This window comes from Gracilinanus agilis, chromosome 5 (genome assembly GCF_016433145.1).
Source record: "Gracilinanus agilis isolate LMUSP501 chromosome 5, AgileGrace, whole genome shotgun sequence".
Classification (NCBI taxonomy): domain Eukaryota; kingdom Metazoa; phylum Chordata; class Mammalia; order Didelphimorphia; family Didelphidae; genus Gracilinanus; species Gracilinanus agilis.
The window spans coordinates 180560086-180632174 of record NC_058134.1 but is presented as its reverse complement, the minus strand read 5'-3'; the positions used below and the strand labels follow the sequence as shown (position 1 = coordinate 180632174).

General features: G+C 39.3%; 1 protein-coding gene across 1 annotated transcript; it reads right to left on the bottom strand.

Annotated features, from left to right (window-relative positions):
• Window positions 1-34259: 34259 nt before the first annotated feature.
• On the bottom strand, window positions 34260-35287 carry LOC123249100 (aldo-keto reductase family 1 member B1-like). Its single transcript, XM_044678082.1, has 2 exons — window positions 34721-35287; window positions 34260-34539 (listed from the first exon to the last, which is right to left on the bottom strand). The coding sequence occupies exons 1-2, from the start codon at window positions 35261-35263 to the stop codon at window positions 34309-34311; spliced, it is 774 nt and encodes a 257-aa protein (XP_044534017.1). The 5' UTR covers window positions 35264-35287; the 3' UTR covers window positions 34260-34308.
• Window positions 35288-72089: the final 36802 nt, after the last annotated feature.

The following is a 72089-nucleotide window of genomic DNA, read 5'->3' as shown; positions in this document are numbered from 1 at the left end:
TGTTGTTTTTCGGTTGTTTCTGACTCTTCCTGACCCCATTTGGGGTCTTCTTGGCAAAGATACTGGAGTGATTTGACATTTTCTTCTCAGCTCATTTCACAGATGAGGAAACTGAGGTAAATAGGGTTAAATGATTTACACAAAATCACACAGCTAGTAAATGTCTGAGGCCAAATTTGAATTACCACCTAGCTGCCCTATGTAGTTAGAAATCCATGGGTTTGCATGTTAAAACAATCCTTTTTAGACTATTGACTTTTGCTCAATTAAATCATTACATTTTAGAATTGGAAGAGATTTCCCAGAGGTGGGAAGGAGAATGGCATAGTGGAGAGGGCACTGAATCTTGAGCCAAAGGACCATGGTTCAAATTCCACCTCTAATGCTTACTACCTGTGCTACCTTGAAAAAATTATTTAATTTCTCTGGGTTTTTGTGGTCTCATCTGTAAAATGAGGCATCTCCCTCATTTAGATCTATCATCCTGTGGTCTAAGATTTCAGTAATTAACTATAACAACTCATGCCTACACTGAAATTCCTATTCTCTGTTGAGTCAGTCTGTACTCATAAATCTCTAGTTACAGAAAGCTCACCACTTAAAAGCCTACACTTACATGTTACACATAAATTTCAATATTTGACCTGAGGTTTATGGTTCCTTCTTGGTTAGGCTGAGGGATAATTTTACCAAAAAGGAAAAAAAAAGTCTTTAACTCATTTTCTCTTTTCTATAGTCCTGAAAACCCAAATTAAGAGGCAATGTGAGATGAATTTTGAGCTCTGAATTTTGATTGAACCTGGCTCTATTACTTATTACCTACATGATTTTGGATTCGTGATATAACTTCTCTGGGTCTCAGTTTTTTAATTTGTAAAATAAGGAGGATGAACTGGGTGATCTCCAAGTTTTTTTTCCAGCTCTCAATCCTATAATCTTAGTAATTGATGGGATAACAGGAGAAGTAGATAACTTACCGTTTAGATTTCTATGCCCTCCTGAGAAAAGAGGGGGTTTGGGGTCAGAAAATAATATAAAATCATGGTCAAGTTTTCTGGACATTTGATTGTTATCTTTTTTGGTAAGTAATGCATTTTCTTTTTTAAAAAAATATATTTTTCTCAATTACATATGTGTAAATAGAAATTTTATACCCCTGAATGACATTACCCAGCATCCTTTTCAGTTTTGTCCCCAAGTTGTGTGCTTACTTTGTAAAGATAAATGTGTGTGCAGTCCTGCCCTCGATCTTTCTTCTCCTAAGTGTGCTGTCTAGGAAGCTTCTCTTTACTAAGGCTATCACTTCCTCTATTTCAAGTTATTATTAAGTTTTATAAAGGATAATACTTGGAGTATTGGATATTAATTTTTAATCTTACACATATAAATTCATTAAAATTTTTTTTGAGTTCTAAATTCTCTCTCTCCCTACCTTTTTTCATTCCTCCTGAGAAGGCAAACAAATTGATGTAGATTATTCATATACAGTCATGCAAAATGTACTTCAATATTAGCGATGTTGAAAAGAAAATAGATGAAAAAACTCAAGAGAAATAAAGTAAGTAAAAAAAAGTATACTTTGATCTGCATTCAGGCTTCATTGATTCTTTCTCTGAAGGTAGATAGCATTTTTCATTATAAGTCCTTTGGAATTATCTTGGATCATTATATGGTTGAGAATAGCTAAGCCATTCATGGTTGATCATACAATTATGCTGTTACACTGTGTACAGTGTTCTCCTGGTTCTTCTCATTTTACTTTGCATCGGTTCATGGAACACCTCCCAAGTTTTTCTGAAAGCATCCTACTCATCATTTCTTAGAGTACAATAGTATTCGATTACAGTCATAAACCACAATTTGTTTAGCCATTCCCCAGTTGATAGGCATCTTCTCAATTTCCAATTCTCTGCCATCACAAAAAGAGCTGCTATTAATATTTTTGAACATATAGATCCTTTTCCTTTTAAAAAAAAATCTCCTTGGGATACAGACCTAGTAGTGGTTTTTTTGAAAGAGTAAGCACAGTTTTTATAGTCTTTTGGACCTAGTTCAAAATTGTTCTCTAGAATGGTTGGACAAGTTCACAACTCCACCAACTGTGTACCAATATCTCCACACCTCCTTCAACATTTATCATTTTCCTTTTCTGTTATATTAACAAATCTGATAGGTGTGAGGTGATACCCCAGAGTTGTTTTGATTTGCATTTCTCTAATCAATAGTGATTTAGAGCTTTTTTTCATATAAATACAGATAGCTTTGATTTCTTCTTCTGAAAACTGCCTTTTCATATCCTTTAGCTACTCATCAATATCACATTCATTCTTTACATGTTTGGTTATTGATGGGAAAAGAGTAACTTTGACAATACTAGCCATTCTCTGGTATCTTCTCTAACAACCTGTTTGATAATTTTTGCTTGACAGAATATTCACTTCCTCTTTGTCTATCTTTATTAGTTTATACCTCTCTTTGACTCATTATTTTTGAATGACCATTTGTTTACTAGACATGTGTAGGTCTCTCACTTCTCTTTTCTCTGAAATATACTTTATGTATAATTACTTCCTCTAGACATTCTTCTTCTTCTTAGGAGTTTTGTAAAAGGGAGCAACTTGTCCATTGCCCATCATGAGGAATAACTGGGAAGAAATTCCAGGGATTCCATTACTTGATAGTTTAATTAATATGTCTTTATAGTTTAATTAATTTTATGTTTTATTAATTTTTAATTAAAATTGTTTTAAGTTTAATTAATATGTCCTGTAGGTGATAGGATTATAATTCTCTTTATTTTTGTAAAGAAGAATGACACGTTAATCAAATATATTGTATTTTCTATTCTATTACTACCTCTATTCTTCTTAGAGGTACAAGTTTGTTACTCCTTTTGGGAACAGAAGTACCAAAAATAGTACAACATCAGTGCCCATTTTCTCTTTCTGGATTATGGAACAGATGCTATTGCAATTGCCTAAGATTCTAAATCATCAATTTCATGGTATCTTAGAGTTGAAAGGGGTCTGATAGCTCATCAAGTTCATGCCTTTCACTTTATAGATAAGAAAATTGAGGTTTCGAGAGTCAAAGGGATTTACCCACAGTCACACAGCTTAGTAGTGTTAGATCTGGGACTAAAACCCAGATTTTCTAACTCCCAGTTCATTGTTTTCTCCACCATAATGTACTTGATGCAATGGACCATATGTAATATTATTACATAGATTTTTAGGAGCTTTCCCAGAACTTGAGACATATCTGGAAAGGTTGAAGATTCTCATTCTTTCTTTTCCTTCATGATCATTTTTTGTTCTCCTTCTTGGTTTTCTTGTGATTCCCTTTTTGAGCAACATCATTCAGTACTTGATGTCTAAAAATTATAAATCTTAATGATCTATGTCCCTTTTCCTACCAGTGTACCACAGTCTTGAGTCAGAAGGTGATTGAAGAGGATTGATAGACTATCTATCCATCCATCCATCCATCTATCTATCTATCTATCTATCTATCTATCTATCTATCTATCTATCTATCTATCTATCTATCTATCTATCTATCATTATTGGAAAAGACTATGATGTTGAGAAAGATTGAAAGTAAAAAGAGAAGGGAACAGCAGAGGATGAGAGAGTTTTGATGGTATCATGGAAGAAATGAACATGAGCTTGGTCAGACTTCAGGAGATGGTGGAGAGCTTGGTGTGCTGTTTGTCTAAAGGTCACAAAGAATCGGACATGACTGAATAACTGAATGACAACAAAATCTATCTACATCTTTTTTTGTTTCATCCATTGTCACAGTCAAAGAATGTCAATCACCTGTTGAACACCTCTACCTGGATATCTGATGGGCTCATTGAACTCAAGATGCCCCAAACAGAACTATTTACATTCTTCCCAAATTCATTCCCCTATTTCTGTTGAGGGAAGCACCTTCCTTCTAATCCTTTAGGTTCACAACCTTAGAGTTCTACTCTCGTCTTCAAATCCCATATACAAGTAGATAACACATTTTGGTGATTCTGTCTTTACAACATCTACCATAATCTACCCACTGTTTACACACACATAACCTTTATTCAGTCAAGCCCCCAAAACCTTTTGCTTAGGCTATTTTCAATAACTATCTCCATCATCTCCCGGCTTCCAGTTTCTTCTCTTACCAATCCATCCTCTGCCCTGCTACCAAAATGATGTTATTAAAACACATATTTGACCATGTTACTAAGTCAGAAACTTTCAGTGTTTCCCAATAGCCTCAAGGAAAAGGGAGCAAGCATTTATTGAGTGCCTACTATGTTCCAGGCACTGTGCTAAATTTCAAATTATGTGATCCTCACAACAATCCTGGGAGGTAGATGATATTATTATCCCCATTTTATATGTGTGGAAACTGAGACAGAGAGAGGTTAAGAGACTTTGCTTAGAGTTTCACAGCTAGTAACTACCTGAGGCAGGATTTGAACTCATCTTGATTCAGACCCAGCACTCTTCCGACTGTCCTGTCTAATGGTTGGTATAATTCCTTGCCTTCCGTGGATTCTTAATAAGCATTTGTTGTATTTAATTGTTCAATTGCACTGTCAAGTACTGAAGTTCAGAGAGAGGCAAACCCCACTGCAGGTATTTTGAACGACATACTGCAGGTGCTGATATGATTGGCTCGAAATACAGACTTCTTTGTTTAGCACTGAGTTGAGAAAAAATGGCCCTGTGAATTGACTTCATTTAATTAAAAAACTTTTAGCAAGCATAATTTGTACTTATAAAATCACCAGCTAATTAAATAGTTTCCAGAGACTCCAGTGATCTCCAATTTTCAAATTTGGGATTTTGCAACCACAACTCATGGTTCTGAGAGGCAGCCCAGGATAGCAGAACTACTTGCTATTGTCGGCAGAGGTGGAGGACCTGTATTGGCATCCTGCCGGTGCTACTTATGGGTAAATTGCTTCAGTTCTTGGGCACTTTCTTGGTTTCCTCATCTGTAAACCTAGGGACATCGTCACAAAATAAGAAATGCTCTGTCCTCTTGCTCTAGTTAGAAATGATCCTTTCAAGCAGGTGAAGCTTAGCTTTCAAGCCTCCATCTGCAGGAGGAGCATCAGGAAAACCTCCAGACCAGTTCAGATCAGTGGGTCTACCCTGTTCCTAAAGACCTGCAGGCAGAGTCTTTGCATAAATGGTACCACTCCATTGCTATCCAGTGCCCATCCTCAGTGATTCTTCCTTACAACTGACCTTATTCCCTCAAACTGCAATAACAGCTCCCTTTTCTGCTTTTAGTGGGAAGCTGACTTTATTGCCGCCCTCTCCCAGGAAGGTAATGTGTCATGATTCACCAACGGTAAAACTGTTATTTTTTTTTCCCAGGGAGGGAGAGGTTTTAGGTGAATCTGACCATGCAGCCACATTTTCTTGCCTAGCACAGAGATGAGCAGCGCCCTTACAAAACAGCTGTAAGCAACCGAGCAAGGTTAATTGGCCCACATGGCAATTGAACTAACAACATGCATCTGAAAAACAGTGGTTAGGAACTGAGCAAAGCTAATTGGCCCACTTGGCAATTGCAACCTTTGATTTTATCCTGCTCGAATGGAACTGTGAGCTAGTCTGTCAGAAGGTTTGGGTTCCAGTCCTGCTTCTGCTGCTAACCTTAGGGACAATTAGGGAAGCCAGTTAAACTCTCCAGGGATAGCTGGTAGGCTGTATTAGACCCCCGGACTTGCATTTTGTTCAAGCCTCATAGAAAGAGATTATTTGAGGCAGCTACATGGCTTTTTTTCCTTAAGGGCAATATTGGGTAAGTTCATTTATAATTTTATTTTAAATTTCCCATGGTTACACGATTCATGTTCTCTCCATCCCCTCTTTCCTCCCCCCTCCCAGAGCTGACAAACAATTCCACTGGGTTATACATGTGTTATCACTTGAAATCCATTTCCATATTGTTCATTTTTGTAATAGAGTAATCTTAAAGGAATTTTAAAAACATATTGAGAAACTCACCAAGGCAAGCTCAAACAATGCCAACTTCCCAAAGTTTAGAACCAGAGTTGTGAGGTTCATGTTTGTGTGGCATTGGCTGTCCTGTGGCTACGTCCTTGGTAATGCTTCAGAATGCAGATAGCCCTTTATCTCCATGCCACGGAAGGTGGCAGACTATAGAGCTCAGAGTCAAGATGGGGAAAGAGAACCGGACCAATGGACTTGGAGTCCCAAGTTCAAATATGACCTCAGACACTTCTAGCTGTGTGACCCTGGGCAAGACATTAAACCTATGTCTTCCTCAATCTCTTCACCTGTAAAAAGGGATAATAATAGCACATATTAACCAGGATTGTTGTATAGATAATATTTATAAAATGCTTAGCACAGTGTCTGGCACATAGCAGACACATAAATCTATTTTCCTTCCTTTTTTCATTCCTTCCTTAGTTCCTTTGTTCCTTCATTCCTTCCTTCATTACTTTATTCCTTCCTTTATTCCTTCTTTCCTTCCTCCCTCCTTCCTTTGTTCCTTCATTCCTTCCTGCCTTCCTTCCTGCCCTCCTTCCTTCCTACTTTCCTTCATCCCTTCATTACTGCTTTCTCTTTGAAATGAAGCAAAACCCTTCATCTTTGTTGGTCTTAGTTGCTTTACAAGGCAATTAATAAATCTATTTTCCTTCATTCCTTCATTCCTTCCTTAGTTCCTTTGTTCCTTCATTCCTTCATTCTTTCCTCTCTCCTTCCCTCTCTCCCTTACTCCTTCTTTCCTTCTTTCTCCCCCTCTGTTCCTCCCTCCTTCCCTCCCTCCTCCCCTTCTTCCTTCCTTCCTTAGTTCCTTTGTTCCTTTATTCCTTCCTTCCTTAGTTCCTTCGTTCCTTCATTCCTTCTTTCTTTTCTCCTTCCCTCCCTCACTCCTTCCTTCCTTCCTTCCTTCCTTCCTTCCTTCCTTCCTTCTTTCCTTCCTTCCTTCCTTCCTTCCTTCCTTCCTTTCTGCCCTCCTTCTTTCCCTCTCTCCCTCCTTGTAAAATGGGGATAATGATCATGGTGCCTGTATGACCTCACTCACAGAGTTGTGGTAGACTGCTACATGACAATATGAATCATCAATTCCCCCTCACCATGCAGGAGGTCATACTGGCTGTTTTCTAAGGAAGTTTCAGTAGCTTATACTTAGAGGATAGGTTTACAAAATGTTTTACATATATCTCCTCATTTGGGACATGTAAAAACTATGTGAGGTAGGGGCTATTATTACTCCCTCCTTTTGCAGATGGGAAAATCAAGGCTGGGGATGGGTGTTAGATGCCTTGCTTAGTGTCAGTCAGTTAGTGTCTGGGGCATGATTGGAACTCGGGTATTTCTGACTCCACATCCAGCTCTCTAGCCAACAAGCTACCTAAATTCTAGCTTTAACATGTGGTAGAAAGACCATGGGATGGACAACTATTACTATCAAGAGTGTTCTAGGGCAGCTGGGTAGCTCAGTGGAGTGAGAGTCAGGCCTAGAGACAGGAGGTCCTAGGTTCAAATCTGGCCTCAGCCACTTCCCAGCTGTGTGACCCTGGGCAAGTCACTTGATCCCCATTGCCCACCCTTACCAATCTTCCACCTATGAGACAATACATCGAAGTACAAGGGTTAAAAAAAAAAAAAAAAAAAGAGTGTTCTGGTCTGCCTCTTAGACAATTCATTGAACCTGATAAGGCTTGGCCTGATGTAGTAATGTTCTGTAATTATTCATTAGTGTGGGATAGAGAAGGACTTAGAAGAACTGCCTTGGGTAGTATGGTGAAGCTTAAAAACCCATTCTTGGAATAATATTTTTCAATGCATGAAATAAAATAGATTATAAAGAACACCAGATTAACGCATAGCTGTATAAATATCAAAATATCCATATAAAATATTTAAATATCATTTTAAAAGAAAATCCTCAAGTACATAGCCCCTAGGTTAAAAAGCTCTGGCTTAAAAGAAAGTAATGAGTGGATTGGCCAGGGGCCAGTTGCAAATGGTGGATTTTTTTTCCTGAATATGTAATCAACATTTCCATTTACTGTTGGTTGTCATGCCCTAAAGGGAGCTTTATGATTCATGGAAAGAAACCTCGGTGCTTTGCCTAAGCTTTTCCACAAAGGACAGGGATGGATGGGGGAGATTTGATCTGATCTTCTCTCTTCTTCACACCGCCCCCTTTTTTTTCTTGAAAAGACCCAGGGCACATATCTGGATGTTTGTGGGATTTCAGGGGTCTTAAAACATCTTTGACTCTGAGCCAGACCACACTCTTGATTCAAAATTATCTCATTCTCACCTCCCCAATCCCTTTTCCACATACTACAAAGTGGGAACAGATAATATGGAAATTAATGTAGGTGAGAAAAGTGAATGAGAAAAGTTTCTATAGACTTCCATAAATTCTGGAGCATCCCTTAATGCTGTGAACTAGCCATGGACCTAACTGCTTAAGGCAGGGATGGAGAACCTTTTAGAGATAGAGTGCTGGCCCTCCTCACCCACTCCCCCCAGACCACATGCTATGCCCCCTCCCCTTACCCTACATAGGGGAGGGAAGAAAGGAAGAAGCTCTCCTTTTGGGCTGGTGGGTAGAGGGGTGGGTCATGTGAGAAATGTCCTTAGTGCAGATGAAGAGGGGAGGGGAGTGGTCTGAGTGCTCTGCTCCCCTCCAGCTCTACCACCTATGAGCCCACCTTACCCGCTGTGTGCTCCCATTGGGCTGCTGGGCAGAGAGGCTGGGGATGTGAAAAAATGTCTTCAGGCATGGGGGAGAGGGGAAAGGGCACAGCTCTGCCCAAGTCCCTCTGCCTTTCTAGTAACAAACTCGGGGGGGGGGGGGGGAGATGTGCGTGCCCACTTTGCTCTGTGTGCCATCTTTGGCACCCGTGCCATAGGTTCACCATCACTGGCTCAAGAGCTCAAGGGTGGAAGAGGCACAAGGAGTTTGTGAGCTGGATCTTCTCCCCTGCATAAAGCACTTAGCACAGTGCCTGGCACATAGTAGGTCTTAATTAATGTTTATAGATTGATTGATAAAAAAAGATTCTGTGTGCTAGACTCAGCCTCAGTACTGACATCCTGAGGGCCAAACTGAGTTCTGCTAGCAATTCTATTCAATTTGATTGGTATTTGTGGAATATGTAATTTTAAAAAATTGTCTCTGATTTCTTTGTTATAGGGAACTCCAGGCGAGGACATTCTTTCCATACTGCAGATTGGCATGTGCTCTGTGATTTAAAGTCTTAGGGAGTGCTAAGAGATTAAGTTACTTGCTTAGGGTCCCACATTCAACATGTATCGAACGCAGGTTGTCCTGAGTCTGAGGCATCTCGTTAGACATTGCTTCTCAGTGAATATTCAGCACTCTCCTAGGCTTCTAAAGGGGATCTAAAAATATAAAACACAGTCTTTGACATTATTGGGAAGGCATAGGTTGCTGTGGACAGTGCACCAGGGTGAGAGTCAGGATGTCTGTGTTCTAGTCCCATTGTGTTCTCCTTTACTGTGCAAACTTAAGGAAATTATTCCCTTTTCAGGCTCCCCCTTTCTCACACCTTAAAGAAGGAGGTGCTGGCCATTGAGAGGCCCCATTAATTGGAGAATAGTTAAAGAAGTCATGGTATATGATTGTGGTGGAATACTACAGTGCCATAAAGAACGACAAGCAGGTTAATTAAAAAACAAAATGGAAAGACCTACGTGAAATTGTGAAGAGTGGAGCAAACAGAACCAAGAGAACATTATATACAACGGAAATATTGCTTGAATATTGGCTTTTGTATATCCACCTCCAGAGAAAGAACTGATAAATAGAAACAAGCAAGACATAGTTCTATAGGCACATATAACTTTTGGAGGAAGGGAGGGAATGTATGTTTATTACAGATACAATTTTTTTGGTCTGTGGTTCCTTTCAGTATAATGTTTTTCCTTATTTTATCCCTTTTAAATTTTTGCATGTTTGTTTTTGATTCATGAGATAGCATGCTTACAACTCCTGCTTTTGGGGGATTTGCTTGATGCATAGGAAAGTTTTTTTCCATCTTTTCAGTTTTTTGGGGGCATGTCACTGCTTTTTTAAATGTGTTTTTTTCCCTTCAGTCTTGTAAGGAACAGATTGTAAGATTTTGTTTTCTTTCCATTCTGTCAATCTTTTAAATTTTTTTGATTGTTTAATCTATTTACATTTACAATTATGAGTTAGGTTTACATTTTTCTCCATTCCTCTCTATTATGGGATTCCCTGCCTGCTTCTGCTGTAAACACAATATCTCTTTAACTACCTTAACCTAATCTTTTTTTAAGGCAGTCCTGTTCTCACTGGCTCTCTTCCCTTCCACCCCAATTCTGCCCTTCCACTTGTTATTTCTTTCCTTTTAGAGTTTTTCTTATGAATTCCTTTTGATTTATTGCTTTTATGTAGTATCTAATTCTTCTTCTCTTTCCCCTCTTCTCAGTCAAGTAGATTCCCCCTTCTCCTTCTTACCTTTAATTAGTTCTATTAATTAGGCTTCTTAATTTTATTTTTTCATATCATTATGCCAAGAGGATTTCTCTTATTCCCTTCATTATCTACCCTTTCTTTCTGTTTGCTCCAGATCTTTAGTCTCTGGTTCATGACCCCTATTATTAATTATCTAGTCCCTTTCTTTTCTCTGAATTCCTTATGAAGTCAAAATCTTCAATTATCCATCTAGTCAGTCACTGTCTTGTAAAGCTTGTCCTGTGGATTCCCCTTTTCTATTGTACTTCACTCCAAGAATAATGTCAATTCCTGCAGGTGACAGAGAGGACACTACCCTGCAGTAGGACCCTTTCCCCCCAACCATATTCCTGAGTATGTAGGCCACTCTATATTTTCCCCTTGGTTACTTTTTCTGCCCCATTTCTCTCAAAATCTCATCTTTGAATCCACGCTCTCCCACTTCCCTAAGGAGGAGTGGTCTTTTTAAGCACCAGTCTCCCCAGAAAACACTGAGCCCAAGATCCCCATCTCCCTTCCCAGAACATCTCTCTTTATCAATAGGAAAATTCCCCAGTGGAACCCCTTTCCATCACCAAAGCAAAGCCTTTCTTTTTCTCTCCCTTTTCAATCCTTCCTTTCTCTTCCTCATCCACTCCATTACATGGGCTCTTCTTTTTCTGACAGACCACAGGGGTCCCATTCTCCTCTTTGATAGACTTCAATATGACCTGGGGACACCACACACTCCTCTTTATCTTCTTTCTCTCCTCCTTGCTTTCATTCATCCTTCCATTTTGTAATGTAGTTTCATGAACAAACAAAAAAACATTGATTCACCTGTAGGCAAAGTGTCATCAGGTTCTTTCCATAATGACACATGCCTGACTCTAATATGGTTACTTCTACCTATTTTCTGTCTGTATCTCTGGCTCTTAACTTGCCTCCTTGCTGTCATTCTGTTGCTGTTATCCTTGGGTGCTGAATTTGTTCTGGGGCATTTGAGAAGCAAGCAATTGCTTCGAGTTTCATTTTCTTTCTATGAATGTTTCAAATGCCTATTTAATATTGAATATCCATTTTTTCCATTTATGGTTAAACTCAGCTTTGCAGAGTAGGTCACCCTGGGCTGTAATTGAGCTCCACTGATCTTTGTAACACATTACTCCATTCTCTTCTGTGTTTTCTGATGAATGAAGAATAATTTTGCATTATTCAAAATTCCCTTTCTTTGTATTTCAAGGTCTTTCTCCTGATCACTTGTAAAATTTGTTGTTTCTGGGTTCAATCTTTATATTAAATTACTATAAATCTTTGACTTTGTAGTCTTGGTTTTTTTTTTTTTTTGAGTGATCTGTGAATTCTTTCAATTGGTATTTTATTTCCCATGTTTGAAAGTTCTGGGAAGTATTCTTGTATTTCTTTCATCATAGTATTAAGGGTTTTTTTTTTTTTTGGCCACATTCTTCTAGAAGACCTGTAGGTTGTCTCTATGTATCTTGTCTTTGAAATTAGTATGTTTTGCTTGGACAGAGGTTTTTAAGAAAAAAACCCTTTTCTTCTACAATATTCTTCAACATTGATGTATTTGCATTCCTACTCACTTGTTTTCTCTCTCATTTATTTAGTGAGATGTGATATCACAGATTCCAGATTTTCTATTCTGCTCATTATTTTTGATATCCAGGTCACAAATGCTGCTTTCATAATTCTCATTTCTCTTTTCAGCCATTTGGGAAGTGTCTAGTGGTTCCATGTTTTCCTCAAATTTCATGGGGTCTTTTATCTCATCAAGTATGGGTCATTTTCTTTTGTTGTATTTATTGAAAGATGCATGACTTTGTTCACTAGATCTAGAAGGCACATCCTCTTCTTTTAATGTTTTCCCTGTTGGATTAATCTGATTATATTCAAGGTCTTTTGAGTTTTGTTCTTCCTTAGATTTTTTTTTAAACCCTTACCTTCCATCTTAGAGTCAATACTGTGTATTGGCTCCAAGGCAAAAGAGTGGTAAGGCTAGGCAATGGGGATTAAGTGACTTTCTCAGGGTCACACAGCTAGGAAGTGTCTGAGGCCAGATTTGAACCTAGGACCTCCCATCTCTAGGCCTGGCACTCAATCTACAAAGCTACCCAGCTACCCCCCTTCCTTAGATCTTTATAATTTAATGGGCATAGAGGAGGAGGTTACACATCCAGATAGAGATGTGTTTTGGGGTTTGACTGACAAGTCATAGATGAACTTAAAGACACCAAAAAAGGAATAAGGGGCATGCACAGATTTGGGGGAGGGGTTCCCCTAGACTGCGGAGTCTTTAGTGCACATGTCATATGTTCTTTCCATTGTCCCACTTTCCATCATTTGTCAGCATAGGCGAGATCTCACAACCCTTCTGGAATGCCCTTGTCTAGGTGGGATATGTAGGAGGGTATAGAGCAGCCCAAGACCACTCTAAATGATTAATAATGTCCAACAGTACAGAACTTAATATAAGTACAGAACAATACAAGACCAGCATAGGTAATGAATAATGTACAACAGTGCAAAACTATGGCAAATACAGAACAGTACAAGACCATTCTGAGTGATTAATAATGTATAAGAGTTAGGTGATTAATAATACAGATTTTGCAATTTGAGCTTAACAAGTACTAATGATACAGGTTTTGCAATCTGTGCTTACCTAGTGCTAACTGGTGAAAAGTCCAAGATTTCAGAACATGAGGGTCCTGCTTCTATTACTGCCCGCTTTCTATCACTGCCTACCTCCATCAGCACTATGTAGTGGTTCTAAGGCAGAAAAGCAGTAAGGGATAGGCAGTGGGGGTTAAGTGACTTACCCAAGATCACACAGCTAGGAAGTGTCTGAGGCCAGATTAGAACCTAAGACCTCCTGCTTCCAGGCTTGGCTTTCAATCTACTGAGCCAATTACCTCTGCCCCTATTGCTCCTTTATTTTTCCTCCTTCCTCTCTGATGATAGTTTCCCTTGGGGCTAGAAATCCAAGTTTCTCAACCTTTTCCCAAGCTGGGCAATTTATGTTACAACAGCCCAGGTCTTTGACCCAAGTTATTTTTGGGATGTAGAACTGTCCCCAGCTGGATGCTGGGTTCTTTCTCTTAGATTTAGTGGAACATGATATAGCCCTATATTCCTCAGATCCCCCTGGGATGCTCCGTCATTTCCTCTGCTCTTTAATTTCTTGGTCCAACAGTTGAGAGTATTGACACTCTAGTGCTATTGAAAAGGAGTTGATTTCTGTCATTTTGAGTTGAGTCTCTGAGGCTCTGGGAGGAGGGTTAGGGGTTTGAGGTATGGTGCTGAGCTCTGTTTCAAGTCCAGAGACATGCCTTGTCCCTGTTCCATTTGGTCCTTTTTTTCTCCTGTAGAGAGAAATATTTTGCAGTGCAGAATCCTCCTATGATGACCATGAAGACCTCTACAGACTACCCAATACTGGAACTTGGATCTCCAAGACACTAGAAAGAGGAAAGAAGGACAGTTTGGAGTTGGATTTTCATTGCAGGCATATGAAATAGGGTCAGGGGGTCAGCCTGTGCATCCTTACCCATGGTAGTATGGTGGTCACTGGGGGAGCTGAAAAAGGTCAAGGAAGGTATCAATTGTTGAGGCTTTCTTTTTAAACCTTCTTTGGTGTGCTAGATGTCCTAGGCCATAGAGGCAGTTGAAGTTGCTTTATCATTGAGGCATAATTTCTATTTTGGAGAGGTTTGAAAGATTATGGGAATAGAGGAAATGTCCAGTCTTCCATCTTATCGGTCATGTGACCCAGATGCTCTTCCTTGTATTTAAGGGAAGGTTTTATCGATGGCCTTTTTTGCATATCATTACCCCTAATCCAATTTCCCTTCAAATAGAAGTCCTCCTTTGTAACAAAAATGCATAGTCAATTGAAATAAATCAACACAGTGGTAATACCTGAAAATGCATATCTCATTCTGTATCTCTCTTTCATTAATCAGAAGCCACGCTTTATCACTAATCTTCTGAAGTCCCAATTGGTCATTTACTGTTTGGGCAACTTCCAGATGAAAGGGACTATCTAAATTTTACTTTGGATAGAGGATACCCTCTCCCCTCTTCAATTCAATAAAACTTTACTAAATAACTGCTATGTTCCAGGCACTGTGCTAAGTTCTGGGGAGTATAAATAACAAAAGGGGAGTCCTTACCTTCAGTTAGCTTGCACTCTAAAGGGGGAAGACAACACACAAAAGAAAGCTGGAAAGGGGTGGAGAGAGGAAGACATCCAGGGATACCTGGTGCAGAGGTATCTTATCTCATAGAGTTAAAACTAATCAGAGTTGCAGCTGGAGAGCAGAGTGAGCTGGAAGTCCAATTTCTGCCCTCTATAAAAGAAGGCTTTGGAAGTTTAGTGCTTTACCTTCCAGCCCTCCAAGCAGAGGCCAGAGGAGGCTGAGGGAGGTAGGAAGGTAAAAGGGTCTGTGAGCCAGTGTCCGGTGTTGGTAACTGTATTTCCATGTAATTGGTTTCCTTTGTAATCCCATGTATTTTATTGGATACATTTAAATACATTATTCTGAGGATTCCAGAGGTTTCACTGGGCTACCTAAGGGGTCCAGGACACAAAAAGATGAAGAACTCAAGACATTTAGGTGCTGCCTCCACTTTTTCTCCTATCTTTGAAGCAAGTTAGGTCCTTTTATAGCCTCCAAGAAGGCTTTGGAGTCACTAGGGTATTATTTAGTGATTTATCCAAACAAATTTATCCCAATGGCCTGAAAGAGTTAACGAAGCAGCTTAATTTATTCCCAAGGATCAACAATTTATGCACAGGCTCAACTAGTGAATCCCGGCTGACCTTCCATTCTCATTAGGCGTTTGAACTTGGCTGTGTTCAAACAAATTTGTTTTCAGTGCTGGCAGAGTTCACTCTTTTCAGAGAGTAACAGAAAAACCTCCAGACAATGGTTTCCATGCGTTAGTAGGATGACTTCTAAACTATTCCTGTCTGAAGGGGTTACGGAGTCATCTACCCTTATGTTCGGCCAGTGATACGCCAGTTTTCTGGAAACATCTCAGAGAGAAAGGTTCCTGATCCTGCACTGATGGAAACAGAACCGTATTGTTAGAGCTTCTTGCTTAGAGAACCTGAAGAGTGTGCTGTTTAGATACCACGTAGCATCGAATGCTTCAGATCCTTTCCAATGCCGAAAGCCAGAAATCTATCTTGGATTTCTAGTGCCACAACTGAACTCTTCTCTTTCATTTGCTTTGAGAGCTAAGGAATTGGGTAAATGCCTCCAGAAGGAATAGCCCTTATTTCTGGGTCTTAGGGTCTTGTTTTTGTTTTTCCACTAACCCATGGAGGCAGAATAGTTGAATCGTGAGAGGAGAAAGATAGAAGCCATTACCACCCCCCAAAAAAAAGCCTTTGTAAAGGCATCAACCAGCCTCTCTCCCACTTAGAGTCTGCTTATAGTTAGCAGAAAAAGAAGTAGAGGCTAAGCTTTGGGGCTGGTGTTTATCAACTAGCACTTAACACCATGATTTAGGAAGAACAAGAAATCTAGGTAAGACTTCCTGGCAGGGCATCATGTGAGCTTTGGTGGGAGTGATGTGGGTGTCTCATTGAATGGATGATTTTCTCTGTGTGTGTCTATGTCTGTGATAGATCCCCTGGGAAAGGTCTTCTGCATTGGTCTGTGCCACAAACTGCCTGATGTGTTGGGCACGGAGTGTACTAATGGGCAATGGAGTGATGACTGTGTCCCAAGGTCAGATACAGCTGTGCCCTTCTCCTTGACAGCATCATCTGAGAAGGACCCTTTTCTCTTGAGTGTACTTGTGGGAGAGGGCTCAGGATCCCAATCCTAGTCAAACTGGAAGTGGATTTTTGTTCTTTTCATTGCTCTCAAGTACTATGTAATGTCATTTAGGGCAGTTAGGTGCTGCAGTAGATAGTGTGCCAATCCTAGAATCAGAAAGACTTGAATTCAAATCCAGCCTCAGACACTTGCTAGTTGTTTGACCCTGGGCAAACTACTTCATTCCCTTGGCCTCAGTTTCTTCATCTGTCAAATGAGCTGTAGAAGGAAATGGTTAGCCCCTCCAGTATCTTTGCCAAGAAAACTTCAAATCAGGTCCCAAAGAAATGGACACACTTGAAACAACAAAATATCAGTTGAAAACACAAAACAACAAAATATCAGTTATTGCTTTTAGTGTCTTGTGAATGTTTAGACACATGATCTGATGAATATTTGTAGCATTTTGGAGATAAGGAAAGGAAATCTTTCTGTTTTACACAGAAAAAGTAGTTATTAACTACTATGATAATAATAATAGCTAGCATTAGTTCTCTCAGAGAAATAAAAGACTTTGCTTTGGTTTTCTCATGAGAAGAAGCAAGGAACAGTAAAGAGGAAGGATGGTACATGTAAAATGAGTGGTTTTCTAAACTTTGGGCAAAAGACGTGGCCAGATTTGACTTCTAGTTTCACTACCCAAGAGCTCTAGGATGTTCTGCAAATCACCAGCTAGTTGTTGCAGTGGACAGAGAGAGCCCTGGGTCTGATTTCAAATTGGATCTCAGAAAACTGTGCAACCTTGGGCACAGCACTTAAACTGCACTTACCTCAGTTTCCTCATCTGCAAGATGGGAAAATAATAGTACCTACCTCCCAAGGTTGTTTTGCGGATCAAATGAGATAATTCCAAAGTATTCAGCATTGTATCTGGCATGTAGTAGGCACTATAAAAATCATGATTATTTTTTATTGTTATTCAGTCTTTTTAATCATGTCTGCCTCTTTGTGATCCCATTTGAGGTTTTCTTGGCAAAGATACTACAGTTCTTTGCCATTTCCTTTTCCAACTCATTTGACAGATGAAAAAATTTTAACAAATGGGTTAAGTGACTTGCCCTGGACCATACAGCTAGTGAGTATCTGAGGCCAGCTTTGAATTCAGGAAGATAAGTCTTCCTGACTTTAGGCCTGACACTCTATCCACTGTGCCACTTAGCTACCCCTCTTCTTCTTCTTCTATAATCTCTCTTAATCCATATGCCCATCTGTAAAATGGGGATAATGATATTTGTACTAGCTGACTCATGGAGTTATTGTGAAGAACAAATTTAATTTTGTGTATATATATATATATATATATGTGTGTGTGTGTGTGTGTGTGTGTGTGTGTGTATGTATAATTTTGCACAATGATAAAACCCTGTGGAAACATATAGCTTGCTTTTATATAATGCTCTAAGCTTTGCAAAACACTACAAATACATAATTTAAATGTAAATTATCAAGCTATTAATATTCATTACTATTTTCTAAGATTTATTAATTAAACATTATCCCTTTTAAATGTATGCCATGGTTAAGTCGGAGCTTTTAATTCTGAGTTCTGTCTCTATTTTCACAGTTGAATTACTGGAAGAGTGGAGCCCTTACTCTTTTAATGCCTTCCAAATGGGGATCTGGCCAAATTTATTTCACTCTACTATGCAGAATACTGTCACTTGGCATTTGGCTTCCTACGGGCACTGAAAAATGTGGAGGCTGGTGGCATTCTCAAAGAAAACTAGGCTGGAACCAGCTTTATTTTGGCTAAATTATTCCATTCTCTTTATTTTCCCTTTTTCTTTCCCAGAGAACCTTTACTCACTCCAACTGCCCATCATGATTTACTGTAGAGATGTCTATTCAAGGTTTATTTTCTTGTTCCTTAGCAATACTGTTCTCTTTGAATGGGGCCTTTCATCACGGTTGTGGTCTCTGATCAGAGTCTTTCAGAGGATTTCAAAAAGATCCCCACGTCTTGTAAAATTTCCAATATCTCATTCACACTCCTATGCCACCCTGTGTCAGCAAACTCAAAGGATTCAAGTCAAATGCATACAGTGCAGTAATCAAGAAAAATCCCCATGAAAACACCAGAGTGGCAACATTTAAATTTTGAAAAATATTGCATCAATATGTTTTGTTATACATTCATCTTTATTTCTGAATATTGCCCACTTCCTGTGATTCACATGGGTACAAATGATACCATGGGAAGGAAGTTATGGTACAATTCTTGGGATTATGAAATCCTGAGCAAGAAGCTGAAGACTTAAAGGACACTGGTAGAATTTCCATCATGGATGCCAGCTGAAGATTGGCATGCCTGAAGGAAAGTTCAGTTTGGAAAGGCGCTTTGGTTAACTAAGATGGTATCTAAGAATAGGGGCAGTGAGGTGGTACAGTGGATAGAGTGCCAGGCTTGGAGTCAGGAAGACTCATCTTCCTGAGTTCAAATCTGGCTTTAGAACACTTACTAGGTGTGTGACTGTGGGCAAGTCACTTAATCTCGTTTGTCTCAGTTTTCTCAACTGTAAAAATGAATTGGAGAAGGAAATGGCAAACCACCTTAGTGTCTTGGCCAAGAAAACCTCAAATGGGATCACAAAGAATCAGACATCAGACTTGACTGGAACAACAATGACAATCTAAGAACAGGATTTGGGTTTCTGACTCATAGATTAAGACAGGAATAATGGAAAGAGTTGCATGGAAGAAGCCATCCAGTGAAAAGCTACCACAAAGGATGCAAGCCTTGAGAAGTTATATGGGAGTGGGATTTGCGTTGGGGGCCTTCTATGTTCTAAGTGACTGAGATTATGATGGTCTCTGAGAACACTTTGCTCAGTCGTGGCTACTGCCATTTTCTATAGTCTCTGATATGAATTTTAGTCCTTTCCTTTAACCTGAAAAATAAACCTGTTAATGCTTTGAACTTGTGAACTTGGTGTCTTCCTGCATGTGGGTTGTTGCAATGACCCAGAGGATTGGGTAATCCCATCCTTTCCAGCCAAAATTTATCCAGATTCTTCCCGTCAGCAAGGGATCTCTGACTGTTACACAAGCATGAAGGCAAATTACACAGAGAATTGCATTCAGTTAGATTTATGGATTAAGAGATGTGAGTCTGTGTTATGTGAGGACCAGTTAAAGGAATTGGAGATGAATAGTCTGGAGAAGAGAAGACTTGAGGATACTCTTTGGATATTTCAAAAGCTTCTTGGGTAACAGAGGAACTAGATTTACTCTGCTTGGTTCCAGAGGGCAGGAATAGGACAAAAGAGTACAAGAATCAGGGAGACAGATTTTGCTCTGGTGGAAAGAACTTCCTAAAATAATAGAGCTGTCCAAAAATCAAAATGAGCTGCTTTGGGAAGTAGTGAGTTTTATGCCACTGGGGGCATTTATTTATTTGTTTGTTTGTTCATTCATTTATTTATTTGTTTATTTGTTTATTCATTCATTCATTCATTCATTCGTTCGTTCATTTATTTATTTATTCCCATTTATTTGAACCAAAATCACTCTCAATAGAACTTCAATTAGAAGTCGACATTTGAAGGACAAGCAGACAAATGTCAAGATTTAGAAAGATTAACATAAGAGTCAGGATGAGCTGCAAATATCACAGGCTGATTTTTTTTTTCAGATTGAAGCTCTTTATTTTTCTTGCCCCCTCCTCCCTTTTAAAAAGTTTAATTAATTGATTAATTAATTGTGAATGTTTTTCCACGGTTACATGAATCATGTTCTTTCCCTCCCCTCTTCACACACCCCTCCCGTAGCCAATGAGCAATTCCACTGGGCTTTACATATGTCATTGATCACGACCCATTTCCATATTATTGATATTTGCACTAGGGTGATCGCTTAGAATCTACATCCCCAATCATATCCCCATTGAACCATGTGATCAAGCAGTTGTTTTTCTTCTGTGTTTCTACTCCCACAGTTCTTCCTCTGGATGTGGATAGCATCTTTCTCATAAATCCCTCAGAACTGTCCTGGGGCATTGCATTGCTGCTAGTACAGAAGTCCATTACATTCAATTTTACCACAGTATGTCAGTCTCTGTGTACAACGTTCTTCTGGCTCTGCTCCTTTCACTCTGCATCAATTCCTGGAGGTCTTTCCAGTTCACACAGAATTCCTCACTGGGGGTTTTTTAAATAGGATCTGGATAATCATTTGTAGGGCATGGTATAGAAGGGATTAATGCCTGAGGTAGGAGGCTAGACCATGTCACCTCAAAGGTCCCTGGAAACTGAGATTCTATACTTATATAAGAGGTTACAGAAAGAGATGAAAGAATTATGTTGAATATTGTTATTCAGTCATTTTCAGTCAAATATGGCTCTTTCATGACTCCATTTGGAATTTTCTTAGCAAAGCTACTGGAGTGATTTGCCATTTCCTCCTCCAGCTTGTTTTACCACTGAGGAAACTGAGGCAAATGGGGTTATGTGACTGTGCCCAGGGTCATAGAGCTAAGTGTCTGAGGCCAGATTTGAACTCCGAAAGATGAGTCTTCTTGACACCAGGCCTGGCACTCTATCTTCTATACTGCCTCTCTGTCCTAAGTTGAATACAGATGGAGGAAATGGTAGGGTAGAGTGGGAAAACCATTGGTCTGGGAATCAAAAGATCTAGGTTCATGTCTTGCCTCCACCACTAATTGGCTATCTCACCTCGGGATAATTAGCGTAGCATCTCTGGGTCCCAGTCTCATGGCGGGAATAGGTTTGTAGAGAATTTGAGAGGTACTACAAGATCACATACTTATATTGCCAATTTAGAACTAACTCTACATGCTGTCTCTCCTGACTGACTGTGAGCCCTTTGAAGGTGGGGACCATTACATTTTTGCCTTTATTTCCCTGGGGTTTAACCCAGTCCCTGGCACATAGAAAGAGTTTAAAAATGTTTGTTGATTGGTGAAGAACAAATGTTCTGTTCTTTTTTTTTTAAAAGGTGTGTGTATGGGGGAAGAAAATGGTATATATAAATTATTGAGGCAGCTAGGAGGCTCACTGGATAGAGTGCTGGGCCTGGAGGCAAGAAAACCTGAGTTCAAGTCAAGCCTTAAATACTTACTAGCTGTGTAACCCTGGGAAGTCATTTAATCTGTATTTGCCTCCGTTTCCTCATCTGTGAAATGTGGATAATGATAGCACCTACCACCCTAGGTCACGAAAATCAAATGAAATAATAGTTGTAAAATGCTTAGCATAGTTTCTGGCACAGAGTAAGTGCTCTATAAATGTTAACTACTCTAATAATGGTAATGACAATAATAATTATTATGCTACATACAATATTATATATTATTACATACTTACTATTTGTATTTTAGACTGTTACTATTATTATTACATGACAGGCCAACTTTAATATATTTATGTAATAATTATGATAGTTATTATTATTGACACATGTCAGTTAGCTCAACTTTTATTCCTGGCATTATTAAAACATATTAATATGAGTAAATTTCAATTTAATTTTAAACTTTGTTTTGATATATTTTGCTTTTCTATCACTTTCATTTGCCCTTAGTAGTGATCTATTCCTTGTAACAAAGATTAAAAAAAAAGACAAAGGCACCAAAGCATTTAAATAAAACCTTCTAACATATTGTTCATGTCTAATGGTGTATGCAAACATCCTACACCCATAGTCCCCCACCTCTTCAGAGAAGAAGGGAAACTGAATTTTAAAAACTCTTCTATAGGACCAAGCTGGGTTGTCAGAATTACACAACAACAAGAATACATCCTTAAAAGGATGGTTAATGAAAATCTGGGGGAAAAGTCATCATAAAGGGCTGGCATGGCTTCATCAAGAGCTTGTCCTGGAACAGCGAGGTGGCACAGTGGATTGAGAACAAGATAGGAAATTCTGGGTTCAAATCTGGCCTCAGACACTTCCTAGCTATGGGACCCTGGGCAAGTCACTTAACTCTCATTGCTTAGCCCTTATTGCTCTTCTGCCTTGGAACTAGTACTTAGTAGTGATTCTAAGACAGCAGGTAAGGGTTAAAAAAAAAAAGAACTTGAAATGTCGGATTATTCTGATTTCCTTTTTTTTTTTTTTTTTTTGGACAGAGTTATAATCAATCAGTGAATATTTATTAAGTGCCTACTATGTTCCAGGCACAGTGCTATGCACTAAGGATACAATGATAGCATACTATGTAAGCATCCCCAAGATTGAATCAAAATGAATAAAAAGTTATTTTGCGGGGGAAGTCCTTCCCAAGACTCTCAGGCTCAACTAAATTAAGTGAAACTTAATAGGGATAAATATAAAGTTCTGTTCATGATCCAGCCCTACTTCTGTGATCCTATGATTTAGCCCAGTGTCTTGCACATAGTAGGACACAATGAATACCATCACTCACTAATTTGCCAAAAGTGAAGTAATTCTCATTAGCCCTGAGAGGCAAGTGAATATGAGTTTTCTTCAAATAAGAGTCAAAGGGAGCTTAAACAACTTGAGCAAGGTTAGAGCTAGGTGCACAAATGGTGAAATAGGCATTTGGAATTACAGCCTGGATTACTTTCTAGGACACTTGAATAAAACATGACCCTGCCAAATAGAGCTGGCAATTCTGGACTGCCTCCCAGGATAGTTATCTATGCCTAAATATCAGCATATGCATTGTGTTATTTTGGAATTTTCCACCATTTTTGGCTCCTTGCAGCAAGAGTCTATAAACACAATGGATTATTGTATTTTTCTTATGAGCTCTGCCTGGGAAGAATCAGTTGTTTTCTCTTAGGAAAACCACATGAATCCCATTCTGAAATCACCCATGGTAATACAGACTTCCCTTTGATTTGTATGTGACTAGAACTTCCTTTGTCTATCTTGGAGCAAGTCAGTTATTGAAAAAAAATTATATTTTTTTACCTGGCATATTTTTTTTATTGAAGCAAGTCATGGTTTTTGGATGATGGTATTGAAAACTAAGGAGGGCTGTAGGAGGAGGCAGATGGATATCAGCGGGATTAGAGGAGAATGGGTTAAGATTAGCTAGATGGTACAGTGGACCAAATTACTGAGCCTCATTGTTTCTTCTGTAAAATGGGGATAATAATGGTGCCTATCTCCCAGGGTTTTTATGAGGTCACGAATAATTGTAAAGTGTCCCACATCCTACGTTCAAATCTGGCCTCAGACACTTCCCAGCTGTGTGACCCTGGGCAAGTCACTTGACCCCCATTGCCTACCCTTACCACTCTTCTGCCTTGGAGCCAATACACAGTATTAACTCCAAGATAGAAGGTAAGGTTTTAAACAAACAAACAAACAAATAAATAAATAAAGTGTCCCACGCTTTGTAAACACTATATTCAATAAACATTTAGTAAGTGCCTACTATCTGCCAGGCTCTATCATAAATGTTAGCGTTCTTATTATTAAGCCCGAAGCTACAAAAATAATGCCAGGGAGGTGTCGTTTTTTGGAGGTTATCAACAATTTTGCTCACTGCTGAGTCCTTTAGTCTTGCTTCTGACCCCCCACCTCCCGAAGAAGCGGGTCTTCAAGCCAGGAGAATGGCAAAATACGAAAATGAAAACAACTCGCATAACCGTCTCCCTTTTCCCACTTAAAAACCCCAAACTGAACAACCGAACGGCCAGGTTTGGTCTCCAGGGTGATTGGCTCAGGTGGGATCCAGATTCTTCCCTTGCCATCAGCTCAGCCTCAGAGAAATCGGGAGATGCCCAGAGCGCTCTGGCTATTGGTTGTTATCACCAGCTATCAGTGGGTGGGAGGGGAAGAAGAACTTTCTTTTTCTCATACCCTGGACCTTTTAAAATTAGCCACAGCAGTTTCCAATTTAGTGGTTCAAAAGCCTCCCATTAAGCAGAGGGAAAGGAGGGGGCAGATGACTTAATAGGCAGGCTCGGGGTTATTGGCAGGCTTCTCTTTCCTCCGGGGCTCCAAGTTTTCATGCTCTGTTTGAAATTAAATTGATGCCTTCTCTCCAAAAAAAAGAAAAAGAAAAAGAAAAAAAAAGCCACCCAAAGTCTGAAAAGTAGTTGCTATGGTCCTTTTTGCAGGCGACTTCCTGTCATTGGCAAGGGGTGAGGCAGTTCACTGTGTCCTGAGTTCACCCCTGACAGGGCTAACCCATATGCAAATAGCGGGGCACTTCCGCGACTGCCCGTTTGTATTTAAAAAAAGAAGAAGAAGAAGAAGAAGAAGTAGAAGAAGAAACAAAAAAGTAGGGCCAATTAATTCCGGTAGATAGGCAGCAAAGCAGACAGTTATGGTGAGGAAACATCCTGTTTTGCTATTCACCTGTCAGACCCAGCAGCCAGTGGCGTCCTTCATGAAAGCTCACTAAATCGTGAAAGAAACTGGGAAAGAGAAAACATTCAAAACATGTGCTGGCCAGCCTTCTTAAGCCTCGGTCATTTGGAATGCTATTTCGGGGGTTAATTAGCTTGGGGAGAGGGCGGGGGAAGGAGAAAATGAGCTCGGGAATATTCTTGCTGAAAAGATTTCGAAAGGGAATCAATGCTTATTTTTGATAGCCTTTGTTGCCGTCCCCTTAAGAGCTTTGAGTTGTAGTGACTTCAGGAAGAGAAAAGAAGAGGGAGAGTTATTTCCTGCCACAGGTAACACCGACCTCTCTGGTCCTTTGGTAAATGGTCATGGCTCCCACTTCCTAGCTTGGAGATGATAACTTTTGGTTATAAAGGGAATGATCTTTGGAAATTTCTCCATATTAGCCAATGACAGGCTAAGAAGCATAAATTTAGCACAAGGGGTTTTGTATGGAGATTATAAAAAAAAAACCCCAACCCACTATATAATAATAATAATAATAACTAACATATTTACATGTTAATTTCATGTTCCCACAGGGCCTTACATATCTCAATCTTCCTAACAATCCTTTGAGAATAGGTACTCTCAGTTACCCATTTTATTGCTGGAAAACTGAGGCAGGCAGCAGTTCAGTGTTATGCCCAGAATACCATAGCTAGTACCTGGAAAAGAATTTGAACTCAAGTTCCTCCAAATTCAAGTATTTGGTCTATTCTGCCACCTAATTGTCTGTGGAACCCTCAAAGCCATTATGATCTCCTTACCCGGGAATGTTAGGAGAAAAAATAAACAATTTAGAAGGATGGGGAGTAGGGTGGGAAAAGCATTGCACTTGGAATTCAGAAGTCTTATGTTGAAAGCTTAGCTTTCATCCTTTGCAAGCTCTGGGACTTTGGGAAAGAGGATTAACTATTTTTTTTTTCCCCTGCCCTCAGCTTCCTAATCTGTAAAATGGGGATGGTAACATTTGCATAAAGTTGTTTTGAGGATCAAATGAGATCATGTATAAAAAAACATTCACAATCAGAAGATGTATGTAAATGTAAATGCTATTTATGAGAGTCAGGCAGTATGTATCTGCCCCAAATTTGGACTCCAGAGATGTAGACTGGAGCCCATAGTGGCAATCCTGCATGGAAATGTTACTGGGTGGACTAACAGTTTGGGCTCTTCTCTTTTAGGCTTTTGGTCATAAAAATTTGCTATTGTATTAATTTTTATGGGCAGACACGAGTTGTGGTCACACACAAAAAAAGAATATACTAAATCAAGTTAAACTTCCCTAGTCTCCTGTGCGCAATGTTTCTGGAAGAAGGGCTGGTTGGCTTTGGAAATAGACTGGAGAGGGATCATTTTCATTCTATTTCTTGTTTCTATAAAATCCATTAGACCAGGGGTCGGCAACGTATGACTCTTTCTGCAGGAGCCATAAAGTCAATTTTTTTTCAGGCACTGTTACAGGAGTGCACACTGTGAGCACTGTACGGCTCTCACGAAATTACATTTTAAAAAATGTGGCGTTTATGGTTCTCACAGCCAAAAAGGTTGCCGACCCCTGTATAGAGCCTGTATAAAGCATTAGCTCTCTAGTCTGTAACATGACTATCCACACGTTCATATATAGTATGTGAGTATGTTTTTCTATAATGCTACATCCTGCCTCAATATGTTAGGATAATTATAAATACTCTATTGTGTGGCTGCTTCTCTCAAGGAATATTTTGGGGTTTCTTGGTTTCTCTCCTGGGGTTCCGAAGGCAGTTGTTTTCATGTTTGGACCCCACTGGGAATAGGTAGGGTGTTAGGTGGGTTGCTAAGTGTAATAGAAAAAATACTGGATTTCAGTCTGAGGTCCTGATGTCAAATTCTAGCTCTCCTATTTGCTCTCCATGTGGCCTTGAGCAAGTCTTTTAACTTTTCAAGGCTTCAGAGATCAATGATTCTATGACTCTTCAGGCCTCAATGCACCAAGTTAAATCCTCCTTTCCTTATCCTACAGAATGTAGATCTTCATGATAAGCATTACTCACCTTTCATCTTAGTGGGAAAAAGGAGAATAGACAACTAGAATGAACAATGGACCCTTAGATGCCACTGAACACCAGAGGAACTTGACCAACCCTTGCATTCACTGTTCAACAATCAATTCAACCAACAGTTGTCAAGCTCTTAGTGGGTACAAGGCTCTTTGTAATCCACTGGACAGATGATGACAATACAAAATAAGCCTTCTTCTCAAGGAGACTTACAAATATTTTACAAGGTAAGTTGAATATTTTTGGTCATTTGTCAGTCATGTCTGACTCTTTGTGACTCTTTTGGATCTATTTTATTAATGGCAAATCAGGTATCCTGGACGTAATGGAATCAATCTCACAGGAACAGTCCGGCATGCTTGACTCTATGCAACATTTACTCTTATCATAGAGAGAGAGAGAGAGAGAAAAGACAATACATAATATAACACCCACCAAAAGGCAGCACATCTGTGGGATCTCGCAGACTCTCTGGTCCTTCCCAGGGAGTAGATGGTATCAATCTATTTGGAAAATTTCACAGTTTTGAGTGTCTGTTTCTCACATTCCTGCTCCATGCAAGCAGATGAAGGACTGCAAATAGTAGATGGTCTTTTCACAATTCTTGTGATCTGGTCTTGATTCTTGACTCTCCCATCCAGTAGATCCAGTAATCAAATGGATCATAATCCACATATTTTGTGTATTGGTTCCAAGGCAGAAGAGTGGTAAGGGCTGGGGAATGGGGTTCAAGTGACTTGTCCAGGGTCACTCAACTAGGACGTGTCTGAGACCAAATTGGAACCCAGGACCTCCCATCTCTAGGCTTGGCTCTCGATCCACTGAGCCATCTGGTTGCCACTGCTCAGCATCTTTGTAAGAACTCTGGACTCTGGGCATGGACAGGGATGTTGGATCTAGAAGGTTCTCAATTCCTAGAATAAGGATATAGATTCAAAGGAAGAAAGAAGCTTCTGTGAAATGTGTTTTTCTTGGTTATGGCTACCCTTATGCTGATAGGGTCTTAGAATCTCTTTCTTGCTTATGGACCAGATGATTGACTTGAGTAAGGAGAAGCCTGCCTAATGTCCCTTTCTGCCCTTGAGCCTGGCACCCCTCTCTTGAAGTTCTGCATTCTCATTTCCTTCTTCCCTCCTCAATTAGTAATCATACTTGACCTCTTCTTTCTCCTTCTCCAGCCTCATAAGGATAGGGGAGTGGGGTGGAATGAGGTGACAGATGATAGATAAGTAACTACAAATGTAATAAGAGAACTTCAATGAACCTCCTGATCTGCTGGATTAAGGCACTTGCCATAGAGCTGGGCCTACATACTCTGTCTCAGTGGGAATGGACTTTCACTTTGGCATGATGAATTTTATTGCTTTATTTCTCCCCTCCCATGAGTCACTCAACAAGCATCAAAAAGAGGAGAAAGGGCCCATTTTCTCTTCCCTCCCTTGTATATTTTTTAAGCTGCATACTCTTTATTTACTCCATTTCAACTCTTAATTCTTTATCTCTGTGGACACTGAGAAGATTTTGTTTTAAAGATATTTTATTTTACCAATTACATGTAATGACAAATTTCCACTTAAGTTTTCTTAAGTTATATGATCCAAATGATCTCCCTCCCTTCCTTCCCTCCCCTTTCTCAGAGATAGTAAGCAAATCAATCTAAGTTATATAGGTATTATGATGCAAAACATATTTCCATATTGTTAATTTTTGTAAGAGAACATATATAAAACCAAAAACCCCAAATAAAAACCCAAATAAACTAATGTGAAAAATTGTATGCTTTGATCTGCATTCTGACTCCAACAGTTCTTTCTCTGGATATGGATAGCATTCTTTGTCACAAGACTTTCAGATTTGTCCTGGATCATTGTATTGCTGAGAGGAGTTAAGTCTTTTACAATTGATCATTCCACAATATTGGTGTTATTTGTGTACAATATTCTCCTGGTTCTGCTTATTTCACTCTGTATCAGTTCACGTGGGTCTCTCCAACTCTTTCTGAAATCAGCCTGTTCATCATTTCTTATAGCACAATAGTACCCCATCACCAATGTATACCACAATTTGTTCAGTCATTCTCTAATTGATGGACATTCCTTCAATTTCCAGTTATTTGCCACCACAAAAAAGAGCCTTTAAATATTTTTGTGCAAGCAGATCCTTTCCTCTTTTTTTTATCTCTGGTATACAAAACTAGTAATAGTATTACTGAATCAAAGGGTATGAACAGTTTTGTAGCCCTTTGGGCATAGTTTCAAATTGCCCTCCAGAATGAAGTTGAATTAGTTCACAAATCCACCCATAATGCAGTAGGGTCCCAATTTTGCCATTTCCACTCCAACAATTATCATTTTCTTTTACTGTCATATTGGCCAATCTGATAGGTGTGAGGTGGTACCCCAAGAGTTGTTTTTATTTGCGTTTCTCTAATCAAGATTTCCAACATTGTTTATATGATTATTGATAGTTTTGATTTCTTCATCTGAAAACGGTTTGTTCACATCCTTTGACCATTTGTCAAAAGGGGAATGGCTTGTATTATTATAAATTTGTCTTAGTTCTCTATAAATTTGAGGAATGAGACTTTATTAGAGAAATTTGTTATAAAAATTTTTCCTCAGTTTGTTGTTTCCCTCTTAATCTTGATTATGTTGGTTTTGTTGTACAAAACCTTTTTAATTTAACATGGCCATGATTATTCATTTTATATCTTATAATGGTCTCTATCTTGTTTGGTCATAAATTCTTTTCTTCTCCGTAGATCTGATGGGTTCTCTGCCTTTTTGAGTATGTGGCTTGGGGATGAGATGAGAGGGCTTTCTTTCCCTACCTTTAAACTCCAGCAACAATGATGATTAAGTACAAAAGGCAGCAAGTACATTTGTTTGCTTAGGTAAGCCTGAGGCTGTATTTCTGGGCTGTGGTTGCCTCTTCTGCTTCATGTATATTGCTCTAAGTACAGATAATTGAATAAAGAGATGGATGCTTCCAGCCTGAGTGGTACCCTCATGAGTTAGAGAGTTTCTGGGATCTTAAGTCATTGATGGTTGCCTAGTGTGAGGTTCTTCTTGTATCTAAATGGTTTTTTAAGAAATAAAGATGTACCACCAGTAGGAGAAACTGCTGGGAAGATGCTGCTGCTAAAAGTCCCAAGAAAGCCCAAGCCATGCTCTAGCTTGCCAGGAAATCCAGACCAGCAAGTTTCATGGACAAAGAAGTGAAAGGGGAGAGTGAAATAGCTTTTTAGCAGTTCCACAAAGTGGTTTTGTCTTTCAAGAGGTTATTTATAGGAGGGATTGGCTATTATTTCATGTTTTAAGTATTTTGTTATTGCATGCTTATGAATCTTTCATATTTTAAGCATTTCTTTTATAGTAATAGAAATGCTATCTACTCAGCTACTTTTTTCCATTGAATACCTTTTCTGGAAGGGACATTTTCCTTTTTAAACCCTTACCTTCTGTTTTAGAATTACTTCTATATATTGGTTCCAAGGCAGAAGAGTGGGAAGGACTAGGCAATGGGGGTTAAGTGTTTTGCCCAGGGTCACACAGCTAGGGTCAGATTTGAACCCAGGACCTCTGGTCTCCAGTCCTGACTCTATCCACTGAACAATCTATCTGCCCCTTTTTTGGGGAGAGTCTAGACATGAGCTATTCTTGAGATTTTCTCTAGAGCTCTAAGGGTATAGTCAGTAAACTAGATTTTGAGAAAAGCATGCCTTCCCTTTTTTAAGATTCAGGCTTCCGTAGGAATGATTCTGAGATCCTCTCAGTGCGGAATTAGAGTCCTTTTTCTGAGAGAGAGTCCTCTCTCCCTGGGATGTGAGTCTGAATCCTTCATATCACAGAGGAGCGACCAACATGTCACTTATGTCCCATGCTTAAGTGTCAAAAGTTGCAGATAGGTCAAACAGAATGAAAACCAAGAAAAGTTCATTAATATAACAGTTTACAAATTATTGGTAAAATGGGAAAGAAAGCAGAGCGAAGGATTGAGTGAGGAGGAGGCATTAAGGCAATGAAGCCAACATGCATAGAGGCCTTTTTCTAGGAATTTGACCATGTTAGGGGAAAGAGACATAGGATAGTAGCTTGAGAGTTTGTGGGGGTCAAAAGAAGATTTTTTTTAAGATAGAGATTTGAGAATATTTATAGGGAAAGAACCAAAGACTGAAAATTACAAAGAACAAACGAAAAGGGATGAGATCAAGAATTCAATTGTTTTGGTTGATTTTGGCAAGGAGAAAGGTCACCTTTCCTTGGGGAGAAGAGGAGATAATGTAGATTTTTTTTGAGATGTTGGGGATAGGGAAGAAGAGAGCTCAGGGTGACTCCTCTGGGAAATTACTTGTGAGCAATATAGTGAAAGGTACCTGGGGTCTGTGTACCTACAGGGATATATTTGGAAAGTGGCTTCATGTCCCTTTGTCTTCCTGAATATAAAATTGAACAAGCTCCAATGTTCAGGAGCCATTAGACTTCATGTGGACTGTAACGAATCCCAGATCAAGACAAAAGGGTTCTGGGTGATTATGTCACAGACTAGTACATGTACTTAACTGAAAATCTTTGTCCTAACTATATCCGTGAGTCCTTCTGTATTTTGGATTTTAGCAATAGTCATTAAATTAAAGCCTCCACTTGCTATTATACTTGGATGAAGTTCACACTTAAAATAAGGAACGCTGTTTTGTGGGACCCCAGATTGTGCTATACCATGTAGCCACATGACATCATGGATCATTCTTTAGGATGCCAGGATAGTGGATGCCACTGTGGTTATCTTAGCTTGGCTTAACCATTCCCAGGGACCAGAGTGGACCAGTCATGGAAGGAAGAACCCTCCCAGACAGCGTAAACACAACAGGCTCACCACCTTGACATCATCCTTAATTCCTAATTCTCACTCATCCCCCCAAAATAAATAAAAAATATATATGCACACATATACAACATTGGTATATGTTCTTTATTAGAATATATATCAGCATATATTATATAGCATAATATATATTTCAGTAAATAGATATGTGAATGCTATATATTGGTATCTATTATATATTGGAATATATATCACTAAATATCACATATTAGAATATATACTAGCATATATTGGCATATATTACATATCAGAATATAATATACTGGCATATATTACATATCAGAATATATCGGACTATAATATATTGGTATGTATTATATATCAGGATATAATATTTACATATTATATACCAGACTATAATATATTGGTATATATTATATATCAGAATATAGTATATTGGTATATATTATATGTATTATATACCAGAATATAATATACTGGTATATATTATATATCAGAATATAGTATATTGGTATATATTATATGTATTATATATCAGAATGTAATATACTGGTATATATTATATATCAGAATATATATATAGGTAAATACTATATATAGGAATATATATTCCCCTCCATCTAATCACAAAGGGTAGCTAGGTGGTATAGTAAATAGAGCACTGGGATTGGAATCAGGAAGACTCATCTTCCCGAGTACAAATCTGGCCTCAGTCACTTCCTAGCTGGGCGACCCTGGGCAAATCATTTAATCCCCATTGCCTAGCCCTTACTGCTCTTCTGCCTTGGAACCAGTACACAGTATTGATTCTGAGATGGAAGGTAAGAATTTAAGAAAAGTTCTTGATTGCCTGAGTGTTGGGACTGGTTTAGATGTTCTCTTAGATGGAGTGGGACAAAACTAAGACCTCTTTAATTGTATCAAGGTAACAGATTTCCTACAAAAGGCCACAGAGTTCTGGGCTTAAGGAAAAGAAACAAGGCCTACACACAAGAGGACCAAGACCTCCTAAAATCCTGCAAATCCATTTTTTAGAGTTTGCCCATGCACCACAAAACAACTGGCTGTACCACAGATTATCTCCTTCTTGTGGGATTTGGAAGCAGCTCAGAATTGGCCATGATTTCATGGTTATTCTTTGTTTTAGATCAGATGATGGATTATCCACTGAAAGAAGTGGGGAATAAACTGCAATTGTCCTCATGTTGAGGTTAGTCATGATGACCTTCAACCGTACTCATGAGTCACGTAGAAACGACAGGCATAAAAACATGATGGATGATGTGTCCCATTATTGACATAGTCTGCATTATTCTGGTTGTGCTCCAACAATAGGCAACCAGAAGGTGAAGTATATAGAGAGCTGGGCCTGCAGTCAGGAAGACTCATCTTCCCGAGTTCACATCGGTCCTCAGATACTTGCTAGCTCTAGGACTCTGGGCAAGTCACTTGACCCTGTTTGCCTCCATTTCTTCATCTATAAAATGAGCTGGAGAAAGAAATGACAAACCACTCCAGTATTTTTTGCCAAGAAAACCCAAATGGGATCCTGAAGAACTGGACATGACTGAAATGACTGAATAACAACAAGTCCCAACAATGGAATAAAAATTAAAATAAGATCAACCATAATAATAGGATATGATGAAGTCTGGCATCTGAGTACAAACACTGTTTGTTAATGTCTCCTTATTGGGAAAGTAGCTATATAATTTGCAATTGGCTCCATGTATATTTGGACTGGACCAAAGGGGAAATTTCTCCACCAAGTGGAAATTTCCATTTATATTTGGAATCCAGAATGTGAAGAGACCGGATAAATAGACACCAAGAGATCCCCCTCACAAGATGGCCTATTTGATGCATCCCTTCCTCCTGGACCACAGTCATCATCCACCTGCAGATAAAATCAGATAAGAGCAGCCTGAGGAGCTTAGCCACACATTGGTGCCAAGACTGGATAACAACTTTGAACCCTCACTCTGAATGAGAATTGCACCTGGAATACACCAAAAACAATGATTCTACCATTACTTGCAGTTTACTTTTTGTGTCTTTGTATTGGATTTTGTTAGGTTTTATGGTTTTTTGATTGATTAAATGTGGTTTATTTAATGATGCAGTATAAATATAAGCCAATTCAGTGGCTGTATCTATGTGTATTATCAATCAAGGAATGGAATGAGATATTCTCATCAAATGAAGCCCCTTCCCTAGAAGAAGTGGGAACATGGAGACAGAAATAGCTAGAATGACCGAGGAGTTCATAAGTCCCCTGAGCTCCAAAGGAATTTTACCAACTCATACATAGGCTTATCCTTTTCTAGCTTACTTGTGGTTAGTAAAATCAGGAGTCATTGGATTCTGCTTTCCCTAGACATTTGTTCTGAGAGTGTGTATTTGTTTTTTTTTGTTTTTGTTTTTGTTTTTTTTATTCAAAGCAAGAAGTTAGGTTTTTATAACTTCAAGCAGATGAAATCTACTTGTTACTAAAGGAAAGAAAACCTTTGGCTGGCAGAATAATTCTTGTTTGCAGGGCCCATATCTGGGGAGAGGGCAGTGATTCTGTACCACTCATCACGGGGCAGGAGAGGGTGCACAAAGCTTGGAGTTACTCAGGAAAGCCAAGATCCAATGCTGACCTTCGGAGCTTTCAGAAGCGACATCCAGGGCTGACCAGTGCATTGTAGAAGAAGAATACGTTTTGTCATGATCAAACAGCACGGCTGGAAGCAACAGGAGCTGGTCATCTGGATGCCGGGCGGCAGCTCTCCAGAATCTCAAAATGGGACACTGAAGGGGTAATCTTTGTGAGAACTGGAATTGGACATGCCACAGGCTCTCCAGCCGCGGTTGAAGCTCAGTATAGTTGCCATCTCTTCGTCGGTCAGCTCAAAATCAAACACCTGAAAGTTCTCAGCAATCCGTGATGGGGTGATCGATTTGGGGATCACAACCACTTTTCTCTGGATATGGAACCTGATCAGAACCTGTGCAGTGGTTTTGTTGTGCTTTTGTGCAATGGCCTAGATCCTGGGGTCATCCAAGAGAGAAGGGTCCTCTGGCTTGGCCCATGGTCGATCCGGAGAACCAAGGGGACTGACTGTAGGCTGTCACTACAATGCCTTTGGACTGGCAATACTCGATCAGCTTTTCCTGGGTGAGATACGGATGGCACTCGATCTGATTAACTACTGGCGCATGCTTCAGCCCCGGCTTGGTCAAGATACTCTCAATCTGGAGGTGGTTGAAGTTGGAAACCCCAATGGCTTTCACTAGTCCTGTATCCACTAATTCTTCCATGGCCGTCCATGTATCCAAAAAATTGATGTTACTGGGAATCACTTTGCCACTGTCATCCAGTGGGAAAATATCAGTCCCGGCCTTAAATCCCATAGGCCAGTGGATAAGGTAGAGATCCAGATAGTCCAGCTTCAGGTCACTCAGAGTCTTCTGGCAGGTGGACTTCACCAAGCTCTTCTCATGGAATGTACACCAAAGCTTGCTGACGACAAACAGGTCCTCCCGACTCACGACCTTCTCCTTCAGCTTCTCCTGGATGGCCTCCCCTATTTCATTCTCATTCTGGTAGACGTAGGCACAGTCAATGTGGCGGTACCCGACATCGATGGCCGCCTTCACTGTGCTTGCCACTTTGCCTGGAGGGGACTTCCATGTTCCTAGGCCTACGATGGGCATCTTCGCCTGGTTCTTCAGCACGAGGAAGGTTGCCATGGTGTTCCGGCCTTGAAGGGGATGGCCTCAACAGCGAAGGAGAAACGTGAATGAAATGTTGACCCCGCAAACCGGACACAGTCTGTGTATTTGTTTTTTAAAAATACTCTCTCTTTTTCATCCATCACTAGATATCTTTTATTTTTATATCACCTTCATTTCTCCATCTAGCCCTTCCCTCTTCCCCCCAGAAAACCATTCCTCATAAAAGAGTTTAAAAAAAGAGAAAGAAAGGGAAAAAGCAATTCAGAATACTGACCAGTATGTCAACTATCTCTGATGGAATAGGCAGTATTTTACATCTGCAATCACCTCCACCTCTGCAAAGAAGAGAGGAAATTACATCTTGAATTTTGACCTTCTTTGGTCTCTGCTCTTTTCTTTTTTTTGTATTTGTTCTTTCCTGCTTTGGGCAAAAGAGACCTGGAGATGGCTATGAACTGGTGAACTTCTAAATGGTCAGAATAGGGAATATCAGGAATCTGGAGCAGAAGTCCATGCTGGGATTTGCTGGAAGCCAGATGGTGAGGAGTAAAGTTCCCAAGCAACTACTTTGTCCCAATATATCTCAAAGGCTGCCAAGAGGGAGCTACAGCAATTCATCTATTGGCTATGCCAAATTCAGAAATAGGCTTGATGACCCACATGCTATTGAAACTGCTTTAAGCTTGAGCCCACTCTTCCCAGGAACCAAAGTGATATAGGTCAGGATATGTGCTCTGGTTTTATAAACTTGCTATATTTCCACACTAAAAGCTAATCAATGTTAAATGACTAAATGAAAGTGGGTTTCTAGTCAGTGGTAGATTTGGAAGAACAAGCCAGAATGGGAATGTGAGCAAATGGCATAAGAGAAAGATGATACCCTATTCTTAGGACCCTGAAAGGTGATATAGTCAGCCTTGCTCTGGGAGAGTATATTCATTATTTACATTATATTCTTTGTTTTTCTCTCTTTACCATACGTCTGTTCATATCCTCATCTAAAAAATGAGATGGATAGACTCTTTTTTCAGCTATAAATCTATGCTCTTAAGATATGCTTTCCTATATAGAATTGTAATATTTGATTAAATGCATATACCATGTTTTGCTTAATCATTCCCCAGTCTATGGGGAAACTTTGTTTCTAACTCTTTACTACAACAAAGTCTATCAGTTAATTAACAAGCATTTTATTAAGTGATTAAATGTGCTAGTAATATACTACACACTGAGGAGCCACAGAAGGAGCAAAAATAGTTCTTTTTTTTTTTTAAACATTGCAAAAATAGTTCTTGACCTCAAGGAGCTTACATTCTTTTTTTTTTAAACAGTGTTTATAGAAAAAATATCTTACATAGCGATTTGAACGTGTTATACTTTCAAATGAACATATAATATGAATGTGTTTCTGTTATCAAGAGAAAAGATAAAATAAAATAATCTTTTACAGTAGACAACTCACTCTGGAGATTTTCTTCTATTATTTTAGTAATATGTCCTTTAAGAAAATAGATTTAATTTTTTGTTATAAATATGCAATAAATTATATGCTCAGCCAAGCGAAACAATTCTCACATTAGCTATGTCCAGAAATCTATGTCTTATTTCCCCTCACCCCCACCTCCTTCCCAGCACTCTTCACTGCCCAAGAAGGCAGGTAATATGTTATGGGTTGTACCTATATTATCATATAATATATATTTCCTTGTTCATGTTGTAAGATAAGACATTCATTGCTTTGCACTGGGGAAAATTCATGGAAGAAATAAAGTGAAGAATGTTATATTTCAACTGACATTTGGACCTTTTTTGTAGTTCCTTCTAAGGCATTGGATATCCCTTTTTGTCATGAATCCTTTGGAATTGTCCTGGATCCTTGCCTTTTTGGAAACAACAAAATCAGTCACAGTTGGCCATCATACATTATTGCTGTTATTATCTACAGCGTTCTCTTGGTTTTGCTCACTTCGCTTTATATATCACTTTATATAAATCTTTCCAGGTTGTTTTTTTTTGGATCATCTTGTTTATAATTTTTTATGGCACAATAATATTCTATTATAATCATATACCACAACTTGTTCAGCTATTGATGGGTATTCCTAGTTTGTAGTTCTTTGTCACCACAAAGAGAGCCGCTATAAATATTTTAGAACTTCTAGTTTCTTTTCCTGTTTCCTTGATCACTGTAGGAAATAAACTTAATAGTGGTGTTGCTGGGTCAAAAGGTATACACAGTTTTATAACTCTTTGAATATAATTCCAGATTGCTCTCCAAAATGGTTGGATTAGCTGTACCCATTTTTCCATACTCCCTCTAATCTTTGTCAGTTTGCCCTTTTATTATTTTAGTCAATCTAATAGTTGTGAGATCATATTTCAGACTTTTGAGTGGAATTTCTCTAATCAACAATGATTAAGGGTATTTTTTCTTATAGTTATATATAGCTTTGATTTCTTTATCCAAAAACTATCTGTTCATCTTTTGACCATTCATCAATTGGCTCACATTCCAAGTTCATAGAAGATAAATGCAGAGTATATGGAAGATAACTTTAGAGGTGATAACACTGAGAAGGTTTTTGAGAAGGAAGGGTAGGCTAAGAAAGAGCTCTAGGAGGAGTTAGGGCTTGAATTAAATCTCCACCCCCCACACTCCCCCAAATCCTTACTTTCTGTCTTAGAATCAATACCGTGTATTGGTTCCGAGGTAGAAGAGCTGGAAGGGCCAACTCACTGGCCTGAAGTGACTTTCCCAGGATTACACAGCTAGAAAGTGTCTGAGGTAAGATTTGAATCCAAGATCTCCTGTCTCCATGCCTGGCTCTTCATCCACTGAGTCTCCTAGCTACCCTGCTTGCATTAATTCTTGAAGGAAACCAGGAATTCTAAGAGTCAGAGAAGAGAGTGGGAGAATCAGCATTTCAGCCATGAGATCCAGTCAATACAAGAGAGACAGGAGAAGAAATGTACTCATAAAATAGATCTATAATCCAGGTCAGTATGGCTGGATTATTGAGTGAGTGACTGGGAGTAAAATGGAAGAAGAGCGGAAAGGGAAAAGAGTCTAGGTTGGGAAGAATTTTAAATGCCAAACAGAGGATTTTGATCCTGGAAGCAAACAAGAAATTCTGGGAGTTCATAGAATAGATCTTGTTGGTGTGTTATTTTTCAGTCATATCTAACTCTTTGTGATGCCATTTGGGTTTTTCTTGGCAAATATCCTGGAGTGGTTTGCCATTTCCTTCTTTAACTCATTTTACGGATGAGGAAACTGAGGCAAACAGGGCTAGGTGACTTGTCCAAGATCATATGGCAGGTAAGTGTTTGAGGCCAGATTTGAACTTGGGAAGATGAACCTTCTTGAATTTAGGCCCTGTACTCTATCCACTGAGCCACAGGGCAGATCTACACTAAGAAAATTGCTTTTGGCAGCAGAGGCAAGGATACAATCTGAAGTTTATAGTAAATCTATGGCAAGGCTGGCCAGCTCCTGGCTGAACCACATGTCTGCTACTGTGTGTCTCAGATCCGTTCAAAAGGAATTTAGGTGGCTATATTGCAGGTGGATTCCTGTATTCTCTGTTCCCTCTGTGGTAAGGTCAATGCCACAACTGGCTGAGTTCACGGTGAATGTTGTCTCTGTCTTCCTTAGACCCAAATGTACTGTTACAGATCGGTAGGTATTACTATCTCCATTTTCTTGAAGAAGAAATACAGTCTACAGGAGGGGAAATGTTGGCTCAACATCACACAGCAAAATTGGGGATTGAATTCAGGTCTTCTCACTCCAGGCCTATTTCTTTTCATTAAGTAGAATATAACATTTAGTTGCCATCAACCAGGAGGGTCAGACTAATGAATAGAAATTGGTTTGTCTTATAAAAAGCCCTCAGAGGCTAAACCAGTAGACAGTGTGTCCTTATGCATTACTTCTTCCCATGTCTTTTAATTCGTAAATCTGATTTTAGTACAGCAGCCTCTCCTCCTGAGCCTCTATAGGAACATAATGTATAAAAGTGAATGCAATGTCTGCAATCTAAATGCTAAGTAACAGCGACATCCATCTGATACCTCTCTCCATGGAGTGATGGTTTTGGCAAAAGTGTGATACCCACTACATTTTGAAGAGTTAATCTGTCTAGACACACAGATTGAATTTCCCTTAAATATAAGCAATTTAAAATAGTAGAGGAAAGGGAGAAAACAAATAAACAAAACACTTTTATTTGGCAAAGGATAAAAAAAAAATCTGTTGAACCCGAATGGCATGAAAACTAGTTAGAGTCCTTATTTTTTGTTATGATTAAATTTTCTTGGAGACCGAATGTTAAATTATAATTATTTATTAGTAAATATTGGGAAAGAGAGAGAAGGAAAAAATCACCAGATCTCCTTAACTAAAACAAAGAAACAATCAAATAAAGAACAAAAAAAAGCTGCTTCTAGGCTTCCCTGGCTCCAGTTACCAGCTAAGGTTTAAGCAGAATATTAAAAGCTCCAGAGAAGGGAGAATTCTAAGCCCAAGAGAGCATGCTCCTGCTCAGTCCCCTCTTTTAGAAGGCCAGACCCGTCACCCACCAAGTGGAGACTTCCATTAGACCCTTCTAGAAGTCAGAACTCCAGGTACCCATGTGGCCCTTAGTCACATGGCTTGTTGGCATCCTTATTTAATGTACACATGCTGATGAGGGGGTTACATTTTATATTTCACACATTTGGAAACACCAAACATGGCATGGATCTCTCATTAGAAATTAATCTTTTAATGCACATAGATCATCAGCATTTCTATACATTTCCAACACATTAGAACAGCAAGAGGTAGAAAGAGAAACACCATTTAAAATCACCCTAGATAATATAAAATACTTAGGAATCTATCTACCAAAACAAACACAGCAATTATAAGAAAACAACTACAAAACACTTTCCAAACAAATAAAACTGGATCTAAACAATTGGAAAGCCATTGATTGCTCATGGGTAGGACCAGCTAACATAATAAAAATGACAATTCTACCCAAATCAATTTACCTATTTAGCACCATACCTATCAAACTACCAAAAAACTTCTTTACTGAATTAGAAAAAACTATAACAAATTTCATTTGGAATAACAAAAGATCAAGAATATCAGGGGAAATAATGAAAAAAAATGTGAAGGAAGGGGGCCTAGCAGTACCAGATATTAAACTATACTATAAAGCAGCAGTCATCAAAACAGTATGGTACTGGCTAAGAGATAGAGAGGAGGATCAGTGGAAAAGACTTGGGGTAAATGACATCAGCAAGACAGTATATGATAAACCCAAAGAGCCCAACTTTTTGGACATGAATTCACTATTTGACAAAAACTGCTGGGAAATTTTGAAAACAATATGGGAGAGATTAGGTCTAGATCAACATCTCACACCCTACACCAAGATAAATTCAGAATGGGTGAACGACTTGAATATAAAGAGGGAAACTATAAATAAGTTAAGTGAACACAGAATAGTATACCTGTCAGATCTCTGGGAAAGGAAAGATTTTAAAACCAAGCAAGAGTTAGAGAAAATTATAAAATGTAAATTAAATGGTTTTGATTATATTAAACTAAAAAGCTTTTGTACAAACAAAAACAATGTAGTCAAAATCAGAAGGGAAACAACAAATTGGGAAAAAATCTTTATAACGAAAAACTCTGACAGGGGTCTAATTACTCAAATATACAAGGAGTTAAATCAATTGTATAAAAAAATCAAGCCATTCCCCAATTGATAAATGGGCAAAGAGACATGAATAGGCAATTTTCAGGTAAAGAAATCAAAAGTATCAATAAGCACAAGAGAAAGTGTTCTAAATCTCTAATAATTAGAGAAATGCAAATCAAAACAACTCTGAGGTATCACCTCATACCTAGCAGATTGGCTAAAATGAAAGAAGGGGAGAGTAATGAATGCTGGAGGGGATGTGGCAAAATTGGGACAGTAATGCATTGCTGGTGGAGTTGTGAACTGATCCAACCATTCTGGCTGGCAATTTGGAACTATGCTCAAAGGGCTATAAAAGACTGTCTGCCCTTTGATCCAGCCATACCATTGTTGGTTTTGTACCCCAAATAGATCATAAATAAACAGACTTGTACAAAAATATTTATAGCCGCGCTTTTTGTGGTGGCAAAAAACTGGAAAATGAGGGTATGTCCTTCAATTGGGGAATGGCTGAACAAATTGTGGTATATGCTGGTGATGGAATACTATTGCGTTCAAAGGAATAATAAACTGGAGGAATTCCAGGTGAACTGGAAAGACCTCCAGGAACTGATGCAGAGGGAAAGGAGCAGAGCCAGAAGAACACTGTACACAGAGACTGACATACTATGGTAAAATTCGAATGCAATGGACTTCTGTACCAGCAGCAATGCAGTGACCCAGAACAATTCTGAGGGATTTATGGTAAAGAATGCTACCCACATTCAGAGGAAGGACTGCAGGAGAGGAAATATATAAGAAAAACAACTGCTTGAACGCATGAGTTGGGGTGGACATGATTGGGGATGTAGACTCAAAACTACCATACCAATGCAACTACCAACAATTTGGAAATAGGTCTTGATCAATGACACATGATAAAACCAGTGGAAATGTGAGTCGGCCATGGGTGGCGGGAGTGCGGGGGGTGAAGGGGAAAGTAGGAGCATGAATCATGTAACCATGTTAAAAATGAATATTAATAAATGTTTAAATTTAAAAAAATTGAGGAAAAAGAAAATTCCTTATAAAGATCTGTTTTGTTTGTATATGAGAGAGAAAGAGAAAGAGAGAGAGAGAAGTGTAAACTAATATAACTAATAAAGAGTGATACAAAACAAACAAACAAAAGGAAATTAATCTTTTAAGTTTCAGAAGATTTAGGACTTAGACATAACTGAAATGACTGAACACTACTCCAAGAATTGTCTCTTTTAAGAATAAAATTTTTGTATCTAATTCCTAGCACAATGTTATTATGCCCATGGCAGATAGGTGAAGCATTACTTATTCATTTGTTTTGAATAAATTCTTGAAGAAAAAGAAAGAGAAAAGGAGGGAAGAAATAAGAAGGGAAGAAAGAAAAGAAATCCTGTTGTAAGGAATGGCCCCTCTATCCCTATACTTTCTAGTGTTTTCAATAGGAATCAGTGTCGTATTTTGTCAAAGGCTTTTTGTCAAAGACATCCATTGAGATAATCATGTGACCTCTGTTGGTTTGATTATTGATATGGTCATCTATCCTTGCATTCCTGGCATAAATCCTACCTGGTCCTAGTGAATAATCCTTGTGATAACTTGCTATAGTCTTTTTGCTAGCATTTTGTTTAAGATTTTTGCATCTGTTCATTAAGGAGATTGGTCTATAGTTTTATTTCTCTGTTTTTGGTCTGACTGGCTTTGGAATCAATATCATATTTGAGTCATAAAAAGAATTTGGTAGAGCTCCTTCTTTGCTTATTTCGTCAAATAGTTTGTATAGCATTGGGATTAGTTCTTTAAATGTTTGATAGAATTCACTTGTGAATCCATCTGGCTCTGGGGATTTTTCTTAGGAAGTTCCTTGATGGCTTGTTAGACTTCTTTTACTGAGATGAGATTATTTAAGTATTCTATTTCTTTTTTTGTTAATCTAGGCAATTTATATTTTTGTAAATATTCACTCATTTCACCTAGATTGTCATATTTATTGCCATATAATTGGGCAAAATAGTTCTTAATAATTACCTTAATTTGCTCATTAGACGTGAGACCACCTTTTTCATTGTTGATACTGTTAATTCTCTTCTTTCTTTCTTTTTTTTTTATTAGTCCAACCCACTTTATAAGAAGAGTGCCAAATAAAAGCTTAGCCAGAGCCAGCAACCTTTCCTAAACACTACCTGTGAGAAAAGCTCCCCAGAGACTTAACGGATTGCTTACATTTAAGAGATTTTCTATCTAACAGAGAAGATGGAACAAACACATATGAGCACAAACAACAGAAACGAATAAAAGTGTGTAGAATGTAGGTGAGTGGGGAGATCCTTGAGACAAGAAGACCAGTTATTAGACTGTTTCAATCATTCCGGTTGCAGGTGATGAGGCCCTGTATGAAGATGGTAGCTGGGAAAGTAGAGAGAAAGATTTGGATGCAACACATATTGAGAAGGTAGAAACAGAAGATGTGGCAGCTGATTGGCTATGTGGGGGGAATAAGAGTGAAGAGTAGAGGATAATACCAAGGTTACAACCCCGAGAGACTAAAAAAGATGGTAGTGCCCTTAAAGGTAACAGGAAAGTTTGAAAGAGGGAAAGTTTGGGAGGAAAGATAGTGAATTTGGTTCTGGACTTGTTAATTTTGAGATATCTCTAGGATAGCTAGTCTGAAATATTCAGTTGGATTTCGGTGATGCAGGACTGAGACTTGGGGGAGAAGCATATATAAATCTGGGAGTCATCTGCATAAAGATGATGTTAACTTCATCAGTTCCTATAATTTAACTAAAAGAATGTAGAGGGAGGAGAGAAGGGGATCCTAGAAGAGAACCTTGGGGATGTATCCACTGTTGGGGGGGTTTAATATGAATAAGTCAGCAAAGAAGACTGACAAGGAGCAATCCAAAGGTAGGAGAAGAATTACCCTCTTTGCCTCAGTTTCTCCACCTGTAAAATGAGCTGGAAAAGGAATCAGCAAACTATTCCAATATCTTCATCAAGAATAAACTCCAAATGGGGCCATAAAGAGTTGGACATAACTAGGTTGACCAAACAACAATTGCTTGTTACAAAAATCCAAAGAGGAAAGATTATTCAGGAAGAGGAGGGGGCAATCAATAGTGTTGAATGTAGGATATAGGTATAAGAAGAATAAGAAAAGACCATCAGTCTTGGCAACTAAAAGATCATTGTAACTTTGGAAGCAGCAAATTACAGTTTAGTGTTGAAACTAGAAGCCAGATTTCAAAAAGCTGGAGAATGAATGCAATGAGAGGAAGTTGAACAAGTATAGACAGCTTTTTCAAAAATTTTGGCTCAGAAAAGAAGAGATAGAGGATGATGGCTGGAGGAGTGGTAGTGTTTAGGAAAGGTTTTTGTTTGTTTTATGGATGGGAAGATGGGCATATCTGAAGGCAGTAGGTAAGGAACCTGTATGAGAGGACAGTTTGAAAATTGAGAAAGAGTGGATGTTTGAGGTTGCCAACGACTGGAGAAGATAAGAGGTGATGAGATCAAGTACAATAGATGGAAGGTTGACCTTGAATTCTTTTTCAAAGAACAGCCATGTTTGTGTCCCTCATTTGCATTCCAGAATCTGGCAGCATGACTCAGTTTCCATGCAAAAAGAGGAAATCTCTTCTCACAGATCAGGCTGTGGATGTGCAAGATATCTTCCACAGACACCATGGAATAGTAGAAAAAACACTTGATTTGGAGTCATAAGACCAAGGTTGGGATTCTAGTTTAGCCAGCATGTGGCTTTTGGCAAGTCATTTCCCATTTTTGGACCTTAGATTCTTCATCTGTAAAATGATCAGGTTGAATCACATCTACTAGGGGTCATAGGATCAGAGATTTAGAGCTGAAAGGTACTTTAGTCTAACCCCCTTATTTTACAGATGAGGAAATTGAGGCCTAAGGAAATAACTTATCCAAGGCCACCTCTAAGATACTTTCCAATTCAAAGTCTTATGATCCTACAATAGGAAATTTGGAAGATTGCTTTATTGGCTGAACCCTGTGTGATGCCCTCCTTTCCATCCATCAACAGAATGGTTTTGAAGGAAGCACTGTGAATTGTGATTAGTGAGAGCAGTAGCAACAGAGATAATTGTCCTAGCAATAGGCAAGGACATCTCACTTAAGCATGGTTGACCATCTGGTCACAGTTAATAAGCTATTTTATTTTTATTTCCTTTCCCCCTTCCCCTCCCAAGGAAATCAAAGTCTGAAGTAGACTTGCCCATGAATCAAGTGATGAGTTGGGGCTAATGCCAAGAACATGGACTTCTGACTTCAGAGTCTTAGCCAAAAGCCCAGGCTCTCTCTATTTAAAAACAAATTTTCCTTTCCTTTCTCTGACTTTTCTTTAGATTCCTTTCTTTTCTGATGAATTGAAAAGGGACGTCAAAACTGCCCAGTTGAGCTATCCTTCAATAGGGTGTTTTCAGTTGATACAAGACAACCTTGTAAATTGTTTTAAGAGTTTGCTATTCCATTCACATGAAAAAAAATCAAATCTACCTTTCTTAAGGATGATCATGGCCATCTGACTCAAGGGCAAGAGCCAGAATTTAACCAGTGTCATATCTAGTTAAAATTTTGGAAATAATGATAGAGAAATAATTGCTGGTTATAGTGTTTTGATGTGTCTCCACACTGAGGTTATTTTAGGTCTTTTAGAGAACCCGGTGTTATTTCTGACCATTGCAATGATTCAATTCTTTTTTAAAGATTTTAACTTAATTTTATTTGTTCCAGTCAGCAAAAAACCACCTTCTGGCCCTCCCACTCCTCTCATTCCCAAATGAGAACAAAAGAAAAACACAGTCCATTTTAAACGTGTATTCTGTCAATCAAAACAAATTTCCACGGTGACACATCCAAAAAAAATATTTGTCTCATTCTGGACTCTGAGTCTTTCACCTCACTCAATAGGTGGGTAGCATGTTTCATCATCAGTCCTCTGGACAGTGTTGCAATTCTTTTTTTTTTTTTTTTTTTTTTTTTTTTTAACCCTTAACTTCTGTGTATTGGCTCCTTGGTAGAAGAGTGGTAAGGGTAGGCAATGGGGGTCAAGTGACTTGCCCAGGGTCACACAGCTGGGAAGTGTCTGAGGCTGGATTTGAACCTAGGACCTCCTGTCTCTAGGCCTGACTCTCAGTCCACTGAGCTACCCAGCTGTCCCCAGTGTTGCAATTCTTAATGGCATTTATTCCATCTATTCATGTTTGCTTATGAGCACCACATGTAAATAGCCCTAGGACTATGGGTTAGCCATCTGGGAGATAAAGAGTTGATAAAATCAGTCTCTTTTTTTCCTGCTCCAGAATTAGTAACTTTCTGCTTGATATGGGTAAGGGACCCAACAAGATCATAGAGGAATTTGTGGATTTATCTTAATAATATCCATATTAGAATCATAGGTGGCCGAGATCTGTAATGACACTAAAACTCAGGGAACAATTTCTCCTCCTTGTCTCTTTATTTAGAAGAGGTTGTCAAAGACACGTATTAAATTGGAATGTTAGGAAATCTTGGTTAAGGAGAAATTGAACTCCTGAGTCTGTTCAAAGAATTTTTTTTAAACCCTCAACTTCCATCTTAGAATCAATTCTGTGTATTAGCTCTAAGGCAGAAAAGCAGTAAGGACCAGGCGATGGGAGGTTAAGTGAATTGCTCAGAGTCACACAGCTAGGAAGTGTCTGAGGTTAGATTGGAAGGGAGGACCTCCTGTCTCTAGCCCTGGCTCTCAATCCACTGAGCTACCTAGTGCTCCCCACCCTAAAAGAATTCTTTTTATTTTTTAATCCTTACCTTTTGTCTTGGAATAGATATTGTGTATTGATTCCAAGATAGAATAGTGGTAAGGGCTAGGCAATGGGGGTCAAGTGACTTGCCCAGGGTTAAACAGCTAAGAAGTGTCTGAGATTAAATTTGAACCCTGGACTTCTTATCTCTAGGTCTAACTTAATCTGCTGAGTCACCTGGCTGTTCCCAATTTCAATATTTTTTAAGAAAAAGATTTGATCTAGCCTATATGTTAGAGGACTCTGGTGGATATTCCTACTACTACAAGTAGGTATCTTGTAGAATTGATTGAAAGTTCCTTGAGGACAGAGTCTATAATATTTTTTATTTTTGTATCCCCAGCAATTAGTACAGAGTAGGGATTTAATACATTTTATATTGTATTATATTTTGTTGAATTTTAAATTAATGTCATTGAAATTATGTCTGACTTTTTGTGACTCCATTTGGGGTTTTCATGGCAAAAATGCTGGAGTGGTTTGCCATTTCCTTCTCCAAGTCATCTTACAGATGAGGAAACTGAGGAAAACAGGGGTAAGCAACTTGCTCAGAGTCATACAGCTAGTAAGTGTTTGAGGCTGGATTTGAACTTAGGTCTTCCTGATTCTAGGTCTGGAACTCTCTTCACTTCACCACCTGGCTGCCCCACTTAGCACAGAGTTGGCGATGAATAAATGCTTATGTAATATATTACACTGAATTTTAAAAGTTATATCATATAATTATTCTTAATAGAGAAATGCAAATTAAAAACAACTCACACCTATCAGATTGTCCAAAAAAGAAAATAATACATGCTGGAGAGGGTGTGGGAATTTTGGAACACTAATGTGCTCTTTATTGGGGGAGCCGTGAACTGATCCAACCATTCTGGAGGGCAATTTGGAATTAGGTCCGAAGGGCTTGAAAATCCAGCCATACCACTATTGGGTCTGTATCAAAAAGAGAAAGAAAATGGGGAAAGGACCCGTCCGCACAAAAACATTCATAGCAGCCTTTTTTGTGGTCCTGAAGAATTGGGAACCGAAGGGATGTTCATCGGTTGGAGAATGGCTCAACAAGTTGTGGCGTGAGATCACAAAGGAATATTATTGTGACATAAGAAATGATGGCTTCAGAAAGACCCGGAAAGACCTACTTTACTGATGCAAAATGGAGCGAGCAGAACCTGGAGAATGCTGTACACACCAACAGCAATACTGTGTGAGGAACGACTTTGAGCCACGTAGCTATTCTTGGCCATACAGTGATCAAAGAACCCCCGGGGACTCCTGATGAAAAATGCCATCTGCTTCCAGAGGAAGAACTGACGAACAAACTTAAACATACTCTATTTCACTTTCTTTCTTCATTTTAAAAATTCAGGCTCACTTCTACAAAAATGACCAATATGGAAAGATGTTTTATATTATTGCCATGTGTAAAATTAATATCATATTGCTTGCAGTCTCAGGGAGGGGAAAGGGAGAGTGGGGGTAATTTGGCTCAAATTTTAAAAAATGAAGGTTAAAAATTATTTTTACACATAATTGAGGACAAAATAAAATATTAAAAAATAAGCACGCTACAACCAAAATAAGTGTCTTTATAGCCTCTGTCTCACCCCCAAATAGGCTCCTGAAGGCATATGAATTTTTTCAGCTGCAACAGCTCTTGAAGATCAGTCAATAACAGATGATCAATATTTATTAAGCACCTACTATGTTCCGGGCACTGTGCCAAATGCTGAACCATCTAGTGGTTCCTAGAGGGGCTGTGATTTACTCCAGTGGAGGCAGTGCCCACGTGGATCCTTGAGGTAATTAAATGCCAGGATTAATATAGCCTAACTTTTTTACCACCTCCCATGATCATTTACACATTTCAATCTATGGTGCTCTTCAAAAGGAGCCTCCCTGTCTTAGGGAGGGGAAGGAAGTCAATATTAGCAATCACAGGGCTGATGTTTCCTTAGTCCTTCTGCAAAGCTTTATGCATGCCTTATTGCCTCCTTGCTTGCTGATGTGTGGCCCGCTAGTCCACAATCATAGAATAAGAGATGAAGTCTGTTTTCTGAGTGTCTGGCATCATTACATTTAAACCGAGCCAGGGAGATAATTGTTCCTAATTTATAACAAATGCACCTGCATTTCTCACTGGGTCCTTCTGGCTCAGGAGAGCAAGTCATCTTATGCATGAGGAAACTGAAGCAAGACTAGTTCCTAAAATCATGGATTTGGAATCTAGCTCAACATCCTCAATTTACAGGTGAGGAAACCAAGGGCCAAGTTCCTATGGGGCAGGAAGGATTTAGCCCCAGGTTCTCTGATTCCTGGGGGAGCGAGGTAGCACAGTGGGTAGGGCACCATGTCTAGATTCAAGAAGATTCATCCTTCTGAGATCAAATCTGGCCTCAGACACTTACTGGCTGGGGAAGTTGTGTATTCCTGTTGGCCTCAACCTTCTCATCTGTAAAAGGAGCTGGAGAAGGAAATGGTGAACCAGTCTAGGATCTTTGCCAAAAAACAAAATGGGGTCACAAAGAGTTGGACATAATGAACAACATCAAATTCTGATTCCAGAGCCAGAATGTTTTTTTTTTTTTTTTATGGTAAGTCTAGCACTCTTCTTTACCCATTGATGGATGTCTGGCTTATTTTTAAAAATGGTTGTTCATGAAGGGGATATAGACTCAGCAACCAGATGCAATATTTAATTTAATTATATTTACTTGATGTAAATCCGCTGTTAGAAAACTTTTCCATTTCCTTAAAATAAAGTAGGGCATGGGATCGGGATGTGGCCGAGTAAGAAAGGTTATAACAAAGATTTATTGGAAATATTTCCACTGAAAACTCTCAGGATATAATAGCAAAAAAACCCAACAAAAAACAAAATCACATGAAATCAGCATTTCAAGGGGCTATAATAGGGGTAACTCCACTTGGTGTAAACGGACTGCTATTCTACTCTGGAAGCAATCCATCCTGATGACCTTTGTCTTAGAGGAAACGCCAAGTCCTTACCATGTCTGAACCTTCTTTGTTTCCTTCCTGGAGAAAACATCATCCCTGCCACTTGTGAGAAATTGGCTTTTGGTGAAAAATCAGGCTAGCTTCAGTGAAACCCAGAAAAGATCTTGGGTTCGAACAGAATGTTCCTCATCCAATGGGTAGAACGAAGCACCCTAGACACTCATTGCATTTCTCTGCTTCTCTGAAGGAGAGAAATGAAACAGTGAGAAAGTGGTGGGTCCCGAGGCAGGAAGATTTCATTTCATTCAAATCCAGTTCAGATACTTACTAGCTATTTGATTTTGTCACTTAACTTCTGTTTACTTTGGTTTCTTCACCTGTAAAATGGGGATAATAATAGCAACTACCTCCTAGGACTGTTGGGAGGATCAAAAGAGATAATATTCAGAAGTGCTTAGTACAATGTCTGGCACATAGTGGGTGCTATATAAATGCTATTTATTATTACTTGATGGTTTCTTGCAACCTACTTTCCCTACTATGTGCCTTAGTTTCCCCATCTGTAAAATAAGAAGGTTGAATTATCAAACAATAAGAATTTATGAAGCACCTACTCTAGGTAGAGCAATTCAACTGTCTTTACTACATGGTGTGGAAAGAGAGCATGTTTATTACAGAATTATCTCTGTAGGTAAAGGTTGTAGGTGAGGGAAGGATAATTATTGTCGTTGGAGAAGGTCATTGTCATTCAGTTGATTTTTAGTTATGTCTGACTCGGTGACCCCATTTGGTATTTTCTTGGCAGAGATACTAGAGTAATTTGCCATTTCCTTCTCCAGCTCATTTTACAGATGAGAAAACTGAAGCAACAACCAGGGTCACACAGCTAGCAAACATCTGAGGCTGGATTTGAACCTGTAAAGATGAGTCTTCCTTATTGCAAGCTAAGTACTCTATTCACTGCACCATCTAGCTGCCTCCATGGTGGAAGGTAAGGTAATGACTATGAAGTAACTTGGGGCACTAGCTAGGAGGTTCAGGCTTAAACACTTTGGGAAATATCCAAAATCGTTTAGTAGTGTGGCAAAGTAGGGGTGAAGATACCATTTTTCTTGACCTTTTGGATTTATACAATTTTGGTTCAACTTCAGTTCAAAAGGAATTTTGTGGACTATGATTTAAGTATATTCCATAAATGGAAGAAACTCCAGTGGAAGGAGCAACCAGAAAGCCTTCTGTGATTTATGCAGTGAGTAGTTTGAGTGTTAGTTCTTGAGGCTATTTCCAGGCTCAATCTCTAAATTCTAGAAAAGGTGTCGACTTCTCTCACCTTGTGCCCTTTTTATCACTCAGTGTTCATGGTGGAAAATCAAAGAAATGTGTTACTTTCAGTCAGAATTAGCCTTCTCCCTTTAACCTGCCCCCCATCTTCTTTGCTGTCCAAAGGGGACCAAGAAAAATAAATAAAGAATGGCAGTGGGGTGTATTGAAAAGGGTACTGAATTGGAGCCAAGGTCCCTGGTTCAAATCCACACTCTGCTACTTCCTAGTTAATGATCTTGGGGAAACTAACTTTCTCCTTTGTGTGTCTTAGTCTCTTCATCTCTAAAACGAGGAGGAAGAATGATCAGTTAACAGTCCTTTATGAAGCATTTACTATGTGTTGGTACCATGCTGAGCTCTGGGGATACAAAGACAAAGAATGAAATAATCCAATTCTGAAGGTGCTTATGTTTTAATTGGAGAGTTAAGAAGCAGATAAATTAATACATACAGAATTAATATGAACAACAAACACAAACAAGTCTCCAGGGTCCTTTCCAGCTTTCAGTTCCTTAGTGATTCCCAATGCTGTGCTCTTTTCTCTTGCCCCATGGGGATGATAAAGAGTAGAGACCATTTTCAATCACACAGCAATGGAGGGGCCAGGAACTGGGTATATTCTAGTGATGTCACTGAGCGAGGATGGTTTTTACTTTTCTGTGTATCCCTGGCTCTTAGCACAGAGCCTAGCAAATAGTAAGCATCTATTTAATAGGCACTTGTTAATCACTTGACTAGGGTAGGGAGCAAGGACTAATGGCTATGGTTCAGCTGCCCCACTCAAAACAAAACCTCTCTCTCTATCCTCCCCCAACCCAGGTTGATTTCCTGTGTTTAGGATTAAAGATCTGGAGCAAGAAGGGAACCCTGAGACCAATGAGTCTAACCCTCCCATTTTACATAAGAGGAAAATGAGATTAAGCAGTCATGGGACTTGCCCAGAGCTAGTTCATCTCTGAGGCAGGATTTGAACCTAGGGCTTTCTGACACCAAGTTCAGCATTCTATCCACACAATGCTACACATTGTAACCCTTTTATGCCTTCTCTTCCTGAATCTCATCTTGTCCATTTTATCCTGCTTGAAATCCTTCACAGGGCTTTCACCCAGTGTGCTGGGGACCTTCTTGTTCTTTTGACATTTTGTGGATACCTGTGGCGAACACAAGCTGTCTTTTCTTTGCCACTCCATCACTAGCCCATCTCCTCTTTCTTGTCAGACTGTTCCCTGAAAGTGTCCTTTATGATGTTTTTGGCACTATTTTTTTTCCAGAGTCCAGTGTTCTCTTAATTGCCAAACCCGATGGTCCTTGTTAGTTCTTATCCTTCTCTGTGGCATTTGACAGCATGAGCCAAGCTCTTCCTTGGATGCCCTTTCATATCTGGAGAAGATACCCTTCCCTCTAGATTCTCCTCCCAGTCTCTCCTCCTCAGGCTGTTTTCCCAGATCTTCAACCATATCATGTGCTCCAGTTGTGGCCACCTTTTATCTCCCAAGGATCTGTCTAGAATTCTCTTCTTTCTCTCCCTTCTCACTTTGCAATTTCATCAACTCTTGTTGGTGATCATCTCTAGTCAGATGATTCTGAGACAGAGATCTAGCCTAGCCTGTCTCCAGAGATGCAACCCTACATATCACTAGCTGCCTAGCTGACATTTTAGACTGAATGTCCTGAATGTAAGCAACTCAGATGAAAAATACCCAAGACAGAACTCTTGATATATTTCCTCCCAAACCCACTTCTCATCCCAACTTCCCTATTTTTGTTGAGGATACCGGTATGCTTCCAGTCTTTTATGCTCACAACCTTGGTGCTTTCTGTAGCAATCCAGGTATACATTAATTGTGATATTATTTTAAGAAGTACTCAAAAACTTAACTCTTATACTGCTAATGATTGATCTCTGTAATCTTGAGTCAAATTGAACGTGACCTTGCCAAATCCCTAGCCCTTCCCTAAGGCTACTCCCCAGAAGACTGGTCAATTATCTCAGTCTCCTTACTTTTCCTTCAAAGATCAATTAACATAGGTATCAAACATCAGTAGATGCCTTAGGCCATATCTGCTCTGGATCCCGATCTTAGCTCTACCTATTGTTTTTGGTTTTGGCAGTTTGCATTTTATGATGACTACCTCATAATGTTAATGTATCAAGCCACTGAGCTCTCCCCTTCCCCCCATACTGTTGTAACCCCAATAAAGGGGACAAGAAGGCAGTTAGAAGAAGCTCTTAACCATCAGAGCTCCTAGCCATGAAGCTCTTGACCACCAGAGCTTACTCGCTGTCTATCTATCTTATGCCAAAACTTTCTATGTCTGCTTGTCCTTATTCTCGCCTTATGTTCTCTTTGCATGAGTCCTTAGCCCGTAACCCATTTTCCCTCAGTCCTTGGTTCCCCTTTCTGAGTGTCCAACCCACTAGGATTCTTCGTGAAGTCGGTGGACGGCTTCACTTTCCTTCCCCTCACATATCCATCCAGTTGACCAAATCTTATCATTTCTACTTTTACAACATCTCCTGAGTCAGTTTCCTTTGTTTAATTCTTAGAGCTGCCATACTAGTTCTTGTTTCCACAACATTGTCCGTCCATCTCAACCTTTGCTGTTCCCTTCTCCTTTTGTCTACAATCTTTTCCAATAACAGGGTCTTTTCCAATGAGTTCTGTCATCTCATCATGTGGCCAAAGTACTTAAGCTTCAGCTTTAGTATTTGACCTTTCAGGAAGGAATCTGAATTAATTTCTTCATGTATTGACTGATTTGATCTCCTTCTATTCAAGGGACTCAAAAGTCTTCTCCAGCACCACAGTTCAAAAGCATCAATTCAGTAGTGCTCAACTTCCAACTCTCACAACCATATATTGGAATGGTATGGTATGGAAGGTATAGACAAGCCATACTTTTGACTCTTACATGCCTTTGTCAGCAAGGTGGTGTCTCTGCTTTGTAGTATGCCATCCAGAATCACCTTAACTATGGAAATAACTTTCTAATGATTCTCCCTGCCTCAGATCTGCTCCCTGCCACCATAATGCCTCTTCTACACAGCCTCCAAAGTGGTTTTCCTAAAGAATGTATGATCATATAATTTGTTTATTCATTCAATAAACAATAATTAAGTGTCTGTTATGTGCCAGTCATTTTAAGTGCTAGAGATACAAAAAGAGATGACAGTCCTTAACTTCAAGGAGCTTACAATCTAATGGGAGAGGGGCAGCTGGGTAGCTCAGTGGATTGAGAGCCAGGCCTAGAGACGGGAGGTCCTAGGTTCAAATCAGGCCTCAGCCACTTCCCATCTGTGTGACCCTCCTCTTACCACTCTTCTGCCTTGGAGCCAATACACAGTATTGACTCCAAGACTGACAGTAAGGGTTTAAAAACAAAAACAAAAACAAAAACAACAATCTAATGGGAGAGACAAGATGGAAACAAATATATACAAAGCAAGTTATCTACAGGAGGAAAAGGAAAGAATTAAGGGAGAAAAAGCACAGGAATTGAGAAGGATTGAGGAAGGCTTCCTGTAGAAGATGGGATTTTGGTTTGAAAGAATCCAGACAGGTCAGTAGTGTGAGTGGAGGGAGAGCAGTCCAGGCATGGGTGATAGCAAGAAAGAATACTCAGAGTTGGAGTCTCTTATACATGGACTATCTAGAAGGTCTGTGAGACACAGATAAGCCCCTTCAACACATGCCAGTGGCTTCCTATTACTTCTAATATCAAATAAAATTTTTTCCATTTGGCATTTAAAATTCTTCATAACTTGGTACCAACCTATTTCCTGGGTGTTTTGCATACTACTCTCCTTCACACGTACTATTTATTGTCAGGTCAAACTCTCTTCATTCTTCCTCATAACTAATGCTCCTTATTTGGTTTCTATGTTTGGACAGATGCCCTTTGGAACCTTTGGAAAGGTTTTCATTCACCCTCAGGTGCTAAATGCCGGCTCATCAAGTCACCTTGTATCTGCTGTGCACATATTTTAGTATGAATCTAGAGATAACATGAGGTCTCTCTTGATACTAATCACTTAAGAGCTATTGTGGATTTTATTTAAGAGGCCCTGCAATATTCAGGTGTCCTCTTGAGAGCAAGCTCTATTTTAATCCTATATTATAACTAGCTGGCACCAGCTTGGGCCTTGCTTCATATCCTATCCAGCTGTCCAACATGGTTATCTTGCCATCTACTCTGATATGTTTTCATTGCTCTCCCCTTTCTACCTCTTACTCAGGGAATAGTAATCAAATCAATACTACCACTAATTCTAGAAGAGGCTCTCATCTGTCTTCCCTATTGTTCTACTCACAATCTCTATGATTTCCCAAGCCAAAACATCCTTCCTGGGTCATCAACTGCTTTCTCTATATTATCTCTTCATAATAAAATTTAAGTTTGTTGAGGCGAGGGACTCTCACTTTTGTATTTATATATCTAGGACTTAGCAGTTCTTAGCAGATAATTAGTATTTAATAAAAGTTTTTCCTTCTTCCCAGCCCTTCCATTTTCCATTCCATTCCATTCCATTCCATTTCCTTCCTTTCTTCCTTTCTTCCCTCCTTCTTTCTTCCCTCCTTCCTTCCTTCTCTCCTTCCTTCCTTCCTTCCTTTCTTTCTTTCTTCCTTTCTCCCTCCCTCCTTCTTTCTGTTCTTTTTCCCCTCCCTCCATTCCCTCTTTCCTCCCTTTCTCTATATATCTTCAGTGATCTAGACAGTTTCTGGCATATAATAGTTCCCTAATAAATACTTATTGACTGAATGATTGGTAATACTTGCAACTTACATCCATTTCTCCATTCAATCACCTGTGACTTATTCAGAGATTACAATGTTCTATGACTTATATATACTTTATAGGTACATCATCAGAAATATATTGGTATTCTAGTATTTAAAAATAAAACCTCACACAAGCAAAAAACCAGATCTTTGTGTGAGGGAAAAATTTAAAATCTCTGAAAAACACTGTATAATTTCCCCAAAGTAATTCAGCCCACTCATTAACTCTTATTCAATACTGGGTCCTATAATAAGGAAATAGCATTTTTAAGTGTAGAAAGAGAAAGTTTGCCAAGCAGGGTGGCAGGAGATAAACATGCTAAAAGCCTGGAATGGAGCAGGGGAGTGACACAGAACTGGAGTCTTGGTCAGTTGGTTACCACTGAAGAAGGCTCCTGTGTGTTTTGATCTCCCTGAGAAGGTATCATCGATATGCCATCATCTTTGTGGGAAGAGCAAACTAGAGCTTGGATTTGCAGCTGATCTCCTCACTGAACACTTCCTGTTTCTCCTCTCAACCCTCCATCTGAGGATGCCAACTGAAGAAAGGATGATTCAAACTGCCACCTCTTGGTTAACTGTTTTAGGGTAACTTGATTAAAATAAACCCAGCAAATATATCTAGAGGTAATTACCATACACTAACCCAGTCCTTAAAGATGAGCAAGGACTGGAGAAAGCAGTTAAATCAGTTGATCTGAGTACCGGCCTCCAGCCTGCTGGGAATTAATATAATAACTTATCTACCTAAACTAGGGTTCTTGCTAGGGAATAAGGAGATTAGACAGGAAACAATAACAACTGTTTATTGATGATAACGGATTTAGGAAAGTGGGTAACGAGTTTCCTTAACTGGGGTAACTAGTAACAAATATTAGGGCAAGGGAATGGAGTTCTACACTAAAGCTTTCACTAACAACAACAGTCAAGCAGGATGGGGATTTTTGGAAATCTCACTCCTGGATCTCTGACTCCTCCAGTGTTTCTCTGGTGTCCCAGGGTCTCAGCTGTCATTCTGCCAAAAGATCCAGTGGGGTAAAGCCAGTGAACTGGTACAGAATGAAGGTTCACCCTCCAAACTGCAAATCCAAGTTCTAGCTTGCTCTTCCCACAAAGATGATGGCATATTGATGATGCCTTCTCAGGGAGATCAAAACACACAAGAGCCTTCTTCAGTGGTAACCAACTGACCAAGACCCCAGTTCTGTGTCACTCCCCTGCTCCATTCCAGGCTTTTAGAATGTTCAACTCCTGCCACCCTGCTTGGCAAACTTTCTCTTTCTACACTTAAAAATGCTTTTTCCTTATTACAGTCCCAGTACTTTGTCCATCCACAAATGCTGGACCAAGATATATAGACTGATAAACCAGATGTATGGGTTGTCCATTAAACTACATATAATATAGTCTGGACAGTGGATAATCATTGTCTACATTCCACCCCACCCCCCACCCCCCCATGGCTAGCTATGCTGAACTCTTTTGAGTGATATATATATATATATATATACACACACACACACACACACACACACACACACACACACGGAGACTCTGATGGACCAAATATATGGGTTGTCCATCAAACTGCATATAATATAGTCTGGACAATGGATAATCATTGTCTACATTTTTCCCCCTCTATGGCTAGCTATGCTGAACTCTTTTGAGTGATATATATATATCTATCTCTATACACACACACACACACACACACACACACACACACACACACACATACACACACACACAGAGATCCTGATGGACCAAATTTATGGGTTATCCATCAAACTACATATAATATAGTCTGGACAATGGTTAATCATTGTCTACATTTTTTCCCTCCATGACTAGCTATGCTGAATTCTTTTGAGTGATTGTGGTTCCCTCTTAGGAAGCCCTGCTATGTTCTAGATATCTATGCAATCAGGTCAATATAATCTGCTAAGAAGAAGATGTGGAGGACCTCACCATCTGTAGGGAATTCCTCCTTCCTTTGTACTCTGCACTGCACATTCTCCATGTCAGCAGGAAACTCTTTTGTTGAGCCTACATTTTCCATTTTTATGTCTAGTTTGGTTTAATAATCAGAGGACATTGGACATAGTTATCTAAATTGTTACATCTTTCAAGGGATGTATTACTATGCTGAGGGGAAAACTATTCATTTCACAATTAGAGATAAAGCTTAAAGTGAAATGCTTCTGTGAAGCCTACTGAGCGATGTAATACATTGATTCAAATTCACACAGAAACAAGACTGTTCTTTTAAAAATTTAATTACATTTTAAAATTATATCTTGTTTTTATATTATCTTCATTTCCCAATACATCCTCCCTCCTTTCTCCTGGAGGACCATCCTTTATAACAAAGAATAAAAAAAGGAAAAAAAGCTGAACAAAACTAATTGATATGTCAACAAAAGTCAACATTCCATACCATGTTCCAGACCCCAAATCTCCCATCTCTGTAAAGAAGAGAAGCACATTCTCCCATTGCTTTTGGTGGGGGGACAAGTTTGGAACAGCTACTGAGCCTGGAATCAGGAAAACTCATCTATCAGAGATTCTGGCCTGAGAATCTTACTGTGTGACCTTGGGCAAGTCACAGTTTTGGCCTCAGTTTCCTCATCTGTCAAATAACTCTGAATAGAGAACACAACTGAAAAAGCCTAAGGTACAAGTTTGATAACAGGGAAAAAGAGTGGCCGAGCAGATTGGGATTAAGCTGGAGAGGATTGGAATGAGGTGGTAAGGGAACAGAAACCCCTCTGAGCTAAGGGGCATGGTGGGTACAATGGGGAATGACAGACACGAGGTCTCTGATCTTGGTTTTCACTTGTTTCACAATTTTGCCTAGATTAGAGGCTTTATTACTCAAAAGAGCTCACTAATCTAACAGATTAGAATCCTTGCTCACAAGCTTGCTATTATTTCTTGCATATCTAGGGTCTGCCCATGTTGCTTCTACCCCTCAGCAAGCTTTGGTGCCTTCTTGCCTTGAGGATAAAATACAAACCACTTATTTTGGTATTTAAAGCCCTTGACATTTTGGCTCCAGGCTACCTTCCCAGGCTTATCGGATATTATTCTCCTTCACCAACTGGAAGTTCTTCCGTAATAGTCTCCTTGCTCTTCCTTGTACAGCATTCCATCTTTCATCCCTGGAGCTTGGGGCAAATTGTATCTCAAGCCTGGAATGTTCTCACTCCTCTCAACCACTTTATAGAATCTCCAGTTTCCATCAAGTCTCTGACAGAACCCTGAATATTTCATAGTTCTCTCCACTAAACCACATAACCTTTGACAACAAAATGTGAAGTTAAAATACAAGGGCTCAGATGAAGAACAAACAATTCTCAAAAATAACCTACTGCTTGTTCTTCCTGCCTCAAGTCTTTCCCCACTCCAGTACAATTTGACTCAGTGGTCAAATTAATCTTCCTAAAACAGACCCGACCTTATTGTCACCCCGTCCCATTCAGTAAATTCCCAGGAGTTCTCTATTATCTCTAGGATCGAATATGAAATATTCCATTTTGGCTTTCAAAGCCCTCTGTAGTCTGGTCCCCTCTTGTCTTTCCAGGCTTCTTGTCCCTCCCTTCCTTCTAGTTTCTCTTAAATCCAGGAACACTGGCCTCCTGGCTATTCCTTAAACAAGACTATCTCTCAGCCCCAGGTATTTTCTCTGGCTCTTTCTCTTGACTGGAATGCTCTCCCTCTTCATTTCTGCCTCCTGGCATCCCTGACTTCCTTCACATCTCAGCTAAAATCCCATCTACTGCAGACTTTCCCAATTCCCCTTTATTCTAGTGCCTTCCTTTGAGGATAATGAAAACTTGTCTGATGCGTTGTTTGATTGCACGTCGTTTTCATGTTTCCTCCATTGAGAGCAACAACTATATTTCACCCTTTTTTTTGGTATCCCTATCACTTAGCATGATCCTTGACATAGAAATGCTTTTTCATTGACTGACTGCTCCCTGTTATCTTTTTTTTCTTTCATAAAACACTCATATTGGCTCCAAGGCAGAAGAGTGGTAAGGGTAGGCAATGGAAGTTAAGTGATTTGCCCAGGGTCTCATAGCTAGGAAGTGTCTGAGGTCAGATTTGAACCCAGGACCTCCCATCTCTAGGCCTGGCTCTCAATCCACTGAGCCACCCAGCTGCCCCCTTCCCAGTATCTTTTATACTGTAAAGGGATCATTTTTTCTGAACCGTTTGGGGTGGAAATACAAGTTGTAGAAAAGTAGGGTTTTAAAAAATAAAAAGAAATAGCTCCTGGACCCAAAGGAATGGCCTGTGATAGGTAATAGTGACATCTGGTGGCTTCTATATTTGCTGCATTATAACATGTGCAGCTTGGTTAGGAGAGCTGCCAATTTTTGCCAGCTTTACGTTGGACTTGGGCTTACCTCTGCTCTTCCCTTTCTTTTAAAATTCTAACAAATAAGGAGGGAGCAAAAGAATAAAGCATTTTTAGAGGAAGATATAATGTTGTATGGAAAACTGAAACAGTGGGTGAGAGAGGGACATAGGCAAGTTTTATCTCTAAGAACAGGTTGTTCGATTCTGCAACATCCTGACAGTCACCACAATGACAATAGTAATAGGTAGCATTTGGAGAGTTCCTGTTATTTCCCAAATGAAATGACTGAACAAAACCGAGCTAAGTGCTTTACAAATATCCTTGCAAGGACCCTGGTGCTATGATTATCTCATTTTACAGTTGAGGAAACTGAGGTAAATAGAGATTTTTTTTTTTAAGTGACTTGCTCAGGGTCACCTAGCTAGAAAGTGTCTGAGGCCCAAATGAGCTCAGGTTTTCCAGATGCCAAGTCAACTCTGAATTCTTTGGGTCACCTCGCTGCCAATAGAATGCCCACAGCAGCCATCAGAATAACAAGCTGTTATCACTCTCAAATCATAAACAGCTTGTACTTGGCTACTATAATTCCTTGTAACTGTGTTATATCAACAACAGGTTCTTCTTATGGACCTCTTTCTTGACCGTGTTTGTAACTAGATTGGAAGATGGTAATTTCAGCTTCTAATTTCTCTTCTAAAGCTGATTATTGCATGTATTTGGCCAACAGGACCTGTGCTATTTTAACAAGTTAAGACCAGATCGGTCTGAGTCATAAGGATGCTATGTTCTCTAGAATACAGTCTCTCAGACTAAGGGCAAGAAGGAATTTGCCCAATGGGACTCCTTCGGAGCAGAGTTTTAGGAGCTCCAGCAAGATTTCTCCCCAAGCTGCTAGCTTCACTGTGAGATAAACTTATCCCCCCCCACCCCCAAGAAATTCTCTAGCAGCAACCCAAATGCCTTTAGTCCCCTCAGGTGCCAGGACTTGACAATATGGAAATTCTAAGCTGGCCATGGTAATGGCCATAGAGACTGATCCTTTAACCTATAGTTTGGAAAACTAAATTCTATAAACAGGATCCAGAATAAGTAGATAAACCTTTATGTAGTACCTGAAGAATTTCAAAGCACTTTATGTCATACTATTATTTCCTAGGTGCTATTATGATCTCCATTTTATAGATAAAGAAATTAAGACTGAGAAAAATAAAGAGATCCCCCCAGGCTCATATAGGTAATAAATGTCTTAGGTAGGATTTGAACCCATATTTTGGACTGCAGGTCCACCTATACTGCCCATATAGGTGACTATAGAAAGTCATTTCACTTCTCTGCTCCCCTTAATAAAAAGATAATAGTTGATATTTATATAGGGTATCCCCCAATATAGCTTAAAACTTTCCTAAGACTTTTAGGACTCTGAATAGAATACTTCAGTTGTGTTATCTCATTTGAATGCCCAAGCAGACCTCTGAAAGAAAGGATTATTGTTTTTGTAATGTAGGGTGAATTATTTAAAAAATATTAAGTATACACATGCATGCATTCCTATACAGTTGTCCCTTGCTATATCATGGTTCACTTATGGGGCTTCACTGTATCAGGGTTTAAAAAAAAATTTAATTCTGTATCGTGGAGTTATGCTTATTGTGGCACACTATTGGCTGATGGAATGAAAAGCAACCAACCACAGCGCTGTGTTCTGTATCCTGAGCATTGATTGGCTCGGTGTTTATAAGAGCGTGGGAAGGGTTTATAAAGCCTTAAAATATGTATAAATAATAAAATAATTAGAGAGCTGCTACTTTATGGATTTTCACCTATCTCAGAGGTCTCTGGAACGTAACTCCCGTGATAGGTGGGGGATCACTGTATATGTATACATATATATATATATACACACAGATATACATATATACATTTCTATCTATTAAAAAATGTCAGCTAGTGGAGTAGTGTTTCCAAGTTATTAGGCTCCTGTGTGTCTTTGTGTAAAACACTGAGTTATTCAAAGTGTGGGTTCTCTGCCTTATAGGGCACATATCCACACATACACATTTTTACATATGTGCATTTGTGTATCTACGAGCATATTGAAATATGTCTTTTGTTTCCTCCTCTGTAAAACAGGGGGCGGGGGACAATGTGTGTGTGTGTGTGTGTTAGAGCTGGAAGGTACCACAGAGGCCAATGTTACCTCATTTTACAGACAAGGAAATGGAATCTTGGAGAAGTTAACCAAGTTGCCCAAGATCCCATAGTTCGTTTATGGCAGAGTTGGTTCTTGACTCTGATGCTCTTTCTACTCCATAGGGTTGCTTGTCGAGAGTATGTTAAAAGATTGAGCCATGAATCTCGGTCTACAAATGTCCTGTCTGATTAATGTTAAATGGGCTTAGTGATCCAGAGAAAAATCGCTTCTATGGCGAGCTATGTGCGGGAGAGTAGTAAGTCTCCGTCACTAGAGGCACTTGAGAATAGGCTTGATAACACTTAGTTGTTGGGGATGCTCTAGAGGGCAATCATGCCTATATTCATGGGTACCGTTTTGGTTAGGTGGGCTTTGAGTTAAGTCAGCAAACATTTGTCAGGTGCCTACCCTGTTCCAGGTACCGTGCTAAGAGCTGGCAACAGACATACAGGCAAGGGGGCAATCAGGTGGCTCAGTGGATTGAAAGCCAGGTTCAAATCTGGTCTTAGACACTTCCTAGCTCTGGGATCCTGGGAAAGTCGTTTAACCCCCATTGCCTAGCCCTTACTGCTCTTATGTCTTGGAATCAATATGTAGTATCGATTCTAAGAGAGAAGTTAAACAGAAGAAAAACAACTGCCTGATCCCATGGGTTGATGGGGACATGATTAGGGATGTAGACTCTAAATGAGCACCCTAGTGCAAATATCAATAATATGGAAACAGGTCTTGAGCAATGACACATGTAAAACCCAGTGGAATTGCTCTTCGGATATGGGAGAGGGTGGGGGAAGGGGAGAAAAAGAACATGAATCTTGTAACCATGTAAAAATATTCTAAATTAATTAAATAAAATTTTCCAAATTAAAAAAAAAAAGATAAGAGAGAAGTTAAGAGTTTAAAAAAGGCAAAGGAGAGTCCCTGTCCTCACTTGCTTATAGTCTAATGGGGAACACAACATGCTCGATTCTATAAATGGACACCACTTCAGAACAAGACAGGAACCCACGCTGATTTAGCCAAGACCAAACTGTGACTTAGAGATAGTTATGCCAACTTTCCCCTTGACTAGAGCAGGCTGAACTTGAGGTCTGGCTCTCTCTAAAGTCTGTGTGATGCTTTCCTCATGAGAACATCTGGGAGCTAAGGTTTCCTTCCGATGGGCACACTGTTGTTGATTGGCACATATGCAAATGCCAGTGCCTGTGGGCATGAAGAGGAAGGAAACCAGACTGTAGCCCATCAGAGTGTCTGTACAGAGGCAGCACATTTAGTTCTCTCTTTTCTTCTCTGTTTCGTTTCTTGGCTCACTGTTATTCCTCAGCTGAGATTTCAGCGTGTCCTTGACAGAAAAGTAGACTTTTCTAACTTATCCTCCATTGCATTTGGTTTTGGAAATTGCTTTGTTTCTGGTTGGGTCCCAGGTCCACAGGTTGGTCTTGAGGACTGTTGTTGCCTTTTGCTATTTCCAGGATATGACAAAAGGGATGCTCATTGCTTAAGGGACTGGCAACTTGTCAAAGTGTCCAGCCTACACCAGCAGTTTAAAACGGGGGAGACTGTGACAGAAAGAACAGTGACTCAAGCCAGAGAACTTGGGTTTTCATCTACTTTGATCACTTATGTAGGTGGTCTTGGACGTGTCGTGTATCTTCTCTGTCCTTCCGTTTTCTCATTGGTAAAATGAAGGGGTGGAACTAGACGCCTTTTGGGTCCCCATAGCTCTATGGTTCTAAATGGGCTTGGAGTCAGGAGGCACAGAATCTAATCTGTGTTCTGGTGGAATGACCTTGGACAAATCATTTAATCATTCTCTTCTTCAATTTCCTTTTTATGCAGATTTCACATAAAGTCTATATTACAGGACCTTGGTTAAAAAAAATAAATCTGTTACAAAGGTATGGTTAGGTGGTCCTGAATTAAAACCTAATCCTCAGATATTTACTAGTTGGGTGACCCTGGGTAAGTCATTTAACCTCTGCCCACCTTTCCTCATCAGTAAAATGGGGATAATAATGGCACCTACCTCCCAGGGTGATTGTGATCATAAAATGAGCTGATATTTTGTAAAGTACTTTGCATACTTTAAGGTATCATATAAAAATTATTATAAATAGGGCTGTGAGATGGTACCAGTGCCAGGCCTAAAGTCAGGAGCACCTGGCATCAAATCTGGACTTAGATCTTTTCTAGCTGTGCTACCCTAGGGCAAGTGACTTAACCCTACTTGCCTAGTCCCTTGCCCTTCTGTCCTAGAGTTGTTACTAAGGCAGAAAGTAAACTTTAAAAAAATTGAGTAGCAGGCCTGGAGTCAAGAAGACCTAAATTTAAATGCAACCTCAGGCAGTAGCTAGGAGACTCTAAGTAAGTCACTCAACCCTATTTACCTTAGTTTCCTCATCTGTAAAAAGAGCTGGAGAAGGAAATGGCAAACCACTATAGTATCTTTGCCAAGAAAAACCCCCAAACAGATCACAAAGAATCAAACAAGACTGAAAAATGACTAAATAACAACAATAATTATTATAAATGCTGGGTCTTAGTAAAATCTACTTAAAAGTCTATAAGGATAATAATTTTGTTCAAGTGCTTTAACATTTATAAATCACAACAAACAAATCACTTTACATATATCATCTCATTTGATGAGATTTAATGGGATGAAATTCATATAGTGAGATGTTTTAAAAAGCAAAGAAATTGATTGGCTAAAATGACTAAAAGGCAAAATGACAAATGTTGGAGGTGATGTGGAAGAATAGGGACACTAATACATTGTGAACTGATCCAACTATTTTATAGAGCAATCTGGAATTATGCCCAGAGAGCTATAAAACTGTGTCCCGACGTTGTTGCTGGGTCTGTTTCCTGAAGAGATCAGGGAAAAAGGAAAAGAGCCTGTATATTCCAAAATATTTATTGCAACTCTCTTTGTGATGGCAAGGAACTAGAAATTGAAGGGATGTCTATCAATTGGGAAATGGTTAAACAAACTATTGCACATGATTTTGATGGAATACACTGTGCTGTAAGAAATGAGCAGAGTAATTAAAAAAAATTGGAACTACATGAGATAATAAAGATTAAAATGAGTAGAACCAAGACAACATTATACACAGTTATAGATTTATCATTTGAAAGATAACTTGTGAATGTTCATCTCCAGAGAATTAATCAAGAAGTGGAAACACAAAAGGCTTAATCTATATATTTTGTTGGATGATGCCCCCTATGGTGTGGAGAGGAGAGGAAGAGGCTGAATGAAAAAAAATTAAATTTAAAAAACCAGATATATTAGATATATTCAGGAATTTTTAAGGTTCTGCCTACCATCAGAGAACTAGTCTAGATAAGTGTGTAGAATCTTATCACTAGAAAGTTGACCAAGGAATTGGACAATATAATGCTAGAATGGACCTTAAAAATCATCTAGTCCATATGGAAAAGAACGTTACCTACATTACAGAAGAAAAACAACTACTTGAACACATGGGTTGAGGCGGACATGATTGGGGAGGTAGACTCGAAACGACCACACCAATGCAACTATCAATAATATGGAAATAGGTCTTGATCGATGACACATGTTAAAACCAGTGGAGATGCGTGTCGGCTGGGGGTGGTGGTGAAGGGGGATGAAGGGGAAAATAAGAACATGAATCATGTAACCATGGCAAATTTTTCTAAAAAATAAAAAAAAAAAATGACTAGTAAAAAAAAATCATCTAGTCCAGTGGTCAAAATTTAGAAATTGGGGCCACCAAACTGTAACTAAAGACTTGCTGTATATTGACTTGAAAAACAGCAAGTTAATATAATTCTATTGTATTTTTATTTATTTTGTCAAATAAATTATATTCATATACATTATGAATTTATATATATTTTAGATATATCCAGTTAAATATTTTTATATATTTGGTTAAATATTTTAGAAGCATTGCCAGAGCAGCCTCAGTTTTTGTTACTCCTAAGCCGCTATCTTGGTTCCACTCCCACTTCGTTAAATATTTTAGATATATTCTTTGAATATATATATGTATATATAGTTAAATATTTTCCAGTTACAATTTAATCTAGTTCAGGCTGCTAGGAGTGTTGTGGGGATGTTACCTGTGGCAGTGAGATTATCACCTCTAATAGTCTAACCAAATAGGATTTGGAAGAGTCAAGATTTGAACCCAGGTCTTCTAATTGCACATCCCCTGCTCTTTTCACGACATGGTATTACTTCATTACTAGGTGAATTTGATTTAAACCTAGAGCAATTTGCAAAGCCCATTCCCGAAGGTGAAGATTGGTTGTGACCTGTGCTGGAAGAAACAGTGCATGTTCTGATGTAATCACAAATCCTTGAAATAAATAATACCCTTATTATCCTGATTTTTTGAAAGGGAACAAGCAAGGGCTTTTGAAGACAGCAAGCTACTGAGAGAGCCAGAAGCATTTAGTGGAAAACAGGATTTTTTTTTTTTATCCCCTCTTTCCTTCCCACTCCATAATACTCCTGTTCCCTCACAACCCGATACTGAGGCATTTTGAAATCCTTTCTCTCCTACCCACCATCCATATTCTTAGCTCCTTCTCCTGGAATAATATTAATATTTTTGAATGCATTACTAACCTATGACTAAATCCATATTACCCACATAGTCATGTTATATAACCTTAAAGGAGCCCTTGCTCCAGCAATCCTTTTATAGATCTCTGACTGAATCTCTATCACATTCCCAAGAGTGGCTGCTCTAAATATTCTCTGAGATTTGCAAAGCCTTCAGTTTCCCCAAACCTCTCTTCAGTGGATGATCATTATTTTCTACTAATCGAGAAAGTAATTGAGATTTTCTATTATGAGATTTGTTATTTCCTCTCCTCTCTGCTAAAAATATGTATTATAAAAACTCTACACAAAAGTTTGTATAATAAAACTCTCTGAAAGCAGCTAGGTAGCACAGTATATAAGAGAGCCTGGAGTCAGGAAGACCTGGGTTCAAATTTAGCGACAGGTGCTTCCTAGCTGTGTGACACTGGTCAAGTCACTTAACTCTGATGCCAACCCTTGTCCTTCTAAGAGTTGTTACTAAGACATGAAGCAAGGATTTAAAAACAAACAAACAAACCCTATCTTCACTTATTGTCTCTGTTTTTTTCTCCTCCTTATCAAGGCTAATCTTTCCATCTGTGTCCTGGATTCCATCACCTCTCATTTCCTTACTTCACCAATAGTTCCCTTCCTGTCTTTCATCTTCAATTCTACCTCTCCACCATGTCTCATAACTCCTTCCCTTTTGCCTAAAGACACGCTAACCTGGTGAAAGCTTTTCTTGCTTTGCTACCAAATCCTGCTCTCTCAGTCTGTATCTCTCCCCAGGCAGCTGCTAAACTTTTAGAGAGAGGCTTCATTTACTGCCTCTACTTGGTCCGTCACGTCGTCCTCTGTCTCTGCAATTTGGTTTTCGTACCCCTTGACTGAAACTTTTCTCCTTAAGATCATGGAGACTTATTGTCCTATCTTTTGGCTTTATCTTAATGATGGATTTTACCCTCATAATCTCCCCTTCCTTCTTGAATCTGTCCATTCCCTCACTTCTGGCTTGGCTTCCTTCAAGGCTCAACTGATGTTCTACATTTTTCATATGTCCTTTCCTAGTCTTCCCAGGTGCTAATGCCTTCCCCCATCAGATTGGGCAGGATGGTCATTTTTTTATGTTAGCTCGTCCTACCCATGAGCAATTAATGTTTTTCCAATTGCTTAGATCTAGTTTTAACTGTGTGGAAAGTGTTTTATAGTTGTGTTCATATAGTTTCTGTGTTTGTCTTGGCAAATAGATTTCTAAATATTTTATATTGCCTAGGGTGATTTTAAGTGGAATTTCTCTTTCCAACTCTTGCTGCTGAGATGTGTTGGAGATATATAGAAATGTTGATGATTTATATGGGTTTATTTTGTATCCTACAACTTTGCTAAAGTTGTTGATTATTTCCACTAGCTTTTTAGTTGATTCTCTAGGATTTTTTAAATAGACCATCATATCATCTGCAAAGAGTGATAGCTTAGTCTCCTCACTGCCTATTTTAATACCTTCAATTTCTTTTTCTTCTCTAATTGCTACTGCTAGTGTTTCTAGTACAATGTTAAATAATAGAGGTGATAATGAGCATCCTCTAGAATAATTTCTAAGGCAGAAGAGCAACAACAGCTAGGCAATTGAGGTTAAATGACTTGCCTAGGATCACACAGCTAAGATTCAAACCTGGGGCCTCCTCCTGTCTCTGGGCCTGGCATTCCATCCGCTATGCTAGCTAGCTGCCCCTATTCATAATTGCTTCTTACATGACTCTTGACAGACATAGTCTATCCTGTCTTTTAATTCTCATACGTTTCTGACTATTCCTCCTTGGTCTCCTTTTCTCTTGTTTATCTTCCTCTTACTGTCTCCCAAGTATGGGTGTACTCCTTGTTTCTGTCTCTCTCTAAGACCTCTCTTGATAATCTTATTCACTCCCATGGCTTTAATAATCTCTATTCAGGTAACCCACCAGTCTATCTAACAAGCCCTGAATTACCAACTGCCTGCTAAACCCTGTGAGGCAGCAAGGTGGCATGGCGGATAGAGTGCTGGACTTGGAGTCAAGAACACCTGAGTTTGAACCCTGTCTCACAGGTTTACTATGTGCCCTTGGACAAATCACTTAATCTCATTCAGCCTCCATTTTCTCATTTGTAAACTGAAGCAGCTGTCCTCCAAGGTCCCTCCTAGCTCAGAATCTGTGATTTTCCTCTGACTGTCCTGCTAGGGCATCAAACTCAACATATATAAAGTTAAACTCATCCTCAAACATGCCCCCTTTCCCAGCTTCCCTGCATGATCCTCCTCACCAGCCGGGCTTGAAATCTTGGGGCTACCTTTGAGTCTTTTCTTTTTTCTCTCTTGCCATCTATATCTAGTCAATCGTCAAATCCCATCTATTCTACCTCTGTATTAATGCTCATATCTGTCTCCTCCTCGACCTTGAGGTTGCCAAACCCTGATTCAAACCCTTATCACTTTTCCCCAGGGCTGTTGTAATAATTTCTTAACTGGTCTCCCTGACTCTAGTCCATCCTTCATACAGCCGAACGTTCCCCCTTCTAGCCCTTTAGTCTTCTATCTCTGGCCATCTCCAGAGCCCTCCTTATCTCTCTGTATTGTACTCTCCCTATCTCCCTATGTAATTCCAGAGGATCTGCATGATATTCTATGAAATCCTTCTCATTGTTCTGTTTTTAGCTCAAGTGTAAGCCATAAATCCCTAATCTCTTCAGTTGAGAAAAATCTTTTTCTTTTCAAATTTCCTTGTAACCCTTGGCCTCTGGATCTCTTTTGCTACCATCTTGTTCTATAGAGGATCAATGAATGAATGGATAAACATTTGTTAAGTGATGATTATGTGCAGAGCAAAGGGGATACAGACAAGGAAGATGATCTGCGCTTTCAGGGAGCTCACGTTCTGATGGGGGGAGACAACCCATACAGAGGACTCAAGCTCCAAATCAGATGGAAAACACTGCAGCGGTAAAGTGGATGGCAAAGACTCTTTAGTGGCATATCCACTGATGAACCATTTGATAATTCTGAAGACTTTGGTGGCAGGAGCTTCATTTTCTGAGTCTTTAGTGGCCCTGTCTGTAGCCCATGCAGAATCACAGGTTTAGAAGTGAAAAGGAACTTGGGGACGGACGATCATTGGGTTGATTCCATTAATCTTACAGATGAAGAACAGAAGGATCAAGAGACTGTAACTTGCCCAGGGTCTTACAAAGATTAAGTGTCTAAGGTAGAAATTGAATTCAGATATACCCAACTTCAATCCAGTGGTCTATGTGTTATATACCATCCTGCTTCTAAGTAACATAGGGTTGTACTTATTTTAAATGTCTCTTCTTGTCTCCTTGTTCAGTAATTTTTTCAGTCCTGTTAGACTCTGTGACCCCATACGAGCTTTCCTTGGCAAAGCTAATAGAGTGGTTTGCCATTTCCTTCGCTGGCTCATTTGACAGATAAGGAAACTGAGGCAAATGGGGACGTGACTGGGTCAGGGTCACACAACTAAGTAAATGCCTGAGACCAGATTTGAATTCAGGAAGCTGAGTCTCTTTGACTCCAGGCCCAGCACTCTATCCACTGCTCTATCTAGCTGCCACCTTTTGGTACACAGAGACAAAAATGACAGAGGTAGATGTTAAAAAAAAAAAAAAGCATTAGATTCATAATTAGTGTTCTTGTCCTGGCCTGACCATGTACTAGCTGTGTAACCTTAGGCAAATCCTTTGCTCTCAAAGAATTTGCATTCTATCTAGGCATACAACATAAACATACATTTTTGTTTGTTTTTAGTCATGTCCGCCTTTTTCCTTGATGCCATTTGGGTTTTTCTTGGCAAAGATACCAGAGTGGTTTGGCACTTCCTTCTTTAGCTCATTTTACAGAGGAGGAAACTGAGGCAAAGAAGGTTAGGTGACTTCTTCAGAGTCACATAGCTAGGAAGTGTCTGAGGCTAGATTTGAACCCAGGACCTCCTGACTCTAGGTGTGGAGCTCTATCTACTGCACTACCGCAGCTCCCACCTGAATGCACTTTCCATCGTGCCATGAGATTGACAGACCCTGGAGGTCTCGTCAGCTCCAAAATCTATACTTCACACATGTTGGTCAAGTCATTGTTCTTGTTCAGACTCAGATTCCTCATCCATAAAACTAGGATAACAATAATAATGATGATAACTAGCACTTATAGAGCACTTTCAGGCTGGCAGAGCACTTTCTGTATTCCGTCTCATATTAGCACCTACCTTACAGCCTCCCAACAAGGCTGTAAGGTAGGTGCTAATATAATTCCCATTTTCCCTGATGACTATGATGATAACCCTAGTATTTACCTCACCCGCCTTTGTGACAGTCAGAAGAGACTATAGAGTAACAGACCTCTATAGTCCTCACGGCACCATATAAATGTCAGTTATTATTATTATTTCCTCTCAATGTGAATGTGTCAATCCCGTGTCTCAGAGATAATTGTGTTTTAGGCTTAATTCTAATTCTGGAATGACAGAGTGTCCCCAAGATCAGATGGGTAGATATCTGGAGGCAAATCTGGAGGGTTGAGACTGCAAAGATATACTTGCAAAAAGAGCTGTGATATACTCAAAAAAAAAAAAAAGATCACACTAAAAATGTATAATCAGTGTTCTGGTTCTGGCTTGGACTCTTACTGGTTTCCCTCACTTCATTCAAATCTGAGTCAAGATCCCACCTGCTGTAGGAAGCCTTTCCCAATCTCTCTCAATTCTAACGTCTATCTTCTGTTGACTTTCTCCTGAATTTGACTCGGTTGGATATAGCTGTTTGCATGTTGGTTCCATCCTCCTCCACTTAGATCTTGAGCTCCTTGAGGGCACAGACTGTCTTTTGCCTTTCTTTGTATACCCAGTTCTTTGCCTCACTGCCTGGCACATAGTAGGCACTTAGTAAATGTTTATCAATCGTCAAGCTGCTTGGCCTTAGAAAATCTCTTCATTCTATTGGGTCTAAATTTCCACATCTGGAAAATGAGGTTGGGCTAGGTTTTCTCAAAGTTCCCTTCCACCTCAAAAATCCTAGGGTTCTACTAGGTCTGTATTTATGAAACCACCTTTAGAGTACATGTCAATTGGTATGG

Coding starts and splice junctions, on each gene's coding strand:
- LOC123249100 (XM_044678082.1), bottom strand. CDS start 35,263: ATGGCAACCTTCCTCGTGCTGAAGAACCAGGCGAAGATGCCCATCGTA. Junction 34,540..34,720: donor GGCTGAAGCATGCGCCAGTA/GTTAATCAGATC, acceptor ATTGCACAAAAG/CACAACAAAACCACTGCACA.